Source organism: Micrasema longulum, unplaced genomic scaffold (genome assembly GCF_059751315.1).
Source record: "Micrasema longulum isolate JH-2025_06_02 unplaced genomic scaffold, ASM5975131v1 h1tg001755l, whole genome shotgun sequence".
NCBI classification, from domain to species: Eukaryota; Metazoa; Arthropoda; class Insecta; order Trichoptera; family Brachycentridae; genus Micrasema; species Micrasema longulum.
The window spans coordinates 1-72,089 of NW_028278931.1; the positions used below are offsets into that span (position 1 = coordinate 1).

The following is a 72,089-nucleotide window of genomic DNA, read 5'->3' on the forward strand; positions in this document are numbered from 1 at the left end:
TGTGGCACTGCATTGGTACACCAATCGCAGCAAATCAAGATTATTGTTATAACATGAAGGTAAGAGGATCGGTCTTACGCGTTAGGTGCCAGTATAGGGACTTTGAAATATTCACGTGTAAACATACATTTTTAAATAAATATTTCACGTCAACCGTGTCAAGAATCGAACCCGAGACCTGCATGGTAGGCAAACACCCAATAACATTTGTAAACAAAAACCAATTAATTATAATTATAATAATTAAAATACGTATTTAGTTTTATTCCACTTTTATTTATAATTTATAAAAAAAGTACAAATAAAAGTGGAATAAAACTATATTCGTATTTTTATTATTATAATTAAAATGCAGTTTCACCAAAAAATGTCGGTAGAAAAACTCAACAGTTAATTATAGATTTGTTACGTCTTGTGAAAGATTTCCGGTTTCCGGGAAGCTATTTTTTTTTTAACGTTTAGTGTATTTTGACTACTACGAGGTTCTACTTTTAAATTGAACTACTTCTACTAGTTCCATTTTGAAAATAACTTATCTCATACTATTTTTTGTTTTGTACACCATATTGTGAAAAGGAGCTAAATTTTATTGTAATGGTATTTGTTACAATCAGTTTAGTGTAAAATTCTCGCAAACCAAGTTTTGTAAAATTTCCATTGAAAAAAAAACGTCAAAATTGTATTTTTCAATAAAAAAAATGTAAAATTGCCATCTATGAATAATTATTTTCATATTATCGTTTGGCATCACCTTTACATTTGTAAAGAAGGCATAACTGCTAGTAATTGTTGTTGTAAACTTTATAATGTATTATACAAGCAAATTTGTGTTGTTTAAACCCTTCGAGCGTTTAATGTATGAAAAATAACAATGTATGAAAAATAACAATGTGTCAATGACTCAAAACCGTTTACTTTTTTTTTAATACACTTGTATGTCACTGTACAAAAGGATCAACCCATATAACAATAAACATGTCCGTTCATAAAAAAATCAATAGCTGCTAAAACACCAACATTTTATTTTACGGCATTCTGAGAAAACTAATCTGCAATTGTGTGAATACTAAAAAGAGCATTTTATTAACAGGAGTCTCGTGCCTCAGGCTAAGCGAAGTCCGGATCCCAAACCACATCTTCAGAGGGAGCGCAGCGCGGCTCGAGTGCATCTTCGAGCTAGATATAGGAGAGTCTCTCTACTCGGTCAAGTGGTACAAGGATGGGAACGAGTTCTTCAGGTACCACCCCAAGGACAACCCTCCCGCCAGGGTACTGAGTCTGCCGGGGGTTATAGTGGATGTGAGTACAATTTCGTGTTTTAAATTGCGGTGTTTTCAATCCGGCCCTAAAGCGCTGAACCCACAATGAAGAATGTTTTGTTGCTTCGGTAATGTATATATGTTTGATATACCAGCAAATTGTTACTCAAAAAAGAAAAATTTACAGTAGAACCTATCTAATAAACGCAAATCTTAAAACATCAGAGTATTTTTTTTCCTTACATTCAGGAAACATACAGTACAGTACATAGTTTTATATTATAAAAATATTAAAAATGAAGAAAATTTTTTTGTTTAAGTAATTAAAAGTTAAGAATAAAAAACATGCTCAGATGTAAAAAAAAATATTTTCAAAAAGGATAAACATAAATATACAAATACATATTTTACGGGATTTAAAGAAACGATGAGAAGAATCTTTAAATTAAATATAAGACAATATATTTAAGTCAATTGTCAAGTCAATTAAAAACATCTTCAAAATTAATGACTCTTGATAGTAAGAGCAGCAAATTTTTTTCACTTTAATAATTTACTAGAGTAGCCCTTTAGCTCTTTAACTGCATAAAACAAAAATATTTTTAAAAATTGGTATTGTTTTTAGTTTAACAACAAACGTGTAACGGACGGTTTCGATTAGCACTTGCAATTCTCTACTTGAGTACCTACGGCGCGTTGTATTTCTAAAAACTGTAACTAATTTCGTGGATTATAATCAAAAAATGGTTTTTGTCCGTATGGGTGACTCTATTAGCCAGGGGTATGTCATTACCCTAAGGTTAAACCCGTTTTTAATTGATTTTTTATTTCCTTTTTACCCTTTAAAGTAATGCTGATGTGCCATACGAATTAATATTTGTATTTTAAACGCTTGTACATTTTTTAATGAAAATCTCGATTATCATAAAAAAATTGTTAAAATATGACGCTTTGTGAGAAGAGCAGCATTCAAAAAATATTAGTGTAAGTGAGCCATACAGCCATCTTACAGCTAAATCGTAAAGCTAGAATTATATTTATTTTTTTAGAGAATGAGTGTTTTTTTTATAATTCTGTATTTAACTAAAATATGGTTTTTTTAAAATTATAATGTCTAATCGGATATGTGAAATATACAATATAACTTTGTGTATACTTTTATATGATACCCGTTTTCGGAAAATTGTTTTTTTTATCGTATATTTTGCGGCACCCGTGTAATGATTAATACTATTTATAATATACTGTTGTTTTTGTTCATTTGCTACGCAATCATTGCAATTAAATATCATAGTAATTAACAATACTTAAAAATTATCAAAATGTTTCTATAAAAATGACTGGATTTTACACCGTTGGGAGTTATTTAGATTAAGATATTATGACAAAGATGGAAATGATTTGAGAGAAGAAAATATTGAAGTCTAGGTATAAACAGGGCTTATGACCTTTCATAATTATTTATTTCCTTTTTTTATACAGTTTAGTGCATTTCTTTTTAATAAGTTTAATTAGTAAGAAATATATGTAAAATTTCTATGTATATTAAAACAAATAAATCTCTCATAGGTGAAAGCAGGGCTTAAAAGTAAAACATAGACATAAAATAAAAATAGAAAGTTGCATCAAGTTTTTTTTATGCTTAGATATAGATTTTAGTGGAAAATAAGAAAATAAGAAAATTAAAATAAATGTAAAGGTTTGTATTTATTTATTTTATTTATTTATTTACACACTTTATTTACAAATATAAACCGACATATGCATAAGAGCAAGCATATTGTCTTAAGACAATTTTTTCCTACCTTCCCGAACCGTCGATTTGAGAAAATCAGTGGTATATGAACATATTGTTGGTTTATTAATCATTTCCGTATACAGCGAAATATTGATAAAAATATATTTAATTTATAACTAAAAATTGACTAAATATCTACACTATAGGATTTCATTCCCTAAGGAGTAATTAAGACTGAAGTTTATTGCAACAGAGTGGCAAAACATTTTGGAGAATAATCAATATGAATTTAGCCTTTTTACTTCACAAAAATTAACAGATAGAAAAATTTAATTGATATAAATGCTAAAACTATAAAAGTAAAAAAGCCACTGAAACCAGCTAATGAAAGTTTATAAGTCCTGTAAATACCTACGCTTCTATATCTCCATCTCTTTGATGTTCTCTATCTTTGTTGGAATATTTAAATCACAAGAATATTTTTTTGTGTATTTTTTATAAATCTTTGTTTTGTTTCAGCTGGAGAATTCGACAGAAACACTCGTAACTCTAAAGTCCGTGCCTCTCACTGCATCAGGACGCTACCGCTGTGAAGTTCTGGGCGAGGCTCCATCATTCCACACTGTTGTTGAACACGGTGACATGTCAGTTATTGGTAAGTTTTACCCATGAGATTACGAGGTTGCCCTTTCAAATAAATACATACATATTCACAAGAGACCAATTAATAATGTTCTTGAAATTAACCGTTATTTAATATACGAGGTGTGTTCATAAAATGACTTTTTTTTTATTTCGCGGGTTAAGAGAGTTTGGTTTTCAATTTTTTTGTCAATTATGTTAGTATACATGCCCCTGAAGTATGGTAAATTTTTCAGCGGTGTTCATAATTTACTTTGTCTGAGGCAACCGTTAAGGTTAGACGTGTTTGGCGTGCTCGACGATTTTCGTCTTGGCAACCCAGAATGCCTCCACTGGGACGATTGAGCCTTAGTTCGACGTCAGATCTGTAAACCCATGTTTTGTTACTAGGTATAACAAACACGTTTCAGTAATTTTGAATTGCAATTGACTTTATTAAGTGATACCTAAGTAATTTCAAAAACTTTTTGAACGCATTTTGCTTCCAGGTGTTTCATGCCCAAAACACATGGCATTAGCCAATTTATATGCCAACATTTTCAGCAACTTTTGTGATTGTAATTAAGCGATCATTCATAACCATTTAATTAACTTTTTCCACCTTTTTATCGGTTGTTGTTGTGCTAGGGCGCCTGGGCCGTTCGTCATCTTCAACGTCTTCACGGAAATCTTGGAAAAGCTTATACAGTGCGTAAACTCTCGTTTTACTCACCATAGACCTTTGTTAGTATTTTACACACTTTGTTACATTTTATTGACTTTTTTACCCAAAATTTGATACAAATTCTTTGATTAATTTTTTTTTACAAACGAAAATCGCCGGGCTCATAAAAACAGGTCTAACCTAAGCGGTTGCCACAGACAAAATAAACAACGAATTCATTTGAAAATTTTAACATGCTTCAGGGGCATGTATAACAACATAACAAAAAAAACACATAAGTAGGTATGTTAATAAAAATATTTTCAGTAATTACACATTTAAGATTAAATGTAAATTTAAAAATCATAAAGCCTGTACAAAGAAATGTTTTGTGTTAAAAGCAGACAGCCATAACCAATGATGTATAATTAAATGGACATATTTCGAAGGAGTAAAATATTACATTTTAATTCCAGTTTTTTGCATCTCTTTCTCGCATAAATATTTGCATATTTATCGTGATTGTCTGTTTCTTTCTTTTCCAATAGTTGGAAGCAACCCAATGTTTTCTCCAACTGTTTTTATTCGTAATACGTCAATAGTCAAAACAAATTATAACTGAGGGTTAGTTGCATCCAAAAATAATCAAATAATTAACAAATTAGAACATGGATAGAGAACATCTTTAAGAAAGGAATATGGGCATAAGGCATTTACAGGGCTTATGACCTGTCATTGGCTGGTTTAAGTGGCCACTATACACACTGTGTAACATTACCCATTTTGCTTATGTTTGAACATCCATATTTCTTCGATTCTTCCATTTGTTGATTTTGGTGAAATTAAAAAACTGAAACTTTTATTGTTGTGAGGAGATTCATCTAACTTAATTATTTTACATACTACACGACGCCTGGAAAATAATTTTCCAATTTTTTAACTTTTTCTTGGACCAGTTCGTTTTGTTACAATATCTGAATTTGTCCAAATGTTTGTAGACAAAATACTGGATTTCACCCCCTCGAAAGTCATTAAGATTAACAAATTACAACAGGGATAGAGAACACCTTAAAGAAGGAAATATAGAAGTCTAAGCATTTACAGGGCTTTTGACTTTGTGGCCACTTACACCAGCCAATGACAGGTCATAAGCCCTGTAAATGCCTAGACTTCCACATTTCCTTATTTAAGGGGTTCTCCATCTCTGTTGTAGTTTGTTAATCTTAATGTTTCCCGAGGGGGTGAAATCTAGTCTTTTGTCTACAAACATTTGGACAAACTTAAATATTTAAATAAAATAATTGTTACGTTTTTGACCGATGTATGTAATATTATTATGTTCATACAACATAAAGCCTTTAGAATCATTTTGAAAAAAAACAGATATACGAGGGTAAAGTCGATGGTAAATGAAATGAAATTATTAACATATAAACAAAGAATATTTTACAATACAATGATTTTTGTTCATAAAATTGTAAACTCTAATAAAAAAAAGAATTTTGGAAAAAAATTGATCGGAACCAGCATGAACACAATCACAATACTAGAGAAAAGAACAAAATTAGACTTCCATTTAGGAAAAAGGCAAAGTCACAAAATTCAATTTTATTTAAAGTAATTAAAAGTATTACGAAATGGAAAAAAATATTTATGAAGAAAAAAACATATCAAAATTTAAAATAATGGTCAAGACATATGTGATAAACAATTTATAAATTAAATATATTTGCAATGTTATTATTAGAACACACATAACAATATGTATGATATGTGTGTCCTATTTTAAGATTTAAATAATAAAATAATAATAATACTTCATTTTAACAATCTGTCATTGGCTGATTTAAGTGGCCACTTTACACACTGTATTACATTCACCATTCTGCCTATGTGTGAACATCTACATTTCCTCAACTCTTCCATCCGTTGACTTTTGTGAAGTAAAAAAGCTGAAACCTTTATCATGTGTGTGAGATTCATCCGGCTGAACCAAATCACCTACTAGGTAACGCCTGAAAAATATATTCCAATTTTTTATACTTCTTCTGTTACCAGGTAGTTATTTCAACGATGTTTTGAGTATGTCCAAATACTTGCAGACTGGCTGAATTTTCTCCCTAAGGAGTTGTTTATCAAAATGTTACATTTATCAGTTTCGTAAAGTGTTGTTAATAAAATTTAATACAATTTTAGTGGTTTCAGTGGTATTAGACATTATTGTATAAAACCTTGCCATTTTTCATCTGCATACAAATCTATATATTCAAATTTACGCATCTTTAATCAATTGAACAGATGCTTTATTGACATGTATTTACAATAATTTAGGAAATAATTCACAATTATTTTTTATAGAAACTCATCGTGATCGTAGAACATCGACAGACTGACTCTCTTTTACATTTGATCGTAAAAAGGGTTTATATTCAACGTTTGAAAAAAATAAAATATGCTTAACTTACCCAAGCGTCAAATTATATTCGTTCGCACTTATTAAATTGTGACATGAAGTCTCTAAAAATGTTTTAACTGCTCTCACGTTAAGTTGAAGAAAATCACAAGCGTCGTTGTTCAACTATTGTTACAAATTATTCTCAAATCTACATGGTTCATTTTTATCTTTTATCTAGCTTTTGGAGTGTGAAAATGTACGAACAAACTAACCTCCATGTGATAAATGATCATTGATACCGTAACAATTGTTGTTCCAATTGGTTTGATAGTACAAAAGTGTGCTAGTAGATGCGGATAAAGAAAAAAGGAGGCGACGCCGACGGTGAAATATCATGTTGGTACCGCTAAGAAGTTCGTTGAGATGCTACCTGAGAAAGCAATCGAGTGAAAATGCTTAGCACAAGACATTTTCCATTCATTTGACTATAAGATCTATCCTCCAAAAGTTCAGAAGAAATCGAGTAAGGAAAGAAGTTGCTCGGAAAACGAATTCATCGCTTATTAAGTATCCAAAGTAGACATGAAAGAAATAATATTAATAGGAAGAACCTCGCAAACTTTTCACAAAAGGTTCTCAGAAAAAAGTAAACGCCAAAGGATATGAGATTTTATACGGTATACAAGATAATGTAGTCTTATAAAAAATGTCTCGATTTTTCATCTCGCGAACTTTAAAGAGTTCTAAAGCCTTGTGCTTCGGAGTGCTGTCGTAAAATATCACTAATTTGTTGAAAGTTTCAAAGAAGACTGCTTCTTTGATTTTATTAGATTAATTTGACCTACGCTGAATTTTGTAGCGTTTATTTTGATGAAAAGAAACACAATTTTATCTACATCAAACAACAAATTTGAGACTGATAATTTACGAATTGAATGTCTGTTAACGTAAAATTTATGAACATTTTAATGTTTTCTACTTGGAAAAAGAAAATAAAAATATTTTATAGAATGTTCTCATTTATGAATTGTATTTTTTTACGACTAAGAATAACGTTTTTATTAAGAAGAAGAGTATTCTTTGGAAAGAATCTGCCTATAATTTTACGTCAACAACCTTAACGTTATTCTGTTTATTATTTTTTTTAAAGAAAAAAACATCTTTCGCAGTTATTTTTAATGGTATCTACCATAGTAGGTTGATTATAATTACAATTCATTACTTTTTTTTTACATAATTCTCACTCTTTTTCGCCATATTATTTATAACTTCTATTTCTTACTATAGTATAAAGTTGGTTTCTAGAATCCATATCTCAATTATCATTTCAAATATGTTTTTATATAAATGTATTCTTGTTTTATTGATTTCAATGATAATATTTTTTTGTATATTTGATTATGTATGAATCTTAATTTGTATAATTTATATTTTAATATTTATATCGGATTATTTTTTTACATAGTATTCTTTCAAATGTTATTATTTATTACTTATACCTTGTTTTTCTGGATTGTTATTCTGTTGCATCACATGTCATTATATTTTAATCTTATTTTTGGTACGTGTATTTTGTACATACACAAATCTGGATTTCTCCCAAGGGGGAGTAGGTATATATTTTTTATTAATATCCCTACAGAGATGAGGTAGAATTTTTTTCAAATTCAGGATTGTGGATATTCGAGCGTTTACAGGGGTTATGACCTGTCATTGGCTGGGTTAAGTGGCCACTTTACGTACTACAACATTCACCATTCCGCTTATTAGCGAATATCGACACAGGTAACATTTTTTTGATTTTTGTATATATGTTATTAAATGAGAAACCATTCACAAGCGTGTTGGAGGGCCATCTATGTATTGATATTGAAGTAAATAAAAAATATATACCTACTCTCCCTTGGGAGAAATCCAGATGTGTGTATGTACAAAATACACGTACCAAAAATAATGTGTAATAAGATCTGGTCAAAATATAAGTATAAAATAAATTACAGAGTCATCTGCAGGCGATTACTAGTACTTAATTTAACTCGGAAGAGTCTTAAATAAATAAAAATAAAGTAATATGCTAATTAAAAATACTTAACTTCAATATCAATACATAGATGGCGCTCCAACACGCTTGTGAATGGTTTCTCATTTAATAACATATATACAAAAATCAAAAAAATGTTACCTGTGTCGATATTCGCTAATAAGCGGAATGGTGAATGTTGTAGTACGTAAAGTAACGTAAGTAAGTACGTAAGTTAACCCAGCCAATGACAGGTCATAAGCCCTGTAAACGCTCGAATATCCACAATCCTGAATTTGAAAAAAATTCTACCTCATCTCTGAAGGGATATTAATAAAAAATATAATTTAATCTAATTAATTTTAGTAAGTATTTTTTATTATTAATTATTATGGCTTGACAAGGACATAGCCTAAAAAGCCTTAATAAGTTCATTTATATTTAAACGAGAATAATTTTTAATGAATAAATAAATTAATTGATCTATAAATTACTAAATAAATAAGTATACACATGTTTATTATGGATAATTTCTTCTGCTCGAATTTATTATTTATTTATTAAGTAAATCATACAGTCTTTATATAAATACATGTATTGTATTCATAAACTATTTTTTAATCCTTAATGTTTTCCTATTTATAGATTGTTTCCATTATCAAAAACCTCACGACACGCCTTTGATCTATGGGTATTTACAAAAAATTGAGCACATTGACACAATTTTAAAAATATATAATTTAAACTTTTTTGTTTGTAAATAAAGGTATAAAATAAACATTTTCAATCACAAAAAAATGTGTATGCTTGTCTATGCTCACTTTCCTATTTCTCTGCGATTTACATTCCCTCTAAGCTGCTCGGGTTTCCTTTCGTCCCTCCTCTTTCATCTCATCCGTGGTGAATGTTAAAATTTTAATCTTCATAAAGGACGCCTGGCCGAGTTTCGTCATAACGGCGACTTAATTTGCAATGGCAATCAAGGCGTTAAAAACGTAAAAGGCAAACCGTGTTGTGAGAAAGCTCGAGGCGCCAAAAGGACATGAAACTTTCCAACCCCTCGAGACCCGGGCACGGGATAAAATCTCACATTTTACAAAATTAATAAAACATTTCTATATATTCAGTCAAAAACGACCATTATTTCATAATTCATTTAAAACTTTTACGATCTTTTTTACCTGTGTCGTGATATAATTTATTTTCAGCCGGTTACAACTTCGTAACTTTTTCCGTCACATTTGACTTGAGTGAGGTCCTACTAACTAGATTTTCAATGGAAATAATGTCGAAGAATAAGAAAAATTGGAATGATAAGTAGGAGCATGCATGAATATGTGTATATATTCGTAAGTTGACGAAAAAAATTTTTTATTTTTCATTCATTTAAAAAAAAAAATGTGTCTTGTATATTAACTGTCAATTTTTTAATCCTCCACCCCTACTCACAAGATGTTTCCTTATTTTTGATGTGGTATTCATTTTGTTTTCTTTATGCGTTTTTTCACCTTATTGAGTATTTTACGTACATTTATAATACAAGAAATGTAGTTTTTTAAACTTGTAGGGTCCATAGTCCATAGTCAATGACACACACGTGTTAAATTAGTTCACCTGAAGTAGACTAATGACCGACGATGCAATGTCATCATTTTCTATCAAACCCTATACAATTTATATTACAACTCTAGCAATATGGCACATAAAGACGGGATTGTCGCCCTGCAGTACATTCACATCATCCCTACCACGAAGAAATGAATTACAAAGGAATATGGTCTATAAAGAGACCACAGGACGCAGCCAACAGCAGTCAGTCAGTTCAGTTCACGTCAGACCCGCTCGACGACATCACTGTAGTTCAAGTGCAGTCTCTTCAACCCATCATTGCCGCGACGCTTGTGCTACACAACCAAGTGCTGTATCTTATTTGCCATGTAATATACACGCATCAAAACTACAACAACGTCTCTTCTGTCCACCTCTTACTAGAACGGGATCACCACACCTCAACTACCTAAATCCTACAAACTTATTTTTAATACAAATGGTAGAATTGTCTGTATTCAACCACCAATGATAGGTCATAGCCCTTTGAATGCCAAGACTGTGATATTTCCTTCTCTAAAACGTTCTCCATGTCTGTTGTAATGTATTATATTTAACTTAATAACTCCCTAGGGGGTGAAATCCAGTCTTTGTTTACAATATTTGGAAATCTCAAAATATTGTTTTTACAATTTCTCTTGTAATTATTTGTCTTAAAACAATACTTACTTCTCCTACAATGTTAAATATTTGAAACTTTCGATGAGAAATACTTATTATTCATCCTTAAAAGGAATTAGAGATTAAAAATGAAAACCATCAATTTGGTTTACTAGAATATTTAACATAATTTTCAGAAATGATCAAATGGTTTCTGAACAAATAACTCTTCTTTGGGGATAATTATTAATTAAAGATAGTGGTTTACCTAGAATCAACGGAATTCACAAATTCACTCCGATTATTTTCCTTTTTAATAATTAAATAAAGGAAAATAATATTTTCATTCTCTGAGAAGTTTATTTATATTGACGGATATTTCATCACAGAGACGAAGAAACAATTAGGGAATATAGAAGTCTATTTCTAATGTTGAGGAATGGACGAGGTGTGAAAGTGTGCAGATACACAATACATCGTCCCCAAGGTGAAAACATTGCGAGTGGACTGTACAGTAGACGAGAAGGTTGAGCAACAACTGAGATGCTGGAACCTTCTGTTGTTTGATGTTAGTTAAGACCGGCACTACACGCGTCATTATTGTTGCGTGGAGCTGTCTTAGGAAAATCGAAAGTGGAACGGGTAAAGATAGGTAGATACTTTTTTGTTGTTGAGAATCGATCCGAACACTCGCATCGAGCTTCATAAATTTATCTTGCTTAAAGTATTGGATTCTATTCCCTAAAAAGTTGACATGCAGATAGAACAATTATGATATGAACGATCTTTATGTTAATTTTTCCTTTCCACCAGCTCTTCCCGAGGAAGGTCCCAGGATAACAGGTGGTATGCGAAGATATCATCCTGGAGACACCGCCAAATTGTGGTGCGCGTCAGGTCCTAGCAGTCCTCCAGCAGGTCTGTCCTGGCTGCTGAACGGCCAACCTGCTCCAACCACGGCCCTGCGAGGCCCTAAATCTACTCCATCTTCACCTGGACTCACCACCACTACACTCGGACTAGAGTTTAAAGTGCGCCCTGAGCATTTTAAAGATGGAGACTTGAAGTTGAAGGTTTGTTTTATTGATATTTTATGAATTTATTTATGCACATCAAAATAATGAAAACTTTATTTTATCCGTCGATGGAAGGAGTGCTTTCCCGAAACTATAGTAATTTTCTTGTGAAATAATAAAAATTGTGTAGCATTAATAACAAAGTTTAATTTTCATGATAATTTATAATTAAGTGTTATGAAGTGAATGCCAATTCACTTAACAATCTTAATTTTTATCTTTAAATTGATACTTCTGCCGACCACCTAAACATCATTCAGCGGTTTCAAGGTTTTTTATTTTATACATTTTTGGTTTAACTTAACTAAAAAATTTTCAGGAAGTTTATGCTTTTTTAAAAATGGTACAATTGGCTCTGCACTATTTAGCCATTTTACTGGAATAAAATGTAAAATTATTTTTATTGTTCATAGTACTAATAAATTCGTGTTGTCAGCCTCGGCCTTGTGGTGTAATGATCAGCGCATTTCTCTACCATACAAGAGATCTCGGGTTCGATTCCCGACATGGTTTATATGAAATATGATTTAAAAGGGTGTTTTTACACTTAAATATTTAATAGTCCCTATACTGGTACCTGAAGCGCAAGACTAATCACCTTACCTTCATGTAACAAAAATTATCAAGACACGCTGCGATTTGTGTACAAAAGCAGTGCCGCATGCACCATTAGGTGTGAAAATAGAATGATGATGATGATTATTATTTAAAAAATGCCTAAAGTAGGAGTTGTACATAGTTCAAAGTTAATGTATTTGAGTTTGAGTTGAGAAATTTAGATAAAATTTCAGCAACTTAGATACAGTAAATACACAGTTTTTTTTGCAATTATTTTAATTTAGCGAATCGACAGTACAACCCACGTAGAATCACATAAAGTGTGGGAAGAGCTTTATCTTATAAATATTTTATTTATTACCTCAAGAGGGTTTTAATGGATTTTATTTTAAAATGTTGCAAACTCTCTTTCGTGGAGTAATGGCCTAGATCCTCATCAAGCGCTCGAAAATTTTAGGTTCGATTCCTGGTGACGTGATAATAAATAAATATAATTCATTCGAAAAATAAATATTACACTTCACATACCCAATAACATTTTACCAATGTCTTTTGTAAATAGTTTTGTGTCCATGAAGATGAAGAATACAGTTCTCTGTGAAATTGAACTAGAACTCTGGACGATTGTTTTGAAACTCGATAGGTACCCTAAGATAAAAATCCTGAATAATGAAATTGAGTGGAAATAAGTTAATGTCAGGCGCCGTGGCGCAGTTGGTTAGACGGCCAACCGTGAAACTGGCACCGCGGGTTCGATTCCCGCCAGTTGCAAGAAAAAATCCAAGAAAGATTTTTTTTTATTAGTCTAGGTGTTATGGTGTATTTTTCATTACCTTCTTCCATATTCCTTCTACCCTACTTGCTAACAAACTTCAAAATACAGGCTTAGCGGGCTATTCCTTTAAAATAAAAAATAAAATAAAAAATCTCGTTTCCTAGTGGTTGGCGTGTTCACCTACTCTTATTGAGATTTTAAAGGGTGTTCCAACTGCAATATTTCATTGTTCCTGTTACCTGAAGCGTAGGACTGATCACCTTACATTCATGTCACATCATCATTATTCCCTTTCCGCACATAATAGTGCATGGGGTATTGCATTAGTACACCAATCGCAGCATATCTTGATCATTTTTGTTAAATGAAAGTAAGATGATTAGTCTTACGCTTCAGGGACCATGTCGAATCGAACCCGAGACCTCTTATTTATTAACAACATAATATAAGGATAGTGTTTTTCTGGGTTATTATGCCGTGTTTGTGGGCTTTGTATTGCCGACGTTTCGGAGCACATTGCAGTGTCCATCTTCAGGGCTGAATGTATGAGTGTAGTTTTTAGTGTGTTTAATTGTGAGGAATTTGTACCGTGTCGCAGTCGGGCAATGTATGTGGTTAAGTGTGTGGAGTTTGTACCGTGGGCTTTGGAAGCACCGGGTACCATGAGGTTCGTAGTCGTAACCCATCATCCCTGTTTATGTTATTAGGATGCTTGTATATTTCTATGGCTTCCTTTATTAAACGGGCTTGATGATTTTTGGGCTTTCCAAGGACATTTGGCTCAAATGAGAAATTATGCCCTGTTTCTATGTAGTGCTCTGCAAGAGCTGATTTATCCGGGTAGCCCAACTTGCATGCACTCTTGTGCTCTTTTATTCTTGTCATTATGTTTCTGGCAGTCTGCCCTATGTAGACTGTTTCACAGCTTTTGCAATTTAATTTATATACTCCATCTGTTTCAAGTGGGTCCCGATCTTTTACTGATTTTAGTAAGTTTCTTACTTTTGAGGTCGTACCAAACACTGTCCTTATGTCCCGTTTCTTAAGCGTTTTTGCGATTCTATCCGTGACATTTTTGACATAGGGAAGGAACGCTATTCTTTTATCCGTATTAGCATCATCCATCTTGGAAATATTCTTTGGATTTGTTACCGACATTATTCTTCTTTTTATATCCTTCTTTTCATAGCCATTACTTTCTAATACTTTTGTCAGTATATTCAATTCCTCTTCTAGGTTACTTTCTTCACAAATACGTGTTGCCCTTCTGGCCAGCGTGTTTATGATGCCTAATTTTTGAGATGGGTGGTGATGTGAGGTAGCATGGAGATACTGGTTTGTATGTGTGGGTTTTCTATACACCGTATGTCCCAGTCTGCCATCTTCCTTTCTGCTTAATTTGACGTCTAGAAAAGATAGGCTTTTGTCCTCCTCTACTTCCATAGTAAACTGTATTGCCGGGTGGAGATTATTTAGGTGGTCTAAAAACACTGTTAATCTTTCTGCACCATGATTCCAAATGACAAATACGTCATCTACGTATCGAAGCCATACTTTGGGTGCATATGGAGCTGTGTCCAAGGCCGTTTCTTCAAATGTCTCCATGAAAAAGTTTGCTAGAACCGGCGATAAAGGATTGCCCATAGCCACTCCTTCTAACTGTTTAAAAATTTCATTTTCAAAAGAAAAGTATCCATTTGTTAAGCAGTACTCAAATAAAGCGCACATGTCTTCACTAAAAATCTCTCTTATAAGTACCATTGCGTCATTCAGGGGCACATTCGTGAAAAGTGACACTACGTCAAAACTGACTAATATATCATCCTTCTCAACTTTTAGCTCCTTTATTGTATCCACGAAATGTGAAGAATCTCTGACAAATGAAGTGGTTTTTCCCGTGTGTTTTTGAAGGAGACTTGCCAAGTATTGTGAGAGTTTGTATGTAGGAGCACCTATAGTGCTTACTATTGGCCTCAAAGGAGTGCCTTCTTTGTGTATTTTTGGTAGTCCGTATAGTGCTGGAGTTTTCGGAGCTTGTGTAAATATCTTCCAATGTAAGTCTTTAGGAATATTAGATTTCCTCACTAACTCCCTTATTCCTTTATCAATCTTATTGGTGGGATTTTTCTTTAGTTTTTCATATGTCTTGCTTTTTAATAGCTCACGCATCTTGTCAGAATATGTTTTTTGATCCAATACCACGGTTGCGTTTCCTTTGTCGGCTGGTAGAATTAAAATATCTTTATTGTCCCTTAGTTCTTTTAAGGCTATGCGTTCCTGTTTGGATATGTTAGATGGTGGTAATTTAGTTTTTCTTAATATCAGGCAAGTATCTTGTCGGATTTCTTCCGCAACTGCAATAGGGATCTTCTTACTTAGTGCCGCCTCAACTCCACATATTATGTCCTCAACCGGGATGGTCTTAGGCGTAACTGCAAAGTTGAGTCCTTTACTGAGTACCGATATTGCATCTTTGCTCAGAGTTTGGCTAGATAGATTCATCACCACTTTCTGTGGATCCAGTTGAATTGTCTTTTCTTTCTTTCTCTTTTCCATTTCTTGGAATTTCTTTTTCTGTTTCTTCTCTACTGCTAGTTTACTTCTTTCAGCTTGGGTATGGGTTATGTCTTCAATCTTCATGAAGTGTTGGGGTGACAAGGTAGTACCGAGGAGAAGATGCAGATCATACAGGGTTTTCGAGATTTTGTCTAACTCGAAACGGGTATTGCTTATCCTTTCCCTGAGTAGCAGATGGAGTATATAAATTAAACAGATGGAGTATATAAATTAAATTGCAAAAGCTGTGAAACAGTCTACATAGGGCAGACTGCCAGAAACATAATGACAAGAATAAAAGAGCACAAGAGTGCATGCAAGTTGGGCTACCCGGATAAATCAGCTCTTGCAGAGCACTACATAGAAACAGGGCATAATTTCTCATTTGAGCCAAATGTCCTTGGAAAGCCCAAAAATCATCAAGCCCGTTTAATAAAGGAAGCCATAGAAATATACAAGCATCCTAATAACATAAACAGGGATGATGGGTTACGACTACGAACCTCATGGTACCCGGTGCTTCCAAAGCCCACGGTACAAACTCCACACACTTAACCACATACATTGCCCGACTGCGACACGGTACAAATTCCTCACAATTAAACACACTAAAAACTACACTCATACATTCAGCCCTGAAGATGGACACTGCAATGTGCTCCGAAACGTCGGCAATACAAAGCCCACAAACACGGCATAATAACCCAGAAAAACACTATCCATATTCTGAAGGCCGTGAAAACCTACGAACCAACATAATATAAGTAAACATTATATATACATGTAAGGGCGGGCATATTGCCTCAAGATAATTTCTTCCTACCTACCCAAACTATTCAGTTTGAGGGAATTACAAATACATGGACATATTAAATCTTAAAATTCTAGACAAAAATTAAAAATAAAGATTAACAAAATAAAAATATATAAAATATTAACACTATACTATGAAGAGAGGAGAGGGGATGGGAAGGTAAAAATTAATTAATTACCTCTTGTATGGTCGGCAAACATGCTGACCATTGCACCACGAGGCCGACAAAACTTCCTTTAAAAAGCCCTTTATCTAACAGATGATCAAAATGCGCTGTATTTTGTTGACAAATACAGTGCCTTGTGCATCACTAGGTACGGAAAGGGATATGATGATATTTTTTTTATAGCGCTTTCTTGTGAGATATTTTTTCAATGGTGATACTAAAAAAAGGACTGATAATAATAAACATTTTTGAGAAGGGAGTATAGAAGTCTAGACATTTAAAGGGCTTATGACCTGTCATTTTGGCTGGTTTAAGTGGCCACTTCACAAACTGTGTAAGATTCACCATTCTGCCTATGTTTGAACATCCACATTTCCTGAACTCTTCTATCTATCGGCTTTTGTGAAGTAAAAGAACTGAAACCTTTATCATGTTCGTGAGATTCATCCAGCTGAACCAATTTACCTACTGGGCAACGCCTGAAAATATTTTTCCAATTTTTATACTTCTATCGGGTAGTTATTTTAAAAATGTTTTAAGTATGTTCAAATGCTTGCAGACTGGCTGGTTTTCCTCAAGTCAATAGAGGAAATGTGGATGTTCAAACATAGGCAGAATGGTGAATGTTACACAATGTGCGAAGTGGCCACTTAAACTAGATAAATGCCCCTTCCCTTTTTCTTCACAAAAATGTTTTCTCACTCTGTTCCAACAAATTTTAATGTGAATAACTCCCTAGGGAGGAAATCCAGCCAGTCTGCAAGCATTTGGAGATACTCAAAACATTGTTGATTCAACATTTTTTTTCTTCACATTTTAAATAAATTCTATTGAATGTGAATCTCTAATAACTCGGTAATAGTCTCTATGTGAGCTTAATGAAGTTTACTAATCGGTCTTATGATCTTCATTCTCAGTGGAACTTCAGGGATTTCGCAATTAGAGTTGATTGTAGCCGGGCCTATATCTCCGTGAATCAGTTGGTGCTCGAAGGGTGGGTGTAATAATGGAGACACTTGTTTCAGTGCATAGCCACAATCGCCACAGTTTACTGGCGGAGTAATGAGGAGAGCGTGGAGGGGGAACGCCCCCAGCGGGCGCCGGCCCTGGAGAGTAGAGACAGCGCGGCGGGGCCGGACTCGCGCGCCCACAGGGTTCAAGGTATGCCTGCTTTATTCTCATAAATTTGTACCTAAAGTCTTTTCATTATTACAAGAATTTCCAAATAAACAAATCAGCCTCGTAATACCCGACGGAGAATAGCCTATTTCACACATTTTATCTTAATCTAAACGGTACGGTAAAATTATGGTGGAATAACATTTATTAAATTCGTTTGTACCAATTTAAATGTGAAAATATTTGTATTTTTCTTTTTTTTTTTAAAAATTCCGTAATAAATGTTTTTAATAAAAATCTCAATAAAAACATCTCAGTGAAAAAAAAACAAAAAATTTTAGTCTTCTTATAATTTACCCAAATATTTTGATTTTGAAGACGATTTTCGATGAGTTGTGAACAACTCACTATTAGAAAATAGAAATCATGTTGAGGTAGAGTGGGTTTCGAACCTCGAACCTCTGATCCATGAATTTGCAACACTAGCCACGGGACCACAGCCCGATTAAAATAATATGCTAAAACTTACCAAAGAGATATGGATGTTTAAAGATAGGCAAAATGGTGAATGTTACACAGTGTGTAAAGTGGCCACTTAAACCAGCCAATGACAGGTCATAAGCCCTGTAAATGCCTAGACTTCCATATTCTCTTATTTAATGTATTCTCCATCCCTGTTGTAATTTGTTAACCTTAATGACTCCCGAGGGGGTGAAATCCAGTCTTTTGTCTACGAACATTTGGACAAACTCAAATATTGTAATGAAACCAACAGGGTCAAGAAGAAGTTTGACAATTGAAAAATTGTTTTCAGGCGTTGCCTAGTATGTGAAATAATTCAGTCAGGTGAATCTCTTCACAGTAATAAAGGTTTCTGCTCTTTAACTTCACTAAAATCAACAAATGGAAGAATTGAAGAAATATGGATGTTTAAAGACAGGCAAAATAGTGAATGTTACACAGTGTGTAAAGTGGCCACTTAAACCAGCCAATGACAGGTCATAAGCCCTGTAAATGCCTAGACTTCCATATTCCCTTATTTAAGGCATTCTCCATCCCTGTTGTAATTTGTTAATTTACCAAAAGAGATTTTACTGATAATTTTATCTGAATCATTATTTAAATTTAGCGAGTACTCTCAAGTAGAAAACCTGCAAGAGATAATCGACGGGAGATTAGTCAGTCTTATGGTGCTCTGGAGCATCAAGTATACAAATAATTGTTAAACAATTAATATCGATCCACCGTATTTATTGCTATATTTATTTATAAATTTATTGCAAAAAATAATACACATACTTAATAACAGGGAATCTATATAAAACCAATTAATGTAAAATGAAAACGAAGTGTTCTCTGTTTATGATAGTCTCCATCTAGCATGGCACAGCCTGTTCTAAGATGGAGATTTTTTATCTTTAGAGCGTAAGTAGTCCTATACTAATAAAACAATAACATAAATAAGAAAAACTAAAATTACTTAATTATAAATGCCTAGCTAATCAATTGTAAGAAATTTAAAATCATTATTATACAAATGTCAAGTATATATATGTGCCAATAATACAATAATACATATACAATGTGCCAAAAAAAAATTGAAAAAAAAAAAAGTTGAAAAATGTTACTTAACCATAAATATGTATTGTATTTTATCATGCAGTGTAAATTTTTGTCGTGATGTGAAATGAGCCAATTATGCGATATCACACGATAGACTCGTGATTTGTACGCGTACAACGGTCTAGTCTCCATGAATGTACAGTACATTTATTTATTTATAGGTACACATTTTTTCTTTCTTTCTTCTTCTTTTGCTAGACATTATAAAATCTCTATTTGTCATGATTAACCCATACACATATTTCACAGTTGGGCAAATATTAACGATATTCAAGATATTGACCCCTTAGAATAACAAGGTTCCATCTGATACTGACGCTTAATTATTAAATGCAATTTTTTAACCTTTTTTCACAAATTGTATTAAATGACTGGACTCAATTCTTTTATTATCCAGTAAATGGTGTTTTCGTGTTCAAATAATAAATCCTCAATCTGAAGATGAGAAATCAATGAGAAAGAAATATTATTGAGAAGGGAATATGAAAGTCTAGCCATTCACAGGACTTATGATCTGTCATTAGCTGGTTTAAGTGGCCGCTGTACACACTGTGTAATATTTACCATTTTGTTTGTGTTTAAACATCCGCATTTCCTCAATTCTTCCATCTGTTAACTTTTGTAAAGTAAAAACTGAAACCTTTATCGTTTGTGTGAGATTCATCCGGCTGAACCAATTCACCTACTTGGCAAGGCCTGAAAACAATTTTTGAATTTTTAAACTTCTTCTTTTACCGATTAGTTTTTATTTTACCAGAAGCAACCGGATAAATCACACTCACGTGATCAAAGTTTCAGCTATTTTACTTTACAAAGGTAAACAGATAAACAAATTGAGGATAGGTGGATGTTTAAACAGTAAATACTGAACTGAATAGTAAATTTTATACTATGTGTAAAGTGGCTACTTAAACCATTCAATGGTAGATAATAAGTCCTGTAAATGCCTAGACTTCCAAATGTTCTCCTCAAAAATGTTTTCTTCCTTTTTGTAACAAATTTAGATCTAAATAACTCCCTAGGGAGGAAATCCAGCTGGTCTGTAAACATGTGGACATACTCAAAACATTATTTATAAAGACTATTTTAAATGGAATTGTTTTCCCTCAGTAATTTGAATAAACCCAAACTGTTAGTTTGAACATTGTTATTCCGGGGGATTGATGTCAGGAACTCGCTCGGAAAACAGTTCCTACTATGACCTTACCGATCATTTATCGTTTTAAGAAAAGTGTAGAAAGTGAATGATGCATTTCCTGTACGTAAATAACAAAATACTTAAAACATCAAAATTACTGATTTAGTATTCGCATTTCAAGTTTTCGACTGTAAGGGAAATAAAAACTGACCTTAATTCCTCTTTCGGAAGTAAAAAAACACTACAAACAACAACTATATTAGCAGTAGCACCTTAATGTATCATCGGATGTATCAATCCGATAAACAACATTGTTTTCTTGTCATCTCCAACTGTTGTAGAAGTTCAATGTATCAACAAGCTCAAATTCTGCAGATATAACTAGATAAGCCTTTTTTTTAAATCTGTTCTGCGGTGAATTATCACATATTACTTTAAGTACCTACATAAAGTTAACAGTGAGACATCTAGACTTGTTTAGTTCAGTTTAGTTAATTAAACGCGCTAAAAACACGTTAACGCATTTTTAATCCTAAAGTAAGGATGAACGCTCTGCTTCTAGTGTGTAGGTAATATATTTATAGTTATGTATGAGTGGTTAGGTATGTAGGAGTGTGTAGGTAATATATTTATAGTTATGTATGAGTAGGTAATATATTTATAGTTATGTATGAGCTTGTGGATTCATTGACAGCTCCTACCCAGTTGGATATTGACAGAAAGAAACGATGTTGTGATTCGATGGGTGTTTAAATTATATTTTGTTGTGTAAACAGATTGACAGTGAGCGTAACAAAGTCAACGTTTTACGTTAGTAACTTTTTAACTAAACTAACCACATACTGGAAATGACATACTAAACTGACTTGATTAACTGTTTTTATGAACTTCCTAACTAAAGTTGGTACCGTTTATATAATATGTTATTGTCCAGTATTTTTCCTGTGAAGATCTTGAAGTCGTGTACTTATTCCGTGTTTCTCAGCAATTTTATGTCCACTTGTACCAGGAGCTTTTTATTAATTATTTGAATATTCTGACAACCCATTGTTTGCATTGAGGAAATGAATGATTCACTTCGAAGTGCCACTCAGCATTAGGGGCTATTTTCAATCATGTACCACCGTGTTCATTTTTTTATTATTTATGGGAATTGCATTGTTATTTACCTCGCTTATTTTTTTTATAGTTACTTCCATATGACGCTTTTTTATTTTTTAACCAAAAAAATATTTGTTTTTAAGTTTACTTGAAATAAAAATTTTGTAGTGTTGTTACATTAATGGTTTGCGAGGACCGAGTGGGATGTTTCGGTCTATTTTAGAAGGTTCTCCGCAATTGTTCTAAAGACGAAGAAACCACAAAAAAATTGCCAAGAAAAAGCGGCATGTTGTCATTTGTCAACAGACTTTTCAGTTTACCTTAAGAGTGTCTGGCAATTGGTGTCTTGTTATCATTAATTCCTCATCTTTAATTTAAAATATTACCCTTACTGATAAATTTTTATAACTTGTCACTACAGTATGAATTCAAAACTAATAACAAACTTACCTGAAATCGTTTTGATACATTGCAATCATATTTGTATTTGATAGTTATTTTAATAAATGATAATTAAAAATTTAGTTGCGTTACTTATTATTTAAGTTTGGCACCACAAGGACAAGTTTACTTTATACTTTATTCTCAGTAACCTTTCTAGACTTAAGTCAGTTAAGGTAACTGATTATGCTTACTGGTAGGGTGCCACTTCTAACCTGACATAACCCTTCCTTCATCTATCTTATCCTTACCATGAATTATCTTCCCACCTTTCTGTTTGGGTTGATGGTACAGGTATTAATGATAGTTTATGGTAACACCAATGTAGTAAGACGCACGGCGTATTTCAGTAACTGTTTATTTTAATTTTTGGAAAGAGTTTTGCCCGAAAATTCAAACGTTATTTTAACTGTTTTAAATTATATTTTTAGGTTGTTACGTAAAAAACTTAAATTGCTAAATTTTTACCATTTCCAAAAAAGAGACTATGTTTTCAGTACACGGTTTTTTAAATTATGTTTGAATTTTTAATCTTTAGGGATTTTAAAATTAATTTTTGTATGTGCTATTTTTTTAAAGTAAATGACATTTCGCACATTATCAAAATATCTCATAATCGTAATGAGTTGTATCGTTTTAATGATGGTTTTCGTGGTGAAATGCTTGACTCACGCACGAAAGGTTTCAGGTTTGATTTCCGGTGAAAACAAAAAAATCAATAATGTGATTTTTCACTATCCTGGGTGTTTTGAGCAGTAACACACAATTCTAATTGGATATTCTTGTTATGTCCATTTTTTCTATATGATCGTATTCTAGGGAACTGGCAACAAAACAAATATAACATGGATAAATGACAACAAAATAAATTAATTAAACTAACAAACAACTTACCCTACCTGACCGCTACGACTGAATTATATTTAAAAAAACACACCAGTTTGACATAAAATACTTGTCAAAAATTGAGACGATAAAAATTGTACACTAAATTGTACTCTGCTGCAAAAATGCTGACATACACAAATATAATACAAGACATTTTTTTTATAACTATTAAAAATAAATATTAGCATTTCTACAATTTATTTTTTAATAATTTTTTTAAAATTTATTTTATTTCAATTTTGGTGACCATTTTTAATGAGTTGTAAATAACCAACTATTAGAAAATAGGAATCAAGTTGGGGTAAAGTGGGGTTCAAACCTCGGACCTCTGGTCCGTGAGTCTGCAACACTAGGCACGGGACCATAACCCGATTCACAACAACACTGCCACATTTAAAAAGCAAAGACAAACGGAGGACAGTCAAAAATACTATGCAACGGACTAAAACACAATAATGACTTACCTCACCACTTTAAACTATAATAGAGACAAATTCAAAATCAATCTGAAAAAGTGCATTATGACTATACTAACCGGACGAGATAAAACATGACTAGACCTAACAATATTTCTTTTGTAATCCTAATGGATTAAAACAAATAATTAATAAATAAAAAATTCCAATGTTAAACGTTTTACCTAAAAAAACGATTTAATCAATAACTTGTTATTCCATAAAAATCGCAATGTTATTTTCATTGATCTCAAAAGTAATCATTTGACATTTTTTATCTTTTGTTAGTGAAAATGCTATAACTCCAAAAACAAGTATCACAGTAAGTATTTAAGTTGTGTTTTGGATGATCTTTATGACAATTTTTATGACAGATCGTAAATTGACGCACAACAATGTTAATACCGCCTTTTTGTTACTGAGAAAAGGGGTGCTTTTTATTGATTTAATAAATCATTTTATGTTTGGTCGGGAGTAAAGTTACAACCAATGCTATTAATTAATCAAAATTTTAAGAATTGATTAATCATCCATTTTGTTAATTTCGATGCGAGCTTCGGGTTGTATTTATTACCACTACATATTTTTAAAATTATACTCAGTTTGGTAATTCCATAACCATAAAGTAAACTTTTCAGTGATACACATCATGGTTATTATGAGATCTTATTGATAAATACTGCTTGAAATGTTTCTAAAATCTATCACCTTGAATTTCAAAGAACAAATGATCGTTTTCAATTGAGCTCTTTGTGGCTCCCTAATGATTTATTTATGTTTTATTATTCCTGGAATACAAAAACTAATTTTGACTGAGATAACTACATTTCAAACTTTAAAAAGTTTAAGCTATTTATTTTAAAACTCGTATATATTATTGGTGAAAATAAATATTGACAGTCAATCAATCAACTTGTTTTTCAATAAACTAAACAATGCAGCAAAATGATTTCAATAATATGAGCATTGTTTGAACCAATATACGATTGGAAATAAAAGCTGTTGCTTTATTGCGAAATCAAACATGCAAATTTATTCGGTCAATTTGGAGAATCCATTACTGGTAACGTGTAAAATATACTGTATGTATACTCTCTTGCATATATGTATATCTATGGGCGGTAATTAGTTTGTGAGGATACTTTATATTCAGTCCAATTAATTGAATCTTTCAATATCCTCGTGCTGAAGGTCGAAGAGGACCTAAGTTAGATCCTTTGCGGTCTCCGTTAGTTACCATCCTTGATTAATTCTTCGGGAATGAAATTCGTAGTCCGTACCTTCATAAATTTGTATCAAAATTATGCATCACGCTCGTTACGTAGAATCATTATTAAATCAAGAATTTATTCCAACTCCGTGATTCTGAACTATGAGTTTGTAAACGCCACCAGCCTCGGGCAAAGCAATAATTAATATTATTGTTCACGCATATTATTGCCTTTGGTTTGATTTTGAGCATCGACGGTTGTTTTACTGTTGATCGTTTATTCGTTGTGGTTTTGTGGTACGAGTTCAATTAAAAAGTTGTTGTTTTATTGAACAAATATTGATTATCATTGTACAACCTATAGTTTTTAAGCTTCTCTATTTCAAAACGTTTATGATTTAATGTTATAATTCAAATTAAAACGCTTCATTTTTAACCACTTAATATTCATTGGACGACCGACCGGTTTCAGTTTTCAAAACAACAGTTCAAATAAATCAGCTTCCTTATCAAAGTACAATTTACTAATATAAAGTAAAGTACTACTTGGCTTAGTGAAAACTATCATTTATATCACAGTGAGTTTTTTTCACAACAGAAACGGTTCAACTCATAAAATAGGATAATATTCAATGCTAAATTGTATTTTTATAAGTGCTTAAGTAGCTTCAAAACAGCTTGGTTACCAAATAAATGTAAGGTGTTTAAAAAAGTGTTATTATTTTAATTACAATTAATCATGAAGGTCGTGCTTCAGATATGAAAAAAAAAATATTAATAATTTTTGCATATTTTTCTCCTCGAAACAAGATACCGCTTTCATATCGATCAAAAACGAACCTTTATGGATTGCAAACATAACGCAGGAACAAAATGATAAACATTGTGGAACACATGTTTATATCTTTAACCTAGATTATGTAAGATGGCACAGTTAGACAAAAAAAAATCGAATTACCATTTTAAAACCGCTTTTCTCAAAAATCACCAAAACCTTCGTTCATTTAACTTTTTAATCCTACTTTAAGCAAAACATAATTTGTTGTTATATCAAAGAACATTTTAATCTAATTTTTATTTTTTATTTTATATTTCAGCCACAACCTTGAGCAGCTCATGCTGTCGCCATTTTGAATCTTCAACCGTCACTGCATTCCTCATCTTCCTACATATTACCTTAACCGATAGATAACAGAATAGTTTATATATTATTATTATAACTATTAGTGTAATTAACTTATTCCAATAGTCATCGATGGAAAAATGAGTTGCCAAATACTGTTAGTGTATAAATTAAGATTAATGTATAAAAAGGGCATATCTTTATTTATCTTCAATTCATCCCAATTTAGCGCGGATGAACCCTATCTTATTATAATATATTACATGTTACTTTCATTGATTAAATACATTTTATGCAAAATGAAACTTTGTTGAATTATTTCCTGTTTGAATAAAAAAATAAATTAAAAAAGGTTTTTCATTTTTTAACAAACTATATATTAATTTGAAACAAATAGGTTTAAAGATAAAGATGGCTGTATTGTCATTAGGTTGTTGCTAACTTCCTCCTTCTAAAATAATAATACAATGGACATATTTCATAGTAACATTTCACATGAACAAATCATATCAAAGTAATGTTTCATCAATGATGAAGATTTTTTACGGGTGATTTGTTCAGGTATTGAAAAGGGTCTATGACTTGTCGTTAGCTGGTGTAAGCGATTACTAAACACACTATATTTTAAAGTTTACCATTCTATCTATGTATGAATTGATTTGCTTTTTTCACACCTTGACTTTTTCCATATAATCCTGTTAAAATTTTTATCAATATAATATGTTATAGTTCGTATCAATTTTGATCAACTTTCTTGGGGATAAGATCCAGTTATTATTAATAAATATTTTGAGATTCACGAAATATTTTAATATTAGGTATATTGTATTTTATATTTTATAAATCGTTTGAAAAATTTAAAATTTGTATTTTCAATTCTGCTGTGTCATCGATGTATTTACTACTCTTTTTAAACTACTCGTAGTTTGAGCAAACAGCTATTCGAAATTATAGAACTTTTTTTGTAAAATTTACATTTGATGCACTTACTTTGTAGCTATACATCAGCTTTGTTTTAAAATACTTTTTTTTCCTACCGACCGATTTCAAAGTAACACAAGCTTCCTTATTTAGGTAAACTTAACAAATTAGTAATATCCTACTTTATTTTAACAATGAATACTTAAAATTACATCAACATGTATGGAACCAATACTTCGTGAGTGAGAAATGAGATGAATACGGCCTTTAAACTATACAGGAGTGGACTAAATAATAAATATTAATAAAATAAATAAAACAACTTTGTTTTTAACCACTAATTTTAATTTTTCACCAACCGGTTTCAAAGCAAACAAGCTTCTTTGTCAAGTTACGTAAACCTTAATGAATAACCACAAAGTTAGTGCTTCAAATATAAACTTTTAATAAATATTACATTCGATGAACGTATTTAAAAACATATAGGTATATAACATATGTATAAAGGTAGAAAAATAAATCAAATATCGATGATTTAATTACATAAGCATAATATCTTGAAATTTCAACAAATGATTCACGAAATCAAACTGAGTTGTATTTATTATCTAGAATATTCCCCTTACACAGCACAATACATGAGCATCCGTGTTCTCCTACTTAGATGAAACTTTTGCAATACATTTGGGAATAGAATAGCATATCGGAAATTTATGATATATTCAATAGTTGTTATGCTCAATACACTAGTTCCTATAGGGAGATATATCTTTTGGGGAAAACCAAACTTCGGGCTTTTGCAGCTGGGAAAACCAGAAACCGTCTAGAAATATAAGACTTAGTGCCGTTGCTTCATTTGTATGAACTTAAATACTCAATTTAAAGGTGAATGTTACATTAGACTCAATTTTATAATCATAAAAAAAAATGCATATAAATTTTGTTTTTGAAGAAGTTTTTTTGAGTCGTGTATACATATATATTATAGCAGAAAACTCTAATCTTGTTTTCCTTTTTTCATTTTATATTTTTTGAATCATGAGTATGAGTTTGTCTGCTTTGTATTGATTTGCTTGTTTTTCTTTTTTCTGTAAAAAAAATTGGATAATTTTTCCTTTTGTATATTAACTAAAAAAACTTTGATAAATTTAGGTCTGCAATACTTTCGGATTGTTTTGAATAGAACGCAGATAGCTGCTAAACTGCTGATATGTACAGAAAAATAGATCCGTATTTTCCGAAGAAGCCGTATTCAGCGTGCGTCTGTACCGTTCCTGGTTATGTAAAACAGTGCATGAGATCTCGCTCTAGCATAATTATTGGGAACACACAAACTGATCTCTTTCAGTATATTCGGATAATATATTTTATACTTCCGGAAATCAGCTTATATAAATATTTCCAAAAAAAAATTGACGACAAGATTTGACGGTGTTTTGTTTTCCTGGTTAAATTAGTTTCCTTATAGGCTTGTAGTGTCACGTTATATTTATGTACTATAACAACAGAGTATTAATATTTTTTAAACAAGGAATTGCCCACGTTCAGGTGTTGAAGACTTTTCTAAATTGCCGTCTCTTTCGAATATGTTTTTTTTGGAATTTGTATTTTCTTTGTTGATTATATTCTATTGTAGAAAGTTTATAATGTACTTTAGAAATTACAGTACTTTAGAAGTATAAACAGAAAAAAAAATTACGTTTTAATTCTAGATTACAAAGACGAATAATTTGCATAATCGGTTTTTTTTTTTTGTGTAGTTACGCATTATTTGTTTATTAGTTTATTTCAATAATTCAACCACAAATAAAATACATATCAACTTTTTACTTGATGTAATCATTCCTTCCTTTATCTTTATATATATATAACAAACAGCTATTGTTAAAACACTGTGAACTTTTTCATGGTGACAAATTGTATTTAAAGCACAGGAAATTTGATCCGCAAGCGGATGAATTTGACATTGATAAACAAAATGACAATAAATTATATGTCATTTACACATTGAGATTTCAATATATTATATAAGATTCAATCTGTATTTTTTTAAATCAATAAACGGTTTCCTAGAAACATAATTTATTTACGGGGCTGTATAGGGAAGCGGCGCGTTTCCGTCAGCCTCGCAGTCACATCAATCTCTAATATGCATTCATCATTCGGCGTAACATAATTCCTAAGAAAGTTTAAAGTTTCCATTGGGGCGGAATCCGAACACTGAGTCGTGTCGCGTCGAGGCGAAGCTTAGCTAGTGAAACTTTTCACCCTGAGCTTAGTGCGAGATGTGCTCTCCGCCAAAGCGTTTGCTAATTCCAGCGCCCTTATCTATTAAACGGTTCGGAAAGATATCTGGAACGGTGGCGGGTGGCCCCCAACACCAAGAGCCAAACTACATTGGTAGATAATCACTTTCTTGCTTAAAACTTGGCCAACTTTATTTCTCGAAGTTTCTCGACTGCCGCGCAATAGCCCTTACTTTAAAGGGCACTTCGACTAAACGCAAAACTTCCCTTTTCTTTGTATAATTTGCGTTTCATTGTGTCAATTACAGCGCCCCTTTGTGTCTTTTTTATTATTATTCAAACTGAATTCTCAAAGTTATAGACACCTTTGTTAAGACGCTACAAGTGGAGCGATTGTTTGTAATGCGTATCATCAGGCAGTTCTTGAATAAATTACGTACGAAACCTTATTCTTAAGGAACATTTAGGTAGGCGTCATATAAAACACCCCGAGGAATTCGCCAATGTGACCTTAAGTAGTTATAATATACCCGTGTAAGTGTGAAACAAAATTTGCTCTGGGATATTCAAAATAAATTACACAATATCGTATTAACATTATAATATAAGGTATTGTGTTTACTTAGAATTATTTTTAAAACACTGAAAATAACCATTAAAACCTTTAAAAATAAGTGTATTTTTTTTAGGAAAATTAAACATAAATACTGAAAATGCATTTTTTTAATGTGAATATAACAAATTATTAATTTCTAATTTAATGATATATGTAACTATCATTTGATAATGGAATAATGAGGAAGTTCAGTGGTTTTTTTATATTTTATTTGTCAATATATTATACTATCAAGCTAAGTATTTTTTTTTGTTTTCATATATCGTATTATCACCGCTATGAGTTTTGTACTTTTAAAATTACTCCGCGTGAGACGTCACAAGTTCTCTTTAGTGAGTTCTACTGATTGATAAGTTGGCTTCTTGGAAACCGGAATTCCAGCACAACACTCATTCCTTGGTTGATTCGAAAGAACTGGTGAAATAGTTCAAAGTAGTTTTTTTTTAATGTTTTTTTTTTTTTTAATAATTATTAATTTTTTTTTATCCACTTTAATTTAACGCTCGATTTTTTTTCCGCGGTTAAGAAAATTTCCCGTAGCCCTGAACTTCCTCATCGTTGAGTATACGAATGAATTGTGTACATTTTACAGTGTGTATTACTTTATAAATATACGCGACACATAAGTGCCAAAAGTGTGTAAAAGGAAAGTGACGTGCCTTTTTGGTAATTAGGATCGTACAGTGCGTTCGAATGTTTAATAAACCTTTTTAAATGGATCTGTTTCTGCCGGCGAAAAAAGTAAACATGAAATTTTCTCTCGTGTACGTAAGCACACTTAAATGTTTTACATGAAAACTTTATGTTAGCACACATAAGCAAGGGTTTATTTAATATTTTAATGGGCTGTACGCGTATTGCTTGTAGGTATATAATAATTTGAATCTGTACGCAAACAATTTTTTTTTACTAACAATAATGAAAATCCGCATTATATGGTTGGTACATAGGATATTTAATTACTCGAATTACTGCGTATTTTAATTATTTATATTACAATTAAGGTAAGGTTAATCAGTCTTACGTTTCAAGTGCCTGTCCAGCAACTGTAAAACATTGGAGTGTAGAACCACCTTTAAAACCAATATTTCACATCCACCATGCCAGTAATCGAACCTAGGACCTCAAGTATGGAGACGAACGTGCCAACTACTGCACGTATAGGAGAATTTATCTTCACTCGGTTTCTTTCTTCAGAATGTTTACCTGAGACTAACCATCGAGTCAAAAACACTCGTCTAAAGTTTTGGGTCAATTGCACCCTCAATAAATTATTCTTTATCAGGCCGATTGGAAAAAAATATTTTTAAAAAAACCTTGAAAAAAAATAAAATCTTAAGAACGAATAATGAATTTATATTTTTATTGGTAGTTTTAGGAAGGCATTTTTTTTTAATGCATGATATCACTCGTTCTATTCCAAATAAATTAATTGAAGACATGAATGGATAAGGGTGTTAAGTGACAAAAATAAAAAACAGAGGTATCTGGTGTGAATGTTTTGAAAACCTGTAAAATTATTGAAAAAAATTACACCTTCGTTTGCTCTCAAAATTGGTTTTCTGCTACCGCTGATGGTGAATTTGGCCTTATGTGTAAGGACTGTACATACTCGTACAATCTTTATTTGCGTATTTTTTTTATTTTTTTTAAGTTAACAACGGCTTCATCCGGGCGTATCTTCAGCTTTAAAACGATGTTTATAACTGTGATGGCTTATAGTCATTGATCGAGCTAATAAAGCAGCACTGTTATATAACTAAGAAAGAGTTAACAATTTCATTTATCTAGGTTTTCTCTCTCATCAGCGAGGGTGGTAGATGTAACGTCAACATGTTTATATTGCCGAAACTGCTATGGGTCAGCTGGTGAAAATCGGCAAAAATTGCAGTTTAACCATTAACACCAAAAAAAAACTAGTGAAGTCCTTGGTTTTCTCGGTACTCGTGTAAGGAGTGGAGTGTTGAACACAGAGAATTTAAAAAGAGAAAAATGGATGCTTTCAAAATGTGGTATTTACGGCTAATGTTGCGGATTCCGTGGACTTACTCCAGGAATTAGACACAAGAAAAAGATTGATATCCATGTACGAGAAAGGAATTCTTTAGTTATTTGGTCACATTTCCAGAGAGAACTCTGATAGTTTGGAGAAAACTATCCTCATCAGAAGTGTCGAAGCAACAATCTTGCGTGGACATCGATCGACAAGATAGAGTGGCTTAGTCAAATAATTATCAGAACTATCACCGACAAATGCTTACAGAACGGCACAAAAACGTTCCAGATGAAGGGCGACTGTCTTCAGACAAACCCCGCCTGGAGTCGGGCATGATCACCATCCTCAGAGGTACCTATAATATGAAGATTTTTTTTAGATAACGTATAACTTGAAAGGAAAAAAAAGAAAACGAAAATTAAAACTATGTGCGCATTACCAATTTGTATGAATAGATACATTATAAAATTATACCTTGCAAAAATACAAAAGATTTTCGTAACAAAAAGGTTATTAGCTTTGTCACTATTTCAGGGTGTAGAAAAGAATAGAAACGTTTTTAGGTTTGTTTTTCCGAAGTAGGTTTGTTCAGTTTTGTGAGTAACTTTTGTTACTCTTTCTACCAGAAGCTTATTTGTTCGTTGATTTCCAAACATAAATTTGATAGATTTTCTTGTTTCGATACAAAATCTTGGCGGCTAACTATGATAAAAGTATCCAAGGAAATGTTTTCGATTTTCTTCTTTGATATTTATTTCAAGACGCCAAACACTTTTTCAAATAAATAGTTAATCAGAATTGAAGTAATCTTTACTTTTGTTTTAGTATAGATATTAATATAAAACAATATTTTTTTTAGTTTTTTTCATTTTTTGTAGACAGGTACAGAATTTCACCCTCATGGAGGTTATCAAAATAAATGTACCACAACAAAGCTGGAGAACATTTTACAGAATGAAATATGGAGTTATAGGTATTTACAGTGCCGCTCATCCTAATTACCTCTATCCTTTCATGCGTTGATTTTTATTTAATATATATTTTTTTATATTTCTATTGTAGTATCTTAATTAAAAATATTATTTACGTGTAATTCTTATTTTTCTAAATTTAAAATTTTAAGTTTTAGGAAAACAATTTATGTTGTAATTACGTGCAACAAATATATAATGTATTCAAATGATTGAGGGAACAGGGGATTTTTCTTCATTGTCAAAATAAGACTGATCTGGCATCAAATTTACTAATTATGATTTTTTTCATTTTTTTTTTTTGTATTTTTTTTTAAAGAGAAAAATACTTAAGTTCTTATTATTTACTCAAATATTTAAATTTTTAGACCATTTTCTAAGAGTCGTAAATAACTTGTGCTGGAAAAATGGATATCGAGTTGTGGTTGAGTGGGATTCGAACCTAGGACCTTGGCCCGTGAGCCCACAATACTACCACGGGACCACACCCGATATAATTTGATAATATTTATTTAATTTGACGGCTTACGCCTTTCAAAAAGTATAAATAAATATAAAAGAAACAATTATAATGAAACAAAATACAAAACACCCGTACACAAGTGAAGAAAATATAGATATTTAAATTTAGCATAAAATAAAGAAATAACAAAGGAAAATTAAACAAGAAATTACAGCACACGTAAGTATGCAGCAAATTGGCAATATATAAAGAGTTTAAATATAAAACGTACTAAAGTAACAGAGGCGATGTATCATGGTACAAACAGTAAAAAAGTACAACACTTAGTACGTTTTATATTGAAACCAGTCTTGGAAATGTCGCGAAAGCCATGAAACTCGTGACTCATCTTTTATTTCTATAATAAATCACAATGATTTCCGCACAGATTTTCCCCTTTCAAGCTTGAAAATTAATTACATTTTTAAATAAAATTAAGAATGGATAGTTAAAACAATAGTTAGTTAAAATTAAATTTGTAATATAACACCAACCCTTTGAGACCAAAGTAAGCGCTCAGTTGTGATGTTCCTGTCGTAAAAACTATACTTTGACAACAAACAAAATGTAAACATTATATTCAGTGCTGTCACAAAAGCATAACAAAGTTTTTTCACAACAATAATGCTTGGTGTTAGGTTTGCGAGTAGAGACGACGCTCTACAAAGTTGAAGTCAGCTGATTATGGCCGGCAGTCTCTTCTTTAGGTCCGATGTCCTTTTTTTACCGCCGCACAGAGGAGTATTACTAGTCAAAAAGTGCGCGAAATTATGTATTCAGGTTTTATGGCATATGTTAAAAAAAAATGTTTTACATTCATTCTCTTAACTAAACGCAAATATAACATACTTTCAAGGGTTAACTATGTACTTGGGTTCCATAATTTAAGTAAACAAAAAATAAATTATTTTGAAGTTTAATTTAGGTATTTATTTCAAAAGCACAATGAATTTTAATAATTTGTATGAGCATACAAAATACCTAACTAAAATATTAATTAGAAATTTGACTTAAAATCAATTAAAAAAAACCAGAATCTATTGAATTTTTAGTTTCAGAATCTTCTTCTCCGCTATCTTCATCTGCTGATTTGGGCAAGAGTAAATTTATCTTTCTGTAGAAAAGCAGGGATTCTGCAAAACTACTGCTTTTTTGTCATTAACAGTTGTTTGGAGTCTTGTAGAGACTAGTGAGCTATTCTGGAATTTTTGATTGAACTGTTGTTGTTTGGATCCGTCACAACCCCATTTTGTAAGCAGTTCAAGTGCTTCTAGTTTTTTTACAGGTAACTAACTAACTAACTAACCATCACGCCATTTCCCCAGAGGGGTAGGCAGAGAGGATAGAACGCCACACCACTCTGTCCTGGCACACTTCCTTTGCTTCCTTCACATTCATACATCTTCTCATGCACGCACGTCGATTATTCCGACTTTTCACATGACCACTTTCAAGAATTTGTTGTACTTGATCATGCCATGTCTTTCTCGGCCTTCCTCGACTTCTACAACCAGACACATTCGCATCATAAATCTTTTTAGCCGTTCTTTCATCATTCATTCGCTCCACATGACCGAACCATCGCAAAAGACCTTTCTTAATTTTGTCGATAATGCTTAACTCAGCCTTGCATTCTGCTCTAATTTCGACATTAGGGCACCTATCATACATTGTTTTTCCGCACATTCGCCTGAGGGATCGCATTTCAACAGCATTCAGTCTTCTTTCGTCCCTTTTTTTCCAACTCCATGCTTCGCTTCCATACATTAGGGTTGGTACCAGAACTCCATTATGAACTGCTAATTTAGCCTCTTGCGATAGACACTTATTTGCTACGACAGACTTTAAGGCACCATTAACTCTGTTACCGGCACTAACCCTCCTTTCAATATCCTTGTCCATATTTCCATCTCTAGTAAACATACTACCCAGATATACAAATTCTTCGACCTGTTTCAAACTATCTCCATTTACTACAATCTTACATTCAGTCATAGTTACATTTCTTTCAAAGACCATGACGTTCGACTTTTGCACATTCATTAGCAAATCACTCTCCTTGCACACTTCGTAAACCTTTGTAACCAAGGATTGCAGTTCCTCTTCGCTGTCAGCTAGGAGGACTGCGTCATCGGCGTACAGAAGGCAACTGACAGTAAGATTACTCATTTTCGCTCCCACATCCATACTTTTCAATTCTCTCATACATTTATCCATGTATATGTTACAGGTAGTGCCTTAAAAACCTCTCATATTTATTTATTAGTACCTTGAAAGATTTTCCATTGTTTTCTGGTCAAACTAGCTTCTACAAATATTCCTAAAGCTTCAGATGGGGTGAATTTTTGTGCAAATTTTTGGTTTGCAGAGTAAATATTTTTTTATACTTAGATGCCCGTATTGGAGTAGCTGTGATGTCTTTAAACAGTTTTGAAACCTCACTGTGCCCGGCAGATTGTTAACTTATAATGGTTGCATAGCTCAATTTATCAGTTGAAACATTTTCCCTCAAATCTTTCGTTTTTCGTCACTTTCTACTGTCGCATAAATTTCCGAGAATTTTTTTGTACTTCGGCCAAATTTAAATAATTTATTAATAGGCACTGAAACACAATTTGAAAGCTATTTCTTTTTTTTTTATTTAACGATCTTTCTTATAAGTTACAGTTGCCTACCTTTTTGTAAAATTGTATCTAAATAATTTTTAATGAACGCCTTAGAATCAAAAGATTTTCACTAAGACATTTTATATGTTTTATTTGTTTTTTTTCTAAATACTTCATCTTTGCATGATGTCAAACATATTATTTTTTGTCACCTTTCTAATGTTTTCTATTCTCTTGTCTGTCTCTGTCAACAAAAGAAGAATAATAATGTCACGAAAATTTTAATTTCTTTTATAGATCTTTTTATTTTTTTGTTTTTTTTCGAAAAAGCGGAAACGTACGGAAGGTTTTTTTACTAATCTAGTACAAATAAAAACTATATTTATCTCTGGTAAAGGTTTGGTTGCCCAGCACAGCCCATCAAATAAACATATTCACCAGTTTTAAAAAAAAAAAAAAAAAAATACTGACTATTTTTTGGTTTTTTTATTATTAAAACATATAATATAACTGTACTTCAAAAAAACTAAAAATAGATCTAAAAAAAATATGCACCCTTAGCCTTTTTTTCCGTTAGAAAAAAAAAAAAAAAACAACAAAAACTAAACAAAAGACAATATGTTACGTAACGCTCTGAATAAAAAATAAAAACTGACGGCGTGTACGATCGCCACAACGCGCGGGTTACAGTTAGTGGTCTGGCTCTTTTAAACGGAACATAGAATTGATCTTTTTGAACTGAGAAATCAATATCTCATTTTTTCAAAATCGTGGACTAGCTGCTTTTTGCATAACTGTGTTCAATTTAAATATGTCATTTTACTAAAACAGTTATCAGTTTACTGAAAAATAATAATCAATAAGAATGAACCTAATAATGTTTCTCTTTTCGTAAATTTAAAAATCAAATTGCCTTTTGGCACACTAATGTTAAGTTGTCTGCAATATGAGCTTTAACTAAAATTTCACCTTGACTGATCAACGTTAGTTTATTCAAAGAGATACACATTTGTCATATTGCTGGTTAAAATTCCATTTTCTTTAAATGAAGTAACTTCTAAAACGCATCAGAAACTACTTATAATTTATTTTTGCTGTAACACGATTAAAAACATATAATTTTTAGCATCAGAGTATTAGAGAAAAATATTATTATAACAGACAGTCATTAACTTCTTAAAAAATAAAGGTTGTGTATTTTTTTAGAATGGTCGTGATGAACAGAATTATAAACCAAAATAAAATGATCTCTAAGTGCCTTGTCAGGTATCCACAACATTGCCAATCACTCTGACAAAGGTTTCTTTGTCCAGTGCTGCCCGGAAAATTGTCTCCACAGTCCTGAAGTCAGTCCAGTCTTGAATATTACGCAATTAGGATGTACGTCTTCTTCCAGCCTCTCAGCGTCCTTCAATCCTGCCTTTCAAAATCAAATGCAGCAAGTGATACTTTTCTCTACGCATTATAATATGTGCTCTGGATGTGACATTTTACAAAATGTTATGGTTGTTAAGAGTTATCTCTTCGTTCTTGTTTAACTTCTGAGCTCTTTATCAGGTATATCCAAGACATCTTAAAAATTCTGCGATATAGCCACATCTCAAAAGCCTCCAGCCTATTTATAACTACTATTAACTACCCGCACATACATATATGTATATTGTAACATGTTTAATTCAAACAAGTACGGTGAATTAATAAAGCAGTTATTTTTCTACGTATGTCAATTTTATTGTCACCTAGCGAGAGAATCGAAAAGCTAGACGGCGTGCTTCGACCATTTGTAAAATCATTTCGGGCGAAGGGGAACATAAATCATACAAAAAAGTTATCCGTAAAAAGTGCAAGGCGTCCATTACGTAAGTTATTACAATTTATTTAACGATCATTTGGTAGCTCCAGATTGGGATTTCTCATATCCCTGTGTTGTTAGACCTCTCTCTTTAAACATTGTCAACACGCGCTTGAAAAGCATGACTGCAAAATGATGTGTATTGATTTCTGAAGCGACTATCCAAGAATTCAGACGAGAATTTTCTATTCAAAATCCATTCAGAATGCAGGACAATCTACAGGAAATCATTTGATGGACGAACTTTCATAAATTATCGACATGGCGAACTTTCTACTTGCACATGTTGCCTTTGTTAAAAAGTAAATTTAATTCATCAGTTTAAGCTATTTTTATATTTTATTTATTTTAAACGTAATTTTCAAATCATTTTACTTCGTTAAGATTACAAACATCAATGTTTTTTGAATTTTAAAAATAATTCTCGTTTTTATTTCTATAAATAAAACAGTCAATGGTGACATTTTTATATTTTCGTAAGGTAGTATATTTTTAATGGTAATAATTCTGACTGCCATGCGTTTTATTTACAATTGATAATCTCAGACATTTTCACATGTTTTGAAATTTAAAAGTCATGTTAATCATTATATTTTTATTATCTGCCTAATCCTAGGCAACTTCTCATTTAGTTGGGTCTCATTTGCTTTTGATTGAGATAGACAGTTAATACAAAGGTAGATATCAGCCATAGTCTTCTTCTTTATTTTTACCTTACCTTCCAGCCACGCTAAATTTGTACGATATTTATTTCACATTCTTCCTTATAATCTCCTCTTACCGGGATAAGATAAACATTTATTTTATTTATAGTCCGCTAGAAGGCAACTTTTCAATTGTCTGGGACGAATTTCGTATTTACGGGTTATGGTTGGATAGGAAAATTTTATACGGTTTATGCCTGCCCAGCTAGCAGTTCATACCATGTAAGTGATTTAATGACCATCGACATGCGTAAGGAAAGCCAGCACTTTTTGTGTTACTATATTTCCTCCGGATATGTCCGTTGGAAGGTTTTTAGATTATTCTGATTTAAGATTAGGTAATTGCAGTTATTTGAAATTAAAATAAAAATATAATTTTTATGTAGGTCATGATAAGTAAATGATTCGCCATTAGAGTAACTTACTCGAGTTCACAAGTTGAGAATAATTTCTAATCAAGAGTTTGTAGATTGGATGGAACGTATTCGACGAAAGCCGTTGGCCGTAGAAAAGAGAGCGATACGTTGGGTGTTTTATTTTTTTTTGACAACCCCCTCTGCAGTTTAGTCCTGCATTCCGTGTAGTGTTCGGTTACATAATTTAAATATTAAGAATTATATTTTATATATTTATACATATACCTGTATTAAATTTTATTTTACATTTCAAAAAGATTATCAAACAGTCAGACTGATTATGATTTTATAAGCAAAATGAAGCGCCATGGCGGTCACACAGTAAACAAAATGTAAGTAGAACCATGTGTGCATATTTTTATTTAAAATACAATAATATTATCAAGTTTTACAATTAATAAGCTTGACAAATGGCAAGAGATGTACTCTTTTTTTTCTCTGGCATTTGTTGCAGAATGGAGTTTAAATTCCTTAGCTCATTGATACAAAGCTTTAAAAATTAATAATTTATATTATTTTTTAATTTTAGAAAAAAAAAAGGAAACCGCTTTACCAGGTGTAATAATAAGACTATCACCATACCAGTTAGACAGTTAAAAAATTTTAAAGTCTGTCAGAGACTTGTAATTTTTTTTTTTTTTTTCAAAAGGAAATATTTGCGTTCTTATTATTTACTAAAATATTTCGATTTTGGGTCCATTTTCAACAATTTGTAAATAACTCACTATTAGAAAATGGGAATCAAGTTGGGATAGAGTGGGATTCAAACCTCGGACGTGAGTCTGCAACATTAGCCACGGGGCCACAACCCGATTTCAACTTTTGTAAGTGAAATCGTAATGTATTATCAATGTTGTTACTAATATTTACCGCGGTCCTTAATCAAAAAATACTTTGAATATATGGTACCTTTTTTATATTACTGCGCTTTAAAAGGTTAACATAAATCACTACCTAATCCAGCTAGTAACGGGTGATGGCAAATTCAAGGATAAACTCTATGAGGTCTCCCTTGCTGAAAATCAGGATTACATCTGCTGGTTAGACATGCTAACATCATGCCTACCGCATACCGCACATCGCAGCTGAGGACATAAGTCTCCTTGGCGGTGCCCATATACACTGTAAATTTGCTCTTTGCCGAAAGAGAAAAACTGTCCAAAGGAGATGTCTGTAATCTGGTGGCTTTAGCATATTTGTGCTGAACGAAGGTAATCCAGAAGTACATAATGTGAACTTTGTTTGATTTTGGAAAAGTGGGAAGAGAAATCTTCACTAACTACAATTAAATTGACTGAACATGATCGATTCGCCAAAACGATTACAAAACTAAGCCTTGAAGTTTTTTTAGATGCCACCAGACATGCTGACAGCTAAACACACCCTTTGACACAGCCGACATGAAATTCCGATTTCTTTTGCAATCCGAAAATTCTTGGTAAATATCCAAAATCCACTTACGCATGGGTGAAAAAGTGTCGATATATGTCTGAACCAGGATGTCTTTAAAACAGGAAAAAAGTAATGTGAATTTTTTTTTTTTTAATTTTCCCTTTTTTTTTAAAAAAGAAATCGGTTTAGTTTTGGGGTGCAGTAAACGAGACAACGATATTTTGATTTAAATTGGGAATTATTAGTCTTTGTCCTGTTTTTCGCACAGAATCGAGGAGGCACAGAGAGAGAGTGGTAGAAAAACAATATTTGAATACCTATTCATGAAAAGTTCCAGCCACCGTATATTCTCTTAACCTAACACCGATTTTTCATAGTTTTTTCTAGTCTCCCTTTAATCTAGTAGAGAGATAAACTGAATTCACAACTTAATAGAAAGGAAAATATTGTCTAGTCCTACTTAGTCGTTTTTTTGTAAAATATAAATAAAAAACTGATTTGTAAACATTCACGCACTCTGTTACCTCAAGACATGTTGTAATCTAGCTATCTAGCTCCTATGCATCTTTAAAATTGTGCATGATTTGACCCTCGGAACTAGAATTCCAACCGTCTATTCGCTCTGAAGCTGCAAGATGAGTTAGTATGTTTATTGTGCTGCGATCATGATTTGATAATTATCCAGAATATTAATAATTAGCTCACAGCATTCGTCTGATTAAAATGCATTTTTAAAGACATACCACACAAATCGTGGATTCGTGTTATTTAGATCTTATCTTTTGTTCCTAAATATTTTTTTACATTCTTTGCACCGTGGTGACGTCACAAAATAGAACAGTTTATTTCGAATCGACAGATGTTTTGTTAATATAACGGTATGTGTTGCTTATTGGATCCGATACTGTCACAGCGCTACCACTATATACTTTGTCACCCTCACACTACCGTTTTGTGCCTGATTAATGACAGAGAAGTCTGATCGCTCGCACCTCGACGCCTCAGGATACAGAAACCGCACTTTCGTCACCTTTATCAAAGAAATTCCCAAAAAAGTATAAAAGCTGATAATTAATGGAGCCATCTTGTTACACAAGATCAGTTTTTGATTTAGATTTTTTTTCTGTATTTATTATAACACCTTTGACCTTTTTACAAAAGTATATAATTGTTAAAATAAGGGAAATTATCAACCATCAATAAATATAAAGATGCCTCTCGAAAGTCCTGACCACGCTTTCAAACATTACAACGCATAAGATTCTCGTCGTCCTGTGGCCATTATGTAACTTACTCGTTTTGTTAATTCATTTTTATTGAATGAGAGAGAACGAGATCGATATACCATTTCGATTGCATTAGGTAAAGATGGATATATGACGAACGAAGGAATTAACGAAACGAAATTGTGCTAGAACAAGTCTGCGGGACGTTCACGACTTTAAAATCGTCTGAATTTTGCGTCAAAACTATGAAATGCAATCTCACGTGCAACGCACTGGAGTTGCCCTGAATATAGATATAAATAAAATAAATGGTGTTATCGGTCTTTGAACTGTCATTCAAAAATCACAAATAAAATATATAAACAAGAAATATGTGCAGATATTGTTATCTAAATAAAAAAAACACGTGAGACTCACCCTGTTCTGAGCTCCATACAGTAGAAAATTATATTCCATTTTGAATTGCATTGAAGGAAATTGATCGTAAAATAAACAGTAACTTAAAACGATCTTCCTCTCTAAACATGAGTTATACACGAGTCTAATACTAGCATTATTTTAAACCAATCAACAGGTTTATGGAAGCGGTTGGCATTATTGACAAAAACATATAACAATATATACATATATAAGGCATTTTACAACAAATAATATATATAATGTAAACTAATGTAAGTATGTAAATATAAGAAGAGTAGTAGACTTTTTTAGTCTACCGGTTTCGAGACGTACCCGTCTTTTCGTCAGGACACTCACTACACCAACATGCAAATACTAAAATACACCACCTTCGCAATCACCGTAGTATATATATAAAGTATTTCCAAAAATACATAAATCACATCTAGATTTATAGAGATGCGAACACCACCATGTCTAAACATTAACTAAGCTTAATTCAAAAAATATTTTATCTTATAACGAATAATTGGTAGGGAATTGAGAGGGAGGGAGGGTAGAGGTGGGGTAACCCGATCGGTTAATTTTAATAAAAAAAGAGGGCTGTACTGAAAATTTATTTGATTATTTATTAGGGGAATATCATTTTTTAATCCTTTTTTAATGTGAAAAATCTCCATATTATATCATTTAAGTCCTTTTTTATTATTTGAATGTAAATTTTTACTTCTATATTTTTGTCAAAATCGTGATATGAAGTTAGAAGATTATTAGCAAACTCTGAAAAATTATTATTATTTATACATCTCATGTGCTCATTAATGCGAATATTGTACGTGATGTTCCCCCAATGTATCTTAATGAGCACGAGCTGCATTGGAGTTGATAAACTGAGTTGTCCAATATATCACTTTTATCTTTACAATTTATTAGTAATTTCCAATATAATTTTTAGTGCAGAATGCAGGTTTTATATTTTTTGGCAAGAATTTGGAAGTTTCAGTTGAGGCATTATTTACATATAAAATTCTCCTCCATTTACAAGTATTATCTTTATCTAGGCAAAGAGACGATGAGACAGTTGCGTCTCAAAACCGATAGACTTAAAAAGTCGGTAAGTGGTTTTATACTAATATTTACTAACATTAAATAAAATGTTTGACCACAAAGTTAATGCTTTAAACATAAATAATATAAAATGTGTGCGTTAATTTTTTTTAATATTTTATCTTTAATAGTACACTACAATTTACTATGTATATTTTCCGAAGTTAGTTTTTTATTGCATCTATCAATGTAGGCAAACCCGTACCAAAATAAATGTTAGTTGTATTTTGTGTAGGTTGTGGTATCATATGTTGAACATAATGTATCATATATTGAATTTAACTTAACCTGTACAGTCTTAATAATCTTGGAAACTTAGAAACTATCAAATAAACTATTAAGAAGTACTGTAGACAGATCACGGCAAGATTAAGGCAAACATGGAAAGTGTGCTATCTTTAAGAAAGAAGCGATAATACTACTTACTTCTTAAATGCTTGCCTTTGTTGTAGAAACACATCGACAGTACGTTTGGTGAGATTTTGTCAACTGTTACGAGTCTTCTAAGAGAAAGAGGAAACAAAATCAGTGGAAAAAATTGGTGTTTAAGGAAGAGGTAGGAAATATTTTTTAGATACTATTTAAACAAAATAGCTGGAGCACATATTTAGTAGTGGGTGGAAGATGATTTTCTAGTCCAGCCGCACCGACAGAAGGTACCTAGATATAGGAAATTTTTAAGAAAGAGGAATTATGGACGGGAATTGAGAGATAATTATTGCGAAAAACGTGAAATTCTTTTGAATCTTTACCATGCACTTTCGTTCCTTTACTCATATTATGCTTTTTTCTTCATCTTTATTTCTAATTTATTTACAAATTTCAATGATTTAATTACTATCTGCTACAATCATAAAGATGCATACCTTTAAATTTGTTTCAACAGAGAGGGAAAACATTTTTGAACATCCACATTTTCTCAACTCTTCCAGCTTTTGACATTTGTGAAGTAAAAGAGCTGAAACCTTTATTATGTGGGTGACATTAATCCGACTAAACTAATTCTCCTACTAGGCAACGCCTGAAAACAACTAACCAATGACAAGTCTTAAGCCTTGTAAATGCCTAGACTCCCATATTTCCTTCTCAAAAATGTTTTTCCTCTGTGTTGCAACAAATATAAATACGAACAACTCCCTTCAGAGAAAAACCAGCCAGTTTGCAAGCATTTGGACATACTCAAAACATTGTTGAATATGTAAACCGCCTGAGACACAGTATTTCAGTATCATTAATTAATAAATCCGTAAATTAATTTTCAGTCAGGTCTCTACTTAGGTATACAGTTCATGTTTTACCTCTTCTTTCTAATTCTCAAGGCACTCTCTTGATACCCATCTACAATTCCTCTTTCTTTTCTAACTCATATAGTGTCCATGCAGCTCGACTGTGGAATCATCTCCATTCACCATCAAAGATGTTACTACATTATCTCTATTTAAATCATGTCTGAAGAAACATCTTTTTTATCTTCCTTAATATCTCCTTCTTTTCTTTTTCCTCTTTTTTCCTTTTTCTCATTAAGTAATAGTTTGTATTTAAGGTTATTTATAAACAAATACGTTTATTTATATTTTTATATATCTTTACCTTTATTTTCTAATGAATATGTTCTGTAACTTTCATTATAAAAATAAAACTTTTATTATATTGGTGGTTGGAAGAAATTGCCATTTGGTAAAAAGCCCGCTCATGTACAAATAATATTTTGTACAAAAAGTTATATAAATAATTTAATTAGAATAGTTTTTTTTCTCCCTTTCCTGTATTTATATTACATTAATGTGAAATCTGTAATCGGTCTTACTTTTAAAAAGTATTTTCTTCTACCTTGATTTTGTTAAAAAGACTATAATTTCCATTATAAATAAACAAATTAATTAAAACATTAATATCTCTCTATTAGGTGGTCTTTTCCTACAAACATTTGGACAAACCCAAAATATTGTTGATTACTTACATTTATTTATATCAAACAGAATAAATATCTGCTTTTTGGTTTCAATTTACAAAATGTTATTTTGGTGCTGCCCAGAATAGATGTTTTCTTTTGAACATATAACAGTTTAGCTGCTATTTTTTTACGGGTATTTTGGGAGAATATTGTTTGTTTGTCTGTATACTCGTATATACTGTCTAAATATTAGTCGAAGAAGCACGGGTGAGATGATCTAAACATAGAATTAGTCCCACTATGCAGTCTATTATATGTACTCGTATGTATACCTAGTAATCCTGACTACAATATTATGAAAGGATACGACGAAAACAGAGAAAATAATATTTCTTGCTACCGCGACACGCCGCACCGTGCCGCGCAGTGCCATTCTAGTGCTGTTTGACATTAATACCAATATGAACTTGCTTTATATCTGTGCTGACACGGAAAAGGGGTAGAGATCTCTGTGGTGTAATTTTACAATACGGCTGTTTTACTTATTGACAGCTAGGAACTCTAAATTATTTTTAAAATTTTAAAATTATTCATTTTAATGCTTGAATATATTGAAATAGAATATTTTCTTATTTTAAAAATTTTATATTTATATTTATTTACAACTTGTGCCCTTTTTCCTTGCTATTTTTTCTCTCTATAATACTAAAATCAATTTGGCACTAAGTGCATAGGCCTAAATTCATTGATACATTTAAGCTTTGCTATTGCTCAAATTGAAGTTATATTTCCACTAATAACTTATTTTCCTACATTTCTACTTATCTTTTCTTTATCAAGCTTACCTTTAACTATGTTGAAGGCTCAAAGGATATTGAAACTTTTTTTTAAGGTTCTGCCCTATGGTATCTTACTGATAATACTACTACTACTGCTACCATCACGCCCGTTTCCATAGGGGTAGGCAAAGAAATAGAACTGCCACACACGCGTCTATCCTGGCAACCATTTCTAGCTTCTTTCACATTCATACATCATGTCATACACGCCCTTCGGTTCTGCCTGCTTTTGACATGACCAGACTTAAGATTTTGGTTTATCTGATTATGCCACGTCTTTTTTGGTTGTCTTTATCCCACGCTACCGTTCATTTTCACCATATATAACTGTTTTACCATTCTACATGACCAAACCATCTCAGAGAATCTTTTTTCCTTTTATCAATTATACCTGACTCAGATTTATACTCCTACCTGATTTCATCATTTGTAACCCTGTCATACATTGATTTCCCACACATTCGTCTAAGAGATCGCATTTCGGTCACGTTCACTCAGTTTTCATTCTTCCTCTGTTCTTACTGATAAACTCAAAGATATTTCATTACTTACTCTCACTGAACATCGACATTTTTTTCTCATCACTTTATTAGGGCGATAATTTTGTTGGCTCTTGACATCCTCGATACGGCGTTATCTTGATTTTTTTCTTCTTATAACAGGAAATACGTGCCAACAATCACACTTTGCAGGCGGATTATTCAGGTTTGACGTTAACATTTGATATTGGAAGGACGCCGGATTAATATTATTGCGTTGCACTGCGGGCGCAAGTCGACTAGTTCCCGTATTCAATGTTACAAATCTGATCAAAATATTTGTAAGAAGGCACGACTTGAGTTAAGTCTATTTTTTTTATACTTTTTTACAAATATTGACTAAGGCCTAAATGTAAAATCACTTATTCATCGTTATGATTAAGATTTTTTTTACTTTGCTTTATAAAACTTGTGTCTGTAAATGGATTTTCTAATTAAATTAATAAGTCAATTTGGCAAAAAAATCTAACTTATGCTCCATTTTTGTGTCAGCACAGATATAATTTTATTGAAAAAAAGTTATGGGACTGCCTAAACAATAGAGTGTACTAATTGCGAAGCTGCCATATATCAACGCGCACAACGCAAGTTCATTTATCAGTATTTCTTACATCCATCTTGATTTAGTATTTGTGTGATTATTATTTATTTATACATACATATATATTAGTAGTGCAAAATGGCATAAAACACATTGACAAAATTTACTTGTTATGGGAATTATTCCAATATACGTAGGGTTTGGCAAGCCAGAAAGATTAATATGCCTAAAGTTGCCATAGGTTCCTTTATGGGCAGATGGCTGTTCTAAGGAACCGATTTGTTGCAGCAAATACCTTTTAGATATGTTAATCGGAATATTTCGCAATTATCTTTACAAATTAAAAGAATAAAAAACCTGTTGCACAAAAAAAAACAGTATTACAGTTTTAGTGGAAAAAAATAAGTAATATTATATAATACCAAATTTATACGGTATTTAATGATATCGCATAATATTTCATTCACTATCCCTAGCAAATTTTTTGATTCCTTATCCATATCCATCAACCAAATACAATTTATTTTTTCAATATTGTTGTTTTCTCAGATTGTCAAACACATGGTATCAGATTATACAGTTTTTTTTTATTTATGTAAAATAGTTCATAATAAAATTGAAATTAATACGTTGTTGATATAATTTTATTCAAAAACGCAACATTGCTACAAACACTTAATAAGTTTTCTACGGATTCATTAACACGGCAGACAAAATATCTCCACCAAGTCTTATAATAAATTGGCAAGTCAGTTTTGCCCGCAACGTATCTGACAGTTGTCCTCCCGCTCAATTCCTTAATTACGAGGGCAATACATAGAAAATTGTTTGTTTGTTGGCAAACCTCTCTCCTCCTCCTGCCGCTTCATGATCTGAGTGCGTACATGACGCATTAGCCTAAGCAGCCAGAGGTGACATTTTATATGTAAAGATGAAAGTGTTATCTACGGCCGCGAGAGCATAGCACCGCAGGACATTGTTTCATATTTTTAGACGCGCGTGTGTCGCTGTCTTCCGATCAGATACGAGAGATAACCTTTTTTCTTCTGTTAAAAGTGTTATTAAGTCATTATTGAACATGGTCGATTGTTTAATATCACCGCATCAATTTGTATTGTCGTGTACTCGTGTTTTCGTAACAGATGCCCGTTACAATGTCGATCTTACCTCAATTATTGGCCGTCACCCTTCATGAACATCCACCCAAAATGGTTGATGCGTCGTACAGTAAGGTATATAGAGTTTCTACTAGTGTGATAAACGTCATAACTAACGTACTAGTATATTGTGTCCAACTGTATATTTCGACACGCGTCCCTAGGAGTTCAGTATTTCCATACAATACACATCAACGAGTGTAACTTTTCATGACTTCACATTGCCCCAAGCAAGCTCACCTCCATCTCTAGTGTAGCCGAATAGCTCGATCTGAATTTTTCCTATCTCAGGCCTAGCAGAAAACGTATTTCAAAACCTGTTGATTCATTCCTTTATTTTCTATACACTCTACTATAATCAATAATAGCCATGGAAACATTACAATATCCGCTCTCTATCTCTAGTGTACTTTGAATAAAATGAGTCTTGTCTCTGTTTACGGAGTTTTAACGTAATGACACATTTAGTATGGAGAGGCTTGTATTTAATGAATATTTTTTTTAAAGGCACACTAAAGCAAAGAGCTGGTTAGCAAAATTGGATTTATCCAAAGAAAGAGTTTTTATTAAATAAATAAAATAATATTACAAAATTCACCGTGATTTTTTTAAGGTTCACAACATGTTTTTATTTTGAAAAGTCTCCGTAAAATAAAACTTAAAGTTTTAGCGAATATCTGTTTACTACGTTACATTTTTTGCCTCCCTGGGAAAAAAATCAATTAGCGGAACACGTCCGCTTCTCTTTGTAAGAACCTTTTTTTTTCAAACTGTGACAAAAGTTACATAATCTGGATTTGACGTAAAATATTTTTTCGGTGTTAAATGATCTAAAAAAATACCTGAGTTAATCATAATGTGTTACTTTATCGAAGTGTATCTTGCTCATTTGACACATAAGGCAAAATGATGTGTCTTACGCTTCAAATCCAGTTACGGTTATATTCCGGTAAAAATCACTGTATTAACTTCATATTTAATGTTGTCCATTGTCTTACATAGTATACAAAGGCTCTAAACCAAAGACGAGGCGGACTGTCTATTCGATTTATTTTTAAGAATGTGTACCTGAGAGAAGCCTTCGATTTAAGAACACTCGTCCAGAATTATAGTTTTATTTCTCACGCTGAACTGTATTCTTCATTTTACCTGGACGCCCGAGTTTCTGCTAAGTAACCGTTTTAATTTTGTCAGTACATTCAGTAATTCTTATTTTCTTAAGTTTTTTAACATAGTTAAAAGCCGGCCATCGCCAGAGCGGTGCTCACCGGCAATGGTTTCACTATACAATGCCGGTGGGCACTGATCAGGTGGGACGCATTCTTCTCATGCGACCGGGCGAGTCGGCGGGTTGCGGATAGCCGACCCCACTGTGGCGTGTCTATGGCACGAGGCAGTGTAACGAGGGCCAGTCTCGTTGAACAGGGGTAAGTATGATTGTTTGTAAATAATGTTTCAAGGGTCTCAAACCAATTTTTTTTTTCTCTCTTAAATAATATATATCTGTTATGTTTGTCTTAATAAGGGTGTACTCGTATATATAAAACAATGTTTTATGCATAGCCATAAATATTGCGATTATTATATATTTATACTTAGGAAATGACATGACTACATATGCAATAAATGTATAAATAAATGAATTGTGAATTTACAGCAGTTTGAATGCTTAGATTGGCCTGTTGGCAAAATATTTTTGGGTTAATTTTTTTTTCCACCGCAACAGGCCTTGAGGCCCATTAATAATGGTGAATTAAAACACAATCACAAAAGGAAAAAATAATAACATGTAATTTTTTGTGTTTTTATAAGTAATCGAAGCCAGAACCTTCCGTGTGTGGGTCAATTGTCTTAACCACTACCTCACGGAGGCCGCAAACATATTACGTGTTTATCTATTTGTATTAAAACAATGACTGAAAAAATAAAAATAGCTGATGACTTAAATATCGACCTTATTATAACCGTAATTATTTCTCAAAGGTATGGCCAAGGTAATGTAGGTACTTCTTTATTGACGGCTACAGTATTTTTTAATACCTTTCTTATGGTTATTAACGTCGTGGCGTTATTGATTGTGGAATACAAACAGAATATTGCACGCGAAAAATATTTATAATCCGGTTGTTATTTACTTACTTCGTATTTTTACGATAAAGTGATTTTGATTGATGGTCAACCGTTACGGTAGTTTCGAAATAGGTTAACGGTATCAAACGAATTCTGAATAATCTATTTATATTTTTCTATTTGGTACAATATAAGAAAATTAATTGAAATACAAAACACATTTGAATCATCATTATCATCATTCCCTTTCCGTACCTAATCGTGAATAGGGCACTGCATTGGTACACTAATCACAGCGTATCTTGATCATTTTTGTTACATAAAGGTAAGATGATCAGTCTTAAGCTTCAAGTACCAGTCTAGAGATCATGAAATATTGTGGTGTGAAAACACCGTTTTAAATAAAATTTTATATCAACCATGCCGGGAATCGAACCCGAGACCTCTCGCATGGTGGGCAAACGCGCTGACCATTACACCACAAGGCCGACAAAACACATTTGAATTGTTTTAGTTAAAAATATTGAATTTGAACCAGATTTTGCCGGGATCGAGTTAATATAAATTTGCATTGGTTATAAAAATATGGCTTTTTCCTGGTATTTTAATTTTGTAGAGCTCGCTACGTTAAAATTTCACGACTATGCACTGTGGAACCAAATTCAGAATTCACGATAAAAAGTAAATGGAAAGTTTTTTAAAAGTATTTTTTATTATTTTTAACTTATACACAGTTGAATTATATGGAAAAAAGCGTTTTTAATATGAAAAATAGTAATCATAAAACGAAAGGGAAAATGACTGAAAAATCACTGAAATCACGCGTTGACCAGTTGTTTCAGTCGCATTTCAGTCGTGGGCGTAATCATGTTATATATATTGGCGTGTTGCGATGAATCTGTATAGGTCTACACTCTGGAATATGGGATGTCTTTAAAATTTATCGAACTTATTAAAACTCTTCACTCAAGTAGCGAATGCTGAATCAGAATTAACGATGTTGTCACAGATATCACTTTGATCGCCCTTTTTTAAAAACTCATTAAAATAAATGACCAAAATATTAAAAAATACTCTATTGTTTCAATACAAACACAATATCTACTTTACCGACAAAAAGCGTGAAGTTGCTGAGACGCAAAAAAATATTTTGAGAAGCTCGCCGACAATTTTTAAATTTATCAAGTATTTCTTAAGGAATATGTTAACGTTTTACCTTTGTAACTATGTTTCTTGATTATGTTTTTTTTCAATAATAAATTCGTATTTTTACTGTAAGATAAATAGTACCAGGGGGTAGTAAGTTAATTTCTAACCTCAATACCTATCTTACTTTAGAACTGAGTGGGCAACAACTGTCACATAAAAAAAATCAGATTTGTGGTGGGCAATCATTATATATTGATTTTTGTTTCTTTTCAAGAAGGCAATTCAGAGTTTGTTGAAGAAATGTATCAAAATTATATAAATTTACTTTTATTGACATTTTAAATGTTATCATATATTTTAAAAAATATTTTTAACTTTAAAATGTTATTGTAAATCTTATTTATGTTTTTGTGTGTTTTTTAAATTTTTTTAGCTTAATGCAAAAGTTTTTGTATTTAAAAGTAGTTTTATTCATAGTTTTTTTAACGATAATACTAAAGTGGGCAATCACTCTTTTTAGTTGTGGCAATCACTCTTTTTAGTTGTGGCAATCACTGTGATTTTATAAGCTTTATTTTTATTATAAAAAAAAAATATCACTTAAACACAGTAGAAGCGATTAAATGCAAAGATATAAGAGATAAATATATAAAGACTTGATGCTAAACTCTTTTATTGTTATTGGATGAGTACGATCGAACCTACAACCATTTGCAGTCAAAATTTCCTTAAGCGGGCAATCACTACCTATTTTACCCTAGACTGATTTTGATTCCCTTTTTAAGACAAAACAAAGTATTTGGAGACTTAAAAAAACAATCCGTTTTGTTTACTCCGTTTCAAAATATTTTGAATAACACTTTTACATTTCGAAAAATCTGAGGGTTTCCATACATCGAAGACTATTATTCGTACAAGTCGTCGGCTAGTAAAATAAATAAAAAATATGTTTAAGCTTGAGAAATATCATCAGTTAAGATTGTGAACAATCCCAAACACTCCCAATGTAATGCCACGCTTAACAAGGAGTAACTACAAATACATGAAATTTTGAGGAAAAACAATTAATACGGTTCTAAGCCACTTTGTGGTAGGAAATCCACTACACAAATATAAATTATAATACTTTTGTAAGTAAATTTAATCCATATATCTTTCTTGATTGTTTCCGGTACTAAAAAGGCCTGGATATCTATCGCTTTTCTGTGCCTTGCCGCCTGAAAACACTCCCTACTCTGCCTGCGAGCGCAACTAAACAAGACACTATCTCTCTTAATTACATTGAAATGATCCACGTTTCCGTCGAATATAAAAATCGCACCATGTTACCTTTATGTAAATATTTGTGCATTAACTATTCAGTCCACATGTATTTTGATCATTTCCATGAGTATAATTATAATATTACAGTCTAAAAAGATTTCCATAAATATATTCTAAATCTATTAGCATCAAATCCTATCTTTCGCATAAACAATGACAAATATTTTTGTTTGGTTGTATTTGTATATCGTGGGTATGCTGGCAAAAAACGTTAACTCGAAAACATGCGGAATCGACTCAATGATGTAGTTTTGTAAAGTGTTCAACGCTCTAAAAACTGGCGAAATGCACAAGTCATATTAAGTTTCATATATCTGTAGTTTAGACAATAAATTTAAGGTTAAGTCGTTTACCCGGTATTTTATTCAGGCTAAAAGCTTAAAATAACTTAATATTTACCCAATATAAAATTAAGAATCAAAAAAATCAAAAACGTGTTCTTAAATGAGTACTTAACATCTTACTTAAGTTTAATCAGATTTCTCAAAAAAGAGATTTGGGAATTAAAGCTTTTTGCCAGTATCCCCACGATATATTAGTCTGTAAAATTATTTATAATAATGTTTAATTTACCCACAAGTTACTTGAATTAATAAAATTGTGGTATAACTTGCCATTACTTTGTGATGTATATAACTCTTCAGTGTAAGATCGGCAAAAAAAATGTGTTTTGAAATCGGACTTTGATAGCTCCAGTACAGTTGGGGTCCTTCACGATTAAAACATTATAATTACAATAAATTTGTTCGTCCCCAGCTTGTATACTGTACTTCTATTTGGTCACTTTACTATAATGTAAGTATTAATAGACTAGAAAGGGTCCAACAAATTTTTTTTAAGCAGGTCGACTACCGGTTAAACATGAACTTTTCTAATCATGCTGAAAGTATGCAGTACCATGGAATAAACTCTCTTAAAAATCGAAAAATAATGTTAGTTATTTCTATTCAAATTAATAAATAATAAAATTGATTCTTCAAACCTACTTGAAAGACTTTTATTCCGTGTGCCATCTAGACCGACAAGATAAAATCTTCTGTTTTACACTGAAAACGCGTCAACAAACTGTTTTAAACAATCTACAATACCTAGAATATGCGACCAATATAACAATATATTTACTGAGGCTGATATTTTTTGTGACAATGTATATAAATTTAGGTCAAAAATTATATAAATTTTGAAAGAAGCAGATATTTAACTTTATTATTAATATTATATACATATTTTTCCATTTCGTTTTTTATACTCGTACACTTGTTATATTGAACATAATTAAAATTATTGTATTAAGTGTAAACAATTTTTTTGGTGTGTGCATGAGTTTCTTACACTAATATACAAATAAATTGGCAATATATGTGTACATACTGTTTGTTTATCTAATAAAATAAATAAAATTTAATGAAATTAACACGAAGTTAAAACAATTGATTTATTTTAGAAATAAAAACCGAAAGATAATCAAGTTAATCCACGAATTCTGATTAATCTGTGACTGGTTTCATCGCTTTCACGACATTTTCAAAACTGATGTTTTTATCATTAAATTACAAATTTTTCAAAACAGTTATGAAGAATCTTAAAATTTTATGTATCTTTATCAAATCAGCAGCGTTAATATAACAAAAAAAAAGAAATCACATTAACACCACCTAAACTAATGTTTTGTTTATATAGTATGTAATGATGGAAACTTATAGAAATTAAGCTGTATGGTTTTGGCGCATGTAAGATGTATCACAAAATACTCAATATTGCACGAAGGTATTGCGGTGTTCAAGAACTGGAATCGATAGTGAGTGTCCAGTAATCGAAGATGTGGGTACTTGTAAATGTGTTGCGCCCGGAAACCGAATGAGTATCCGGGCCGATACTTCCGCATGTGTTTCCGTTGCAGCCGGATACGGAAGCGCTCCAACACATTTATAATATATTTTTACACATACCTTGCTGCAAACAACATTTAAAATAAATATTTTTGCAATCTAATAAAAGCATTTTTTATTTTAATCTATTTTCTCTCAATCATTTTGTTTTCTTGATTTAAAAAACACAAATGAACTCATTATAATATCTCGAAGTATACTTAGAAGGAAAATTTTATTTTATTTCAAATTTTTTTATGAAATAAAGAAAACATTTAAAACGTTCAAATTTTACAGAATTATGTTAAAAGAATAGTACTCAAAATAAATTTACAAATATATAAACAAAACATAAAGGAATTTGCTTTCTCACAGTTAGAAATAATATATATATTGTATACCAATTATCATTTATTAAATAATTAAGGGGTAAACCTAATCTATCTGTAGTTTATCCGAATAGAAAATGAAATCAATTTTGAACAACATACTCGTTTATGCAAATTTAACAAAGCCTCAAAACTCGCTGTACAGAAGTTTCAATCTGTACAATGAGTTTTGAGAAGTTTTGAGAGTTTTGAGAACAACGTTTTTGAGAAGGGAATATGGGAGTCTAGGCATTTACAAAGCTTATTACCTGTCATTTGCTAGTTTCAATGGTCATTTTACACACTGTAACATTCACCATTCGCCTATGTTTAAACATCCACATTTCCTCAACTCTTCCATCTGTTGACTTTTGTGAAGTAAAAAAAGTTTTCCCTTCTCAAAAATGTTTTCCCTCTCTGTTACAACAAATTTAAATATGAACAACTCCTTAGGGAGAAAATCCAGCCAGTCTGCAAGCATTTGGACATACTCAAAACATTGTTGAACAAAGTATGAATCAAAAATGATTTTTTTTTTGTAAAATGAATGTTAATATTCCATAAGGATTAATAAGGAATTTCAAATAAAAAAATGTGTTTGTTTTTTTCCACCATTTATACCAGTGGTTCCCGCCCAACCTGGGAAGCAATTACCTTCTAAGAAGCAAAAAAGGATGTTTGGGTGGGTTTAGGCAAATATCGGATTATCGTTTTGTAACAAAATAAAAAAAATTAAAATCATTTTTATTAAAGCTAACTAACTATCTAGTAACCATTTATATTTTAAAAATTACTATCTAATTTTTTTAAAATTGCACAAAATTTTTAACAAATTGTTAGAACTTAATCAACCGTCTCATAAATATCGGCTGCAGTTTCAAGGGTAAACAAACCTAGTTAGATAGTCGAAGCAACTTTGTATACATGTCTAGCTTTTTATATGAAATATGATAATAAATATGATCAATAAAATCATTTACCTTCCCGCACCCTTTGGCGCATATGGCGTTGCATTCATGAAACAAATGCAGCGTATGTTGATTGTTAAAGTTGGATAATTTTCCTAGCGCCATTTTGATGAATATCACCTCAAGGGCACTGTACAATAAATAAATATCCCTGCACGTCTTGCAGCTACAGAGCAAATGGATGATCGGGGTTCTAGTTCCTCTTTTCTAAATTTGTTGCAACAAAAAGAGAAAACATTTTTGAGCAGGTAATATGGAAGTCTAAGCATTCTAAGCGAGGGCTTATGACCTGTCATTGGCTGGTTTATGTGGCCATTTTACACACTGTGTAACATTCACCGCTCTGCATTTTATGAAACACCTCAAGATGTTCCTCGCCTGTTGATATATTGCCGTTTTTTCAACTTTCAGAGACGACAGCTGGTAGCGCGATGCAGAAGTCTGGGTGAGAATCTTTGCGACATCGCTGATACTTCATAAATAACTCACACGAGAGGTAGTATAATGATCCAGCTAGCGACGGACATTGGTAAAATAAACTAAAGTAGGACATAAAATGCCGAACACTCTTCTAGTAGACCGAAAGGTCTGTTGATTACTTGTCAACAGGCCGGCTTCTTCTGAAGATTTTAAAGTAGTTTCCTCTTCACAAGAGCAAATGCTGAAAAGTTCCTGATTGGCCCATTAAGGAATATCCCTTCCAATTCTTACACTGAAAGAGAAAATATAAACTTCTTCAAAGAAGAAAAAAACTACGCAAAGAGATATAAATGTTGTCTTTAATTAGTGAGGTGCAACTCCTATTTAAAAAAAACAGTCTCGTTGACTAAGATTACTTCTTGATTTTATAACAAATTGTTAAAAAATAAGTAATTTTGGTAATTTAAAGAAAAAAATGCAGAAGCTAACCTGTTTTTTAAAATTGAACTTTTTTAAGAGGTATTTGCTGATATTAACCTTGTTTTATGGGTAATGGCCCCTAAAATGTTGAGAACCGCTGATTCATACTTTTAGTCTTAAGAACTTATTCAAAAATTATTTTATTTATTATTGTGACCCTCAATCTTACCTTTCAAAATTAAATAAAGCAAGTGGTATTTTTCTCCACGCATTATATGCTCCAGATATGAAACTTTTGCTTTATTTTGTATTTATTTTTGTTAACATGTTGTCACTTTATATTTTATTAAATAAAAATAAAATAAAATATTATGTTAACTGTATTAAAACAAGGAAGCTATCACTAGTAAGTCGGTTTAGTACTTTTAAAAATATACATGATATATACTCGTATATATTATGTAAATATACAAATGCCTAGACTTCTTTACATCCTACTTTAAAATGTTCTTCATCTTTGTTGTAATATGCTAATAAATTACATTGTTTTTCTTCAGACTAATTCAGTGGACGAATCCTTTTTCGAGATAATTTAGTAACTCCTATCTCTGCAATCCTCCCTTTTAAAGGCTTGACGCAGCTTCTATCTTCTATCTGCATTATGTATGTAGATGGTTCAATTGTAAACCCACCCTTTCCCACCCCTTAGCAGCCACAGGCAGTTATCTTTTTTTCCTACCAGTACCTGTGAATAATCCACATTTCATAGAATAATTTTCTTTAGAACTTTTTATACACTCGCTGTTCACGTTTCTCTAAATAACATGGAAAGTAATGTAAAGATGAAAATTGACGATATAATTTTTTAAATCTTTTTATACTCAGCCATAGAAATTCATCAGCACAAATCTTAATAAAGCAGAGGATAAAACACAATTTTACTAGTTGCATGCAGGCTTCGCTTCCTCTACATTCATACATCTTCTCATGCAAGATCGACGACGATTGTTCCGATTTTTCATGAGTCCATCTTCAACTATTTATGTTTGGTTATACCATGTCTACTAGCATCCATCAACATTCGTATTATAATTTTTTTAGCCATTATTTTATTTTATTTTATTTTTTATTTTTGCACCACAACAGACCAGGAGGCCCAATTACAGCGGTGAATTACATCACAAAACACCCAGGCTTGAGAAAAATCACATTTTTAATTTTTGTGTTCTCACCGGGAATCGAACCCGGAACCTTCCGTGCGTGAGTCAAGCGTCTTGACCACTACACCACGAAGGCCGCCATTTTGCCGTCCATTCACTTTACATGTCCAAATCAATGCTGTACTGCTTTCTTGATTTCATCGATAATGCTTGTCTCAGCCTCAATAACAACGACTTTCGACATTTGTGCACAAATCAAACGTAGATTAACCACACATTCTCCCGAGGTATCGAGTTTCGACAGAATTGTGTTGTTACACTTTACAAACGAGTATTTGACTTTTCAATATAAGTAAATAAATATTTCGTTTCTTCCGGTTTCAAGACGTACAAATCCCATTTTACACCTTCACAATAGTATTTTCACTAAAATATGGTGCCAACTTGCTAATAGATCACATTTTATTGAAAGTAAGCACCAACGTGCACTGATTACAAATAAAAATACTGAAAAAAAAATGACGCGAGAAGTAGAAGCGGAATCTATATTTACCATATGAATAAATATGAATTTATTTTATTATCTTATTATTACCATAACAATGAAACATCATATAATGGGTAATAAATTACTCTGTATACTTCCAGTTATTTATTTGACCAATTAGCGCCTTCACCCTTTAATGGGCATCTTCAGACTGCTAAATATTATTCAGTGTAAAGATATATTAAATTATCATGTATTTGTAAGGCAGTATTTTTAATTAGTAACTTATACTTAAATATAAGTTATAAGGTATATCATTACAATAGAATTCTATCAAGAATTGTCAATAAACAACTTAATTCAAATCAAATAACGAGCTAAATTGAAAGGTTTTTTTATTTTTAAATAAAAGAACAGTAATTTTTAAAGCCTCCTAATGTGAAATATTTTAATAATTATAACTTTAAAGCCTCACTTTTTTTCAATTACTGAATAGTGAGATTTGCATGTTAATGTTATTCGTGTTCTGGTGAAGAGACGGGTATGTTTCGTAACCGATTGACTTAGAAAAACTGGTGAGTGAAGAATAACTAATGATTATTAACATTATTTGCTTTGTTTTTTTTCGTAAATCTCATTTAATACTTTTTTTAAATATACAGTTCTGTCATTCTTAGTTTAAATTAAGTGTTAAAATTTTCCAGGGTGACTTCTGCATTAGACAACCTTAGTATTTCTCTTAACTTGCGCAAAATAAAATTCAACAAAGAATCTAAGTAAAAATAATAAAATGTGAGAGCAGACAGTCTGAGAGTTTTCTATTCAAATTCAAGTTTTTATCCCCATTTGTTGTATAGATGGCTCTATCCCTACTACTTTACTTTTATTTAAGCCATTGTTGTTTTTAGAAACTAACATGATATGCATAGACTTATTTAAATTTAAATTATATAAATAAATATTTTCTTTGTATAAAATAAATACATTTGTTTAATCTGCTGACCGATTTCAGAATATGGCTGTTCCTTGGTAAAGGCTTAAAATAAACTAACCCTTCATAAATGTTTTACGTTTGTCCCAATATTCTTAGACAGGCTGGATTTCCTCTCTAGAGAGTTATTTAGATCTAAGTTTGTTGCAACAGAGAGGGAAAACTGGTTGCATCGAGGAGTGAACGTTTCAACATAGGCAGAATGGTGAATGTTACACAGTGTTTAAAATGGCCAGTTAATCTAGCCATTTATTGGTCACAAGCCCTGTAAATGCCTAGACTTCCATTTTCCTTCTCAAAAATCGTTTCCTTCTCTGTTGCAACAAATTTAGATCTAAATAACTCCCTAGGGAGGAAATCCAGCCTGTCTACAAACATATGGACATACCAGAACATTGTTTATTAAACTAACTAGTATAAGAAGAAGTGTTAGAATTAGTAAACCGTTTTAAGCGATACTTAGTAGGTGAATTGGTTCAGCCGGATGAATCTCACCCTCACGACAAAAACGTATCCCTAATTCTATGATACCACGAGACCGTGCTGAGTTGGTATACATCATAATGAAGAGTGGAAGTATGCATATTATTTTAAAATACTACAAATAAATATTATTATTATTATTATATATATACGTCGCTCAGTACGCAACTCCCGATTTATTAATTGCGCTAAATTTTGCGAGAATGGTAATAATTCCTAAAAATCTTAGTTCAATAACCATAAAATGTAAAAAGATCAATAACTTGCTGCTCTTAAAAAAATATTAAAAATTCTTTGATTATTGAAAAATATTAACGAGTACATAAAAATAACATTTTTATATGTATAAACTTATATGTATTTATTTAATATGTAATATATTTTCTTTACTAACTTTGTATACTTTGTGGAAATCTGATATTAATTCTGAGTGTTTACACTATATCTGTTTGTTTACTATAAATATGTATGTAGAACTGTTGATTTTCCAAATAAAATAAAATAAAATAAATAAAAAAAAAATTTTAAAAATAAAAAAAAATAAAAAAAATAGAATAAAATAAAATAAAATAAAATAAAAAAAATAAAAATAATATATAAAATAAAATAATATAAAGTAAAATAAAATAAAGTAAAATAATATTAAATAAAATTAAATAAAATAAAATAAAATAAAAATAACTTAAAAATCAAAATTAATGAAAAAGTATTATAAAATTTATAATAGGTTCTTTACAAAACAAAACAGTTATTTACTGAAATGGTACAGGTTAAGTTTATTATCGCAATATCAAGGTCTATGAAAATCTCTTCACGAAACTGTTCAAGGATCAACAATAAACAACAAGGTAATCGGGAAATATGAAGCATCTACCTGTAATATAATTGTAGTGGTAACGTTATGTTCTCGTTTGAAGTATTAACTTTAATTTACAGGATTGAAAATATACCTCTTGTATACAGACCATTTCAATAATTTCTATACTTTTGGCCTTAATTTTACTTATCCTTAGTAATTGGAATCAATATCTAAAAAAAGTTATCAACTAAACCACCAATTTGTATGTTTTAAACATTCATTAACTCAATTTTATGTTTCTTTCAGAAAGTCAATGTATACCCTCCTCAGACCCGAGGCCTTGTTTAGCATATACTTGATAAACTTTTTTTTTTAATTGATTCACTTGAAGAAAAGAAAGAAAATAAAAATATATTTTCATGAAAATTCCTAACAGTAAAGGGTGGGGGAGGGTATCATATATGATACTTGGGGACTTAAGCACAACAAAAATCTTTTTTTTTGTATTTATTGGTTAAAGTTTTTTTAGAAACATACACATACAAAATTACTAAATAATGATAAATTCATTCTAAATTATTTGTGAAATAACGAATAGCAGTTTCGATCTTGTGTAAAGCATAGGAAAACCTTGCATTGTGGACAAAAAACATAAGTCAGAGCATTACATCCTGGAAGTCGACACTTTGAGCGATTTTTCTGCTCATTATTTTTCATCACTGGTAAATGATTTGCCTCTTTGGCGCGAATATCTTCATGAGGTAAAGGCATGACGCTGCGTCTTTTTGCTGGAGGCTCATTTTCATCATAACTATGATCGTTTTCATCCCCCCCTCTCTTATTTTGACGTGCCAATCCCGCTACTAAATGGCAAGCAAGATCCCACTTGAAGGCGTAATAATCCAGTACCTCTTTGCGAGGTTAAACTTTTATGGCTTTTAAGCGATATTCTAGCCATGATGCAGCAATAGCGAAATCAAAGAAGTGATATATAACTCTCACTGTCCACTTATTAGTTCGATTCCTCGTCCCGTATGTGGATATGACACTGTCAAGTAAATCAACCCCTCCCATAAATTGATTGTTAGAGTTTACGCAGGCTGGTTGAGCTACCGTTCTGTGAGCTTTGTCCGTTTTTGACCATCTCTTACATTGATTGAGGGGTTTTATGGCCTTTGATGAAGAAGCAAAATGAATTGTTTCGCTATCAAGCCATTTTTCAATGGCAATTTTATCATCTCCCCTCACTACACATTCATAAGAACCACGACCAGTTTGTTTCAGCTGGGAATCTGTTTAAAAATTGCAGATTTTGGCAATCTATTATTTCTTATCGTACCAGTTCCAAGAATGCTTCTTACGTGGAGGTTTTCTAATAGTGGTATTGAAGTAAAATACCTGTCTATGAACAGTCTAGAGCCAGCAGGCAGAGTGTCTGCTAACTTTAGGACATAACGTCCTCCAACACCTATTTGTTGGGGTGAAGGATACAAGGCAGACTCCACTGACATGCCTTTACCTTCGTAGAGAAAAAAATCCAAGGGTATTCTTCTTGGGGTTGTCATAACAACATTTTTCAACCCTACTGGGTTAGGTTTTCCTCTAATTACTTGCCTCTTTGAGCATCTCCCTTGGAATGGAATCATTTGCTCATCGATGGAAATATCCTCTGTCCTTTCATTTTGCATGCATCCCCTTTGGATTTGCATCATAATTGGCCTCACTTTCCAAAAACAGTAATTTTCTTTAGTAGTTTCCGTTACAACATTGTCATATTCTAATTTTAAATTTGACCGGATAGCAAAAAACCTGGATCTTATAAAATTATCGGCAACTGAGGGCACACGAGTTTGACGAGCCCAATATAGTCGTATTCGAGGATAACGTATAAGGCCAATTATGTTGCTTACTCTAAAGAAGCATTTAATTTCACAACCAGTAGTTGCGAGGGATTTTCCGTGTCGTTCTAAATACATTTGGTTTGTGCACAAATAAATTAAATCATAAAATGAGTCATCAATATACTTTGACACAAACTCTGAAGGCCGTTTTAATTTCTCAAACTCCATCACATTGTTGATAGTGTTACCTTCAACTGCCAATTTACTATGAATAAAACCCCGCTTGTGTCACCCAGAATTTCTAGGATTGTGCCCATAATTACGTAATTCTTGTAAGGGAACATTATCAGCATCACTCCAATCATTATCAGAATAAATATCCACAGGATCCGGGCTCAAAGGTCTTCTTGTTTGCATGTCATCTTCTTCATCACTACCCCAATCATCATTGCATTCCAAGTCTGAATCATTAGGATCCATAGGTAGTAACAGCTCTTGTTCGATTTTATTTTCATTTAACTCTGAAATGAAAAATAAAAGTTAACCTAAAGACCCGAGGTATCACGTATGATACTTCAAAGAAAAACATGAAATACTTCAACAAATTCAAGCCAGATATAATTTTACATCGTAATACTGAAGTGAACACACTAAAAATAATTTTTAATACCATATTACTTGTGTAAAATAAATAAAATATAACTTACCTCCAATTTCTATACGAGACATGATGACAGCAAAAAATCACGAGTTTTACTTGACAGTTGTGCTCAAAGTAACTAGTTTAAACAATTCAAAACAACTCCGTCATTAAAACAGTTTCCTATTTGATCCGATACTCTGAGCTCATGTCACACAGCATAACCAGATGATATATTTCTGACGAAAACCCAAAGTATCATATATGATACCGTAGGCCCGAAGAGGATACAATTCATATCCAATATTTCGTTACAACTCAACACAGGACTTTTAGTTCCATGGAATTGGAACTTATGTCTCAAACAATGTGTAGTAAATTTCCTTTAAGTAAATAAATGAATGAATTAATAAGTAAACATCTTTCAAAATATATATCAAACAAGTTCATAGAGGCTATTACCTACAATATGTTCCGGAATCACAACATTTTATCCATATTTTCAGCCCATGATAACTCCAAAAAAATATGTTAACCAGCTATAGCCTTAATGTAAAATAATTCATTCATTTAATTCATCAATAAATAAATTTAAAAAATAAAACACGTGTAAGAACCAATTATTAATTATACTGCTACACATATAAAAAAATTCTAGACATTATTTACTAACAAAAAGGTACTTGTGCTGTATTTATTCCATCTGCTGAGGAAATGTGGTTGTTTAAACATAGGCAGAATGGTAAATGTTACACAGTGTGTAAAATGGCCACTTGAACCAGCCAACGACAGTTCATGAGCCCTGTAAGTCCCTAGACTATCATATTTCCTTCTCAAAATGTTTTACTTCTCTGTTGCAACAAATAAAGACTGGATTTTTTTTAACGTTATTACTTCAAGTTCATAATCTTAAAGGCTGAACTACAACTTGTTCAGACATACATTTATCGACAAGGCTTGTCAAGCTGTTCAATACTTAAATAATATGCACTTTCCACTATTTTGTATCCTAACTCAACACAGGGCCCATGGCCTCATAGGCTCAGGGATATTTTTTTTTTAAATATTGTTGCATGGATAAATTATTTTTTTTAATATATAATACAATGTTGGAAACATTTATTAATTTGCATTCATGAATTTAACTTTTTTTTTTTCTTTTGTAAAGTTTACAACCCCGTTTCCCTAATTTACTGACTCTGGTGACAGGTGTAGTTTCTTTTTTTCTTTTATTGACCTTCAGATTATTTATTTATTTATTTATTTATTTATTGATTTACACGCCCAATGGGCATTTACATATTTTAGAAATTACATTTAAGTGCAGCAGTGGAACATAAGTATGTAAATTTGGTAAAAATAAAAGATAACATAAGAAAAGCTAAAAGATACAATAATAAGTAAAAATCAGGAAATGTACCAACATAGGTATATGGTACATAGAAAAATATTTAAAAAATTTACATATGAAAACATACACGCATACATATACATACATATAAGTTTATACATTATTAAAGAGATACATGAGAAAAAGAAATAGTAAAAAAAGAAAAATATTAAGAAATTTTACATAAATTAATTTATAACCTTTTGAATACTTAACCTATATTTATATAAAGACAGACAAAATATATCAACCTCACCATACTCGTTACCTAGCCGGTGTAGTCTAGGTATTGGTGAATTGTAATAATAATTGTGACTGCCAGGAGATTCAAAAAATAACGTTAGCTGCCGAGTATTTCGAAGAGGTACTTTCAAGCTGATAACACTAGTTAATTCCGGGACGTCCAATACGCCATTCGCTATTTTATATAAATTTAATAAGTCATTTATAATTCTTCTTTTACATAGAGTTGACATATTTAGTGTACATAATAAATTATCATAATCAATATTTTCAGCGGGTATATTAAGTTTGTAATTGATGAATCTAAGGAATTTACGTTGTACTCTTTCTAACTTTAAAATATGAACATTGTAATAAGGTGACCAAATTGTTGAATTGAATTCTAAATTACTTCTAACCAAGGCAGTAAATAGCACTTTGAGGGTAGTGATGGAATTAAAATCCTTAACGGTTCGCTGCAAATATCCAAGACATTTCATTGCCTTATTAGTGATGGTATCAATGTGAGGAATAAATGTCAATTTTTCGTCAAAAACTATCCCCAAATCCTTTATTTGTGTAACTCTTCCCAGATTGATATTATTAATGTTGTAATCGAATATTATGGGTTTTTTACTTCTTGTAAATGATATTACACAACACTTGTCGACATTTAAATAAAGTTCATTTTTCTGGCACCAGTTGTACAGCCTTACCAAATTAGACTGAAGAACTCCACAATCGGTATCAGAGGTAACAGTTTTTGAAATTTTAAGGTCGTCGGCAAAGAGAAGAATGTCTACTTTCTCAAATATCGACACAATGTCATTAACAAACAAAGAAAACAGTACTGGTCCCAGGTGGGAGCCTTGGGGTACCCCACTAGATGCCTCAAACTGATACGAGTTATAACCGAATACTTTTACTAAGATTTTCCTTGATGACAGGTAGCTTTTAAACCATTCCAAGATATTACCAGTAATTCCCAATGAACTAAGTTTGTGTATTAAAATTGTATGAGAAACCTTGTCGAACGCTTTACTAAAGTCAGTATAAATTGTATCAGTCTGATGACGTCTCTCCATTGATGTGATCAACCGATTCTGATGCAACATAAGGTTTGTGAGAGTTGATCTACCAGTTATGAAACCATGTTGTAACGGAGTGATAACTTTACTAATTTCATTGGTGAACTTAGTTAGCAAAACAGATTCCAGTAACTTTGGAATGGCTGACTGAATACAAATGGGTCGGTAATTGGAGACGTCAGTTTTATCTCCTTTTTTATAAATGGGAGTTAAGTATGAGATCTTCCATTTCTTGGGAAAGTTTCCAGTTTTCAAGGACAAGTTAAAAATTTTTGTAAGTGGACCAGTTAAAGAGGGACAACATTGTATAAGAAGAAGTGTAGGGATATTGTCTGGCCCAGCGCTTTTTTTTGGATCTAAGGCACAAATCCCCTTTTTTACATCAGAATCAGTAAATACACAGTCGTTAAAATCAATTAAATCTGTATTATCAATACTGTGTAACCTAGAATTAGAAGTAGAACTATAAACACTGCTAAAGTAATCAGCAAATAAATTGGCAACTTCCTGTGGTGTGTCTGCCATTTTGCGTTTGTAATACACTGTGGACGGAATTCCAGATTCCCTACTGTTAAGAATCTTGGAAAATTTAAAAATATGTTGCGGCTTAGATGCAGCATCGACTTCAAATTTACTTACACAGTCTTGATAACAGGTTTTAGAAAGCTGCTTAGACAAAATTCTCAATTTCGAAAATTCTTCATAATCTTTAATGTCTCGAGACCTTTTAAAATTACTATGAGCAATCTTTTTATGTAGTATAACTTCAATAAGTTTTTTACTAAACCATTTTGGAAAATGACTTGCTATGAATTTAGTTTTAGGCACAGATGACTCAATGGCAGTATCAAGGATATGATAAAATTGTGCAATTATATCGTCTACATTTAAATTTTGATTTAAAAAGTTCCAATCACTGCTAAGGATAAATGAGTTAATGGCAGGAAAATCTGCTTTAAAAAAATTTAATCTAACATCAGAGGTTTTGTACTTTGCTAAAATAAGGGTTCCAAAATTAATGCATAAAGGTGGATGGTATCTATCAATTGGTAAAATATTTTCATTTGCAAGTTGCACTGAAATGTTATCTGAATTAGAAAAAACAAGATCCAAGAGACGAGTAAGACAATTATAAACATAATTTGCTTGACGGAGATTTAAAAACATTGACATTTCAATTATCTCACTTGACCCATGGTCTATGCCATCACTAGATTTAGTGTTGATACCATCTGGATCCCACTGTATATTGGGTAAGTTGTAGTCACCCGTCAAAACTATAGTGGCCTCAGGGTACCGCCTTCGTAGACATTCCACCTCCAAATAATGATCTTTGTAGGTTTGCGTATCAGACGAAGGGGGAATATACACACAGCCTATTATTATTTTTTCTCGTTTTGATGAAATCATTACAAAAATTTGTTCAAAATTTTGTTTTTTACATTTGAGCATTCGTGATGAGAACTTAGTCGATACTGCAATCAAAACTCCTCCTCCACGAGATCTGTTAGAAGCAAGTTTATCCCGATCATTTCTATATATCAGGTGATTGCTAAAACCAAGTTCGGTATTGTCGATGTTGTTGTTCAACCATGTTTCTGTAAATGAGTAAATGTCGAAATCCGTAGTTGGTAATGCAGTTTTAAGTGTCTGTAGTTTTGTTCTCACCCCCCTTACATTTTGATAGTAGAGTTTGATGGATTGTCGTTTTTTGTAAACATCTTTACTATTTTAGGATTGTTATTTATGTATTTTATTGTGATATCAGTCTCGCCGCTTGCTTTCCTACTATCAAGTTCATTACGAAGTTCGATAAGCTGTTTCCTTTGTAATGAAGACTGATCCTGGTACATGCGAATATTATTTTTTAAAAGGTGCTTCCTACTCAGTAGTAGTCGTGACCATTTGACCTCCAAAAATTCAACTTTAATTGCTCGAGGCCTCTCTCCAGTATTTCTTCCAAGTCGGTATATTTTTATTTCTTGACTTTGAACAGAGGAATCAAGCTCAGACAGTATTTTCTTGACAGCAGAATCATCTTCCTTAATAGCTGTGGCACGGGTCGTAGATTGACTCTCAGGTAAGTTACATAAAACAATATTTTTCTCCCTGTAACTTCTATCTTGGACTTCGGATACTAGATCACAGATATTAAATACGTCGATATTAGTTGAAGAGGAATACTTCTTAATCGTAGCAACCTCAGTCTCTAATGCGCTCATCTTTACTGCCATTTGTCCTATTGTGCACAAAATTTCGTTGGTTTTTGGGACTACTTTCCCGAGTTGTTCTTTTGTAAATTTATTATTAGGATCCATTAGCAGTGTAGTCAATGCATTTATAGCACGCTTAGCATATTCAACGAAGGATTGAGCTTCCATATTTACTTTTTATTATTTTTTTTTTTTTTAAAGTATAAAATACTTTTTCGTTTTTTTTAATTGAAAAATGGCACTGCTGTGTTCGCCTGAGTTTGTAGCGGACTTAGCTAGCAAGTACCTACTCAATGCGGCGCTGTCAAATAGACCTCAGCCGGGACAATATGATTTATTCTAATGTAGGTAGACTCAACACAGATTTTTTTCGCATAAAATTTCAAATCCTTCGAGATTACAAGTAAACTAATTGTAAAATATCTCACCAGGCAAAGATCGATTCCTTATAAATACGTATGTTTAAAAACAATCGTAAATATGCACCTTTAAGCTTTACTAACTGAATTTAAAGCGAGAGCAAAAATATGAGTACTTGCACTCTACACGGTTTACGGAATTGTGTTCATATTATTTACATAACTTAAACACTGACTTTTTCTTCATTATAATTCATTTATTTCTTGACCCCACCACCCATCACAATACACAAATATCAATGAATAAATCATAAATGCTTAAAGTATGTCTTCACATATGGAATGCATCAAACTGATGTCGAAATACATATAATACGTTGTTTTTTTTTTAAAGGGGAAGGGAAATCTTAATCGTAAAATAAACATTCCAAAATTTAGGTATTTAAAAAAAAAATTATACGGAATCGAAAATCTACTTCATCTCAAAAACAGAGTGAAGTTTATGTTAATTGTTACAAAAATATGACCATTAGTTAACCACATCGCGCATACGATAAATAATAGTCATAAGTAAAGTACACAGAATAAATTGTATAAAAAACCTCTCATGCGCTTAAAAATTTACAGAATTTTGGCTTTGCGATTTACCCGCTTGATGTGTGTTATATTTTAACTATTTTCTTAATGGCAATCGAGATTTTCTTATAAAAATGTTAAAACATTTTTCAATACAAATTATAATACATATAACAAATAGGCATTGCTTAAAACAATGAAAAGAAAAATGATATAACTCAATGAAAATTACACGCTTTTAAAGAAAGCGTTAATTGAGTTTTTTGGTTCTAGTAAAAATTCTGCGTTTTAAAATACAGTTAATTTTAAAATCGGACGTGCAAAATGTAAAAACGGTTTCGAGAATTACATTTCTAACTTCGGTTTATCCAGATCTTTTAAAGGATGAACCAACGAAAAATATGAAGGTTTGTGTAATCATCCGGAATTTCTTTACGTTTGAAAAAACAAATGTGTGTTCCGTTTACTTTTCAACTTTGTTAATGAAATAAAGTCGGGGATTTGAGCGGAAAAGTAATCCTTTGTCATGTCACACATATAGCTTGTAAATTTAAAAGGCTTTTACTTTGCGTTTGCGTAACGGGAAAGTCAATCCAATCCCCTGTAAAGGCCAATTAATGTTGAAAGCTTTATTTTATTCACTAAAAAGAAAGTTAACAAACCTGGAAGTTTTTGAGTGAGTGTAATGACATCATGAAAGTACATTAGAGGAACACATTTTATTTGTGAAAATAAACATTATTTTTAGCTGGCTCTAAAAACTATTTTTTTTCCAACCATCATCATCGTCATTCTCTTTCCACACCTAATGGTGCATAGGGCGCTGCATTAGTGCACCATTCGCTGTGTATCTTGATTTATTTTTTGTTACATGAAGAAAAGATTATCAGTCTTACGCTTTAGGTGCTAGTCCCGGGGATTTTTTGCCAATACTGCGAAAATTATGATTTTTTTAAAACTTATTCGAGGGTGTCTATTTTTAAAATCCTTATTGATTAGTTCTGGGAAGTCGGTGATATTTTTTGCAAAAGAAGCTGGTAATTGACGAGTAAATTTATAAATGATGATATACGTAAGTGTATTTTAAATGTGCTCGATATTTAATACAGAAATTTCATAATACGATTAGATATATACGATATCATGTGTTCGCACCAACTTAATAATATACACTATTTACCATCTACATTGTTCTAAATATATATCTTCTTACAATAATCATCCTACTTTTCATTTTTCGTAGCGCATATTTAGGCAACAATAATCACACGTATGGGTGGCTTTAACGTTCAATCTTTAGAACCCAACTAAAATCAAACAAGCAAAGTACTTCCAACACATCTTCTACAACCGACTTGTGCCAGCATCCACATAGACAGCCATCTTAACTCACATTAGCTGTGGCGGGGTCCCACGATTACCAGCTTCACCAGCAAGGTTTAACACCACGTCATGCCTTAACAAATCCGTGGGCCAGTCGAGTTGTTGAATCTTCCCTTCGATGATACAGTCTACTCTCTAAATTTTCCTCCTCTAATACGATGTTTCATGCCAGAAATCAAACTCGAGAACAATTGTTTGTAAGATGCTCAATTTACTACACATTGATGACAAAATGATGTACCGTCTATAAATATTTTAAGTTCACTGGCTAAATATTATAATATTATTCGTATATTTTAATGTAAATATATGACTACCTAGCCAATGGCATTTTAGTTGGTTTTGACAAATTAACAGCTCGAAAAATGTAAAAAAAATATTTTTTATTTTAACTTTTAGCAAAATTAGTAAAACAAGTTTATTTTAAAATATTTTTGTTTTATAATTTCAATTAACTTTTTTTTATTCATAAAACAAAACATTTTATTAGAAAAAGAAACAAACAATCGTCCTAGTATTTTTTTAAATACTAAAGTTTTTTTTTTTTGTTCCTCTTGCTCGTGCAACTTTTACAAAGAAAATATTTTTTTAAACATAAAAATTCCTAAATGTCCTGAAAATTTCATATTCATTTATTTTCATATACAACAATATTTTAAGTTCGTCCAATTTTTTGTAGACAAGGACTGGATTCAACTCCCTGGGGAGTTGTTTATATTTACATATTACAACAGAGATGAAGAACATTTAAGAGAAGGTAATATAGAAGTCTAGGCATCTACAGGACTTATGACCAGCAGATATATTATAGGCAGAATGGTTAATGTTACACAATGTGTAAAGTGGCCACTTAAACCAGCCATTGACAGGTCATAAGCCCTGTAGATGCCTTGACTTCTATATTTCCTTCTCTTAAATGTTATTTTCATATAATTGATTTATTTACCAATAAGCTTTTTCATTTGAATAGACATTTTCAAACCTCATTTATAAATAAAAACGGTTTTTTTTTGTTTAAAATATTGTACACAATTGACTAGTGTTGAAGAAGTCTGATAGATTATTTTTATCAAAATTATTCACTCTAAAGTTTTATCAATATTCTTGTTACAAAAATATTAAAAGTTAGTTATTGTATCCAACCATTGCATGCCAACAATAGCTAATATTAGATTCTCAGGATGTATTATACAATGTCAATTTCGAAAACCTAAAAACTTATAAATCATCCATTAGCGAGATCGGACGAACAAAACCAATATCAGAACTGTCAGAAATGAAGGATCACATAAATTTACACTCCGTTTCCACTTTCAATTCAAAACATGTGAAAGAAAATATAGACTTTAGTGATAAACAGACAGTAAGAGATCAGATCCAGTTTCTTTATTTAATGTTTGGTACAGGCTACAGCTATTAATTTCTCTAAAAACAAAGATGGATGCTTTTGGTCGGTAATTGACTTTAAAAGATATTTGTTTATCTATTTTGTTTTTATTTATTAAAAAAAAACACAAATAATGTCAATACAGAGAGCGCTCACGTTATTATATTGAAGACTTTGTTTCAAATTAGGTAATTTGTCAATTACTTTTTTTTATAGATTATTACAATTATTTTTTTTTGCAGTTTTGTGATTCTGCTATTCTTACGTTTACTTTTATATTAGCAGCACTGAATATTTACCATACATCGAGAAAAATCAACATGTTCCCTAGAAAGATGTTTCAAAAAAGACTTGATTTACTTGTATTTAATTTTTTTAAAACTTTTATTTTATTGATATTTTTAAGATTTTTTTAAAAATATTTTATGTAAACATTTATTATATTGTGTTACGAAAATGTTTAAAGAGAGAAATCCCTGCAAAAAAACTGCTTTTGCAGTTTGGCGGGAATTTAAAAAAAAATTGTTTAGAATTTAAAAAAGAAAAATAAATAAAATAAAAAATTAAAAAAAAAAAAAAAAAAAAAAAAAAAGATACTTACGATGCATTTGG

At 31.7% G+C, this 72,089-nt stretch overlaps 1 protein-coding gene across 1 annotated transcript; it reads left to right on the forward strand.

Moving 5' to 3' along the window:
* Positions 1 to 1,090: 1,090 nt before the first annotated feature.
* beat-IIIc (beaten path IIIc) lies at positions 1,091 to 26,253 on the forward strand (the record flags this gene model as incomplete). Its single annotated transcript, XM_088237614.1, has 5 exons — positions 1,091 to 1,299; positions 3,517 to 3,652; positions 11,719 to 11,978; positions 17,876 to 18,011; positions 25,923 to 26,253. Coding segments are annotated over 5 exons (836 nt in total), but the record flags the coding sequence as incomplete, so codon positions are not given.
* Positions 26,254 to 72,089: the final 45,836 nt, after the last annotated feature.